General features: G+C 40.2%; 3 protein-coding genes across 3 annotated transcripts; 1 reads left to right on the forward strand and 2 right to left on the reverse strand.

Annotated features, from left to right (window-relative positions):
• Window positions 1-22219: 22219 nt before the first annotated feature.
• On the reverse strand, window positions 22220-23046 carry LOC138892353 (uncharacterized). Its single transcript, XM_070176061.1, has 2 exons — window positions 22413-23046; window positions 22220-22281 (listed from the first exon to the last, which is right to left on the reverse strand). Exons 1-2 carry the CDS (start codon window positions 23044-23046, stop codon window positions 22220-22222), a joined length of 696 nt encoding a protein of 231 aa, XP_070032162.1.
• Window positions 23047-41699: 18653 nt separating this feature from the next.
• LOC138892354 (uncharacterized) lies at window positions 41700-42293 on the reverse strand. Its single transcript, XM_070176062.1, has one exon. The coding sequence runs from the start codon at window positions 42291-42293 to the stop codon at window positions 41700-41702; it is 594 nt and encodes a 197-aa protein (XP_070032163.1).
• A 6317-nt stretch (window positions 42294-48610) lies between these two features.
• On the forward strand, window positions 48611-48979 carry LOC138892355 (uncharacterized). The gene has a single exon (XM_070176063.1). It carries the CDS (start codon window positions 48611-48613, stop codon window positions 48977-48979), a length of 369 nt encoding a protein of 122 aa, XP_070032164.1.
• The last annotated feature ends 23110 nt before the right edge of the window (window positions 48980-72089 follow it).

Here is a 72089-nt window from a genome sequence, read left to right on the forward strand (position 1 = left end):
AAACCGTAATCATGCCTAAAGTTGCATCAACAAAACGTTAAAACATTTAAAGTAATAGCAAATGAAATAAAAGCATGTCCAAGAGATACTCTTTACAACTGTGTATGGGTAAAATCGGGCTCATGGAGCACCTTAGCTTCCGATAGGGTAAACAAAGCTCGAAACATGATGATGAGGCACCGAAATAGAGGTAAGGGTCTCACAGAGTTAGACTCCAGGGGCATGACGCTTGCCCTCAGAAATATCGGGGTCGTAATCCAGGATCGGTCCACATCCCAAAAGACTTTGGGGAGCATTGTCAGGTAACCATGCACGACCAATAGAAGGCCGTAATATCCGCGACATGCCGGATATCACAGCAGGGATCTCGGCACGTATCGATGGAGAACCAAAAATCAGTTAACCAAGAGATTTTTTTAATGGGGGTCTGACTATTCATTAAGGACATTGTAACATGCATCCCAAAGCAATACACTATTATTTTCACTATTATTAATAACTCCTTTTCTTGTTCATTAGTACTGGCCATTGTGAGCCCGGATCGAGGCTGAATATTTCACTAAGGCTGGAATCATTCTCCTGATGTGGTTTGAATTTACTATTTCTTTATTTGTTCAATCTAACTCAATTTATCGTTTTGTATCAAATTAATTAATGTATCCTTAAAACCACTTAAAAATTTAATTGTTATTCGATTTTGAGGGTAAACAGTTTGGCGTCCACCATGGGGCTATGGATAACAGTGGAAATTTGATATAAATTTCCATAGCGCACCCATTTTACACTTATTTTTTGAAGTGTCTTTAATTTCAGGTCAAAGTTCAAAATGTCAAACTCCCAATCTGCACCTCTAAATGTGGACGCTGAGTCAGGTCACCACGGTGAGAAAAACAATATGTACCTAGTGGCGAGGTGCCACCTGTCGATCCCATCGAATATCCGGTCACGGACCCAATCGACGCTAACTCACATGTGGCCATCAATGCGAATCTGCCTACCCATCCTTAGAATAACATCCGCGATGGAGCCCGATCGATAGCCCAACATACACACGACGTTGGAGGATGTGGAATCAACTTGCGAGTGATTTTCTCAATGCTACAGGCTCACAAGCAACGATAGCTCAGCTGCAGAACCACAGCCGCACCCCCAGGATGGTCAAGCCAGAGTCGCCCCAAGAAATCACTCTCAGAAACAAACCAGTCGTGGAAAGGCTGAGTGATGCCAAGCCCGGATCTTAACCCCGAGATTATAAAGATGCTCGAGGAGTTGACAAAATGGGTAAAACTGGGGGAGAAGAAAATTGAAGCCAATGAGCAAGATGGAGACCTACAATTCCAGGGTCGATCAAATCCCAGGAGCACCACCAATATTAAAGGGCTTGGATTTGAAGAAGTTTGTTCAAAAGCTTTTTCCTCTAAGCGCAACACAGAAGCCAATTCCGAAGAAGTTGCTCATGCCCGAGATTCCGAAATACAATGGAACAACAGACCCAAATGAGCATATGACCTTCGACACGTACCCCAGCAAAGGGAATGACTTGGAGGATGATGAGATCGAGTACGTCGTGCTGAAACAATTTGGGGAAACTTTGTCAAAGGGAGCTATGATATGGTATCAGAACTTACTCCCTAATTCTATTGACTCATTTTCTATGGTTGAAGACTCCTTCATGAAAGCACAGGTCAGGGCCATCAAGTTCGAGACCAAGAAGTCAGACCTTTTCAATGTAAAATAGAGAGATAATGAGTTGCTCAGGGAATTCATGTCCCTGTTTCACCTGGAACGAATGGACCTGCCCTTGGGTTCGGATGATTGGGCCGTTCAAGCCTTCACCCAAGGACTCTTTCCCCCTTCCAAACATCGATCGCATGATCGATGCGACGATCGGCCACGAGATCCTCAGTTTTCTCGATGCCTACTCCGTGTAGAACCAAATTCGGATGGACCTGAGCAACCAGGAAAAAATGTCCTTCATCACTATGTACAGCACCTACTGCTATAACGTAATGCCGTTCGGACCAAAAAAATGCCGGTGCCACTTACCAACGCCTAATAAATCAGATGTTCAGAGAACAAATAGGAAAATGAAAGGAGGTTTACATTGACGATATGTTAGTTAAGTCCTTGCAAGCAGACGATCATTTGAAACATTTGCAGGAAACCTTCAACATACTGAAGAAATACAATATGAAGATGAACTCAAAGAAATGCACATTTAGAGTCGGGTTCGGGAAATTCCTCAGGTTCATAGTGTCTAACTAGGAAATCGAGATCAACCCCGATAAAATCAAGGCCATAGAGGATATTACCGTGGTGGACAATGTCAAAGTCGTTTAAAGGTTAACCGGGCGCATAGCAGCGTTAGGCTGATTCATTTCAAGTTCCTCTATCAAGATCCATTGGTTCTTTTCGTTATTGAAGAAGAAGAATAATTTCTTGTGGACCCCGGAGTGTCAACAAGCCTTGGAAGAATTCAAGCGGTGCCTTTTGAGCCCTCCATTGCCTCACACTGCAAAGACAGATGAGCAGTTGTACCTATACTTAGCGGTGTCTGAGATAGCGGTAAGTGGAGTGCTAGTCCGGGTACGTAGTTTCCTATTTACTATGTTAGCAGGACTTTAGACGAGACCAAAAGTAGGTATTCTCACCTGGAAAAATTGGCGCTCGCTTTGTTAAGCGCCTCTAGGAAGTTAAAATCGTATTTTCAATTCCATCCCATATGTGTCGTGACTACTTACCCGTTGAGGAACATAATGCATAAACCCGAACTCTCGGGATGATTGGCCAAATGGGCCGTGGAAATCAGCGGGTACGATATCGACTATCGATCCCAAGCCGTCATCAAATCTCAAATTTTGGCTAACTTTGTGGCCGACTTCATGTCGGCCCTAATTCCTGAGGTCGAGAAGGAGTTGTTGTTGAACTCGGGGACCTCCACCGCAATTAGGACCCTCTTTACGGACGGTGTCTCGAACGCAAAGGGGTCCAGGCTTGGCATCGGGTTGTAGCTACCGACTGGTAACGTAGTTAGATAATCTATTAGAACTGCAAAATTAACTAACAACGAGGTCGAGTATGAGACCATGATTGCAGGTTTTAATGTGGCTATAAGCCTGGGGGACGGGGTGATCGAAGCTAAGTGCAATTCCCTCCTCGTGGTGAACCAGGTCAATGGAACGTTCAAAGTCAAAGAAGAACGGATGCGAAGGTACTTGAATAAGCTACAAGTGACGTTACATCGGTTCAAGGAATGGGCTTTGCAACATGTACCTCAGGATCAAAACAATGAGGCCGATGCTCTTGCTAACATAGGATCGTCGGTCGACGATGATGAATTCAACTCGGGAATGGTCATACAACTCGTGAAATCGGTAGTGGATGAAGGCCACGCCGAGATAAATTCAACAAGCTTAACCTGGGATTGAAGAAACAAATATGTAGATCACCTGAAGACTGGAAAACTGCCCTCGGATCGTAAAGAATCGAGAGCTCTGCATACAAAGGCGGCCCGATTCAGCTTGTCCGAAGAGGGTACCTTATTCAGGAGAACATTCGATGGCCCACCCACCATATGTCTAGGACTGGGAGATACCAAATATGTTTTAAGGGATGTCCACGATGGCACCTGCAGAAATCATTTGGGCGCCGAATCATTGGTTCGGGAGGTAATCACAACTGGCTACTATTGGATCGACATAGAAAAAGATGCGAAGGAGTTCGTGCGAAAATATGACGAATGTCATAGGCATGCTCTGGTGATTTATCAGCTCGTGGAACTGCTGCATTCAGTCTTGTCACCTTGGCCATTCATAAAATGGGTAATGGACATCGTCGGCCCCTTGCCATGGTCACCTAGTAAGGCTCAATTTATACAATTTATGACTGACTATTTTTCTAAATGGGTGGAATCCTAGGCATTTAAAAAAGGCAGGGAGAAGGAAGTTATTGATTTCATTTGGGACCATATAATATGTCGGTTCTGAATACCGGCCGAGATCGTGTGCAACAATGGGAAGTAGTTCATCAGTAGCAAAGTGAGCAAATTCTTCGAGGACCATAAGATCAAAAGGTTCCTATCACCCTAGTTGGAATGGGAAATCGGAGTCCACGAACAAAACCATAATCCAAAACCTCATAAAGAGGTTGACCGACGCCAAATGAAAATGGAAGGAAATTTTGCCCAAAGTCCTATGGGCATATAGTACGACCTCAAAATCCAGCATCGGGGAAACCCCGTTCTCGTTGATCTAGAGTGCTGAAACCCTAATACCGGTCGAAGTAGGAGAACCGAGTCTTAGGTTCTGATATGCTACTAAAGGGTCGAACGATGAGGCCATGAGTATGAACCTGTAACTGTTAGATGAAAGGCGTGAGGCTGCCCTGGTCCAGTTGGCCACTAAAAAACAACGGATAGAGAGGTATCACAATCGAAGACCCAACCTCCGGCATTTTAATGACGGGGACTTGGTGTTGAGGAAGGTGACACTAAATACCCGAAATTCGAACGAAGGGAAGCTGGGATCAAATTGGGAACGTCAATATCAAATTATCGAGATCACCAGCAAAGTATCATACAAACTTGAAGCAATGAATGGTGAGCGACTACCGATTAACTAGAACGTAACCCACTCTAAACGATACTACTGCTAATATACGACCCCATTCATTTCTTTTCTTTACATATATTACAGATTGGACTAACACTTACAGGTAACTATCAAGGAATGATGCAACTTTTAGGCCTAAAGGCACGCGTTGCACTCTTTTTCCCTTGAACCGGTTTTGTCCCAAATGGGTTTCCGGCAAGGTTTTTAACGAGGCAACAATGGATCGTGCTAACTTAGAATTAAAGATCAGCTATGGACCAGATTCAAGGATCGCATTGACAGTATCTGAGCCTTCTCTATGATCGGCCTCGAATACTGTGGGCCATCACCCTCGGATAATGATTTTAGCAAGGAAAGAAACTTTGTGCTCGGTTGATAGGATTTATTTTAAGGGCCAAACGGTCAAATGAACCATGCCCACATAGACCACTGAAGCCATAGCATGAAGCTTGTACACATTTGCAACCTTGTGTGTTACACACAGAAATGAAAGAAAGTTTCTACCTTGCAGATAAACATTTTGTCTTTAAAAACTTCTACATTTTTGTTCCTTAAATACATCGAGCCCAAGGTCCACCCCTATCCGGATCCAAGAGATCGCCCCAATTCGGGAACTGTCATCCAAGGCAATCTTGGATGGCTTGGGCTATCGAAGCCCGGGGGCACAATACCTATTAGGTAGTGCTCAAACTTTAAAGGCTACGGCCATCCTTATTTGTAGAATGTTGTCCTGGGTAAGACCAAATGGATTGGGTATCGAAGCCCGGGGTAATAAGCCTATTGGAAAATACCAGAACTTAAAAGGCTACGGCTGTCCTATAATGGCTCGGAGACGTCTAAGATCCGTAACCAAAACATAAGGCCTTCAAAATTTCTAAACCGGTTCAAAAGCTACCCTCGGTAAAATTATAACCTAAAAACATTCTAAGTAAGAATTATAGGGAAAGCTTATGATCATGCCCAGCCCCCGTGAGTCTTAACCGAAATTAGATCGAAAATGAGCCTTGTTCGAACCTTCGAACAAAACCTTACTATTGCATTCTAAGTCGTTCGAGACCTTTGCAATCGTAAAGAAAAAGCCAAAAGGAAAAAACTTGAAAATTGTCGAAGGGAAAAAAGGGCCTTGTATATATACATAAATCTTTACAAAGGCCAAACGGCCTCAACGAAAAATACAAAAATACAAAAACGAAGAAAAATCTACAAGGCACCTAATTCCGACTCCTTTGAAATTCGTTGCTTCATCAAAAAATATTCTCCACCCAGGGTATGATTTTGCAATATTTTCCCCGGAAAATAGTACTTCTTCATGGGGCAAAATACGTGATAAGCGGTTCATAATCTCCATCCACAGGATTCTCAGCGAGGTGGTCATATAAAGCTTCTCTTTTTATAGCCTTCTAAGTTATGTACACAACGTCAAATTCGCTAAGGAGAATTTTTCAGTTAGTTAGCTTTCCGGTAGGCATTGGATTCTAAAAAATGTACTTAAGTGGGTCGAGCCGAAATATCAGATGTGTGGTGTACGCTGACATGTAATGCTTTAGCTTGTAAGCAATCCAAGTCAGAGCACAACAAGTGCATTCTATCAAGGTATACTTAGCGTAGCATGCCGTGAACTTCTTGCTTAAGTAGTAGATGGCCTGCTCCTTTCTCCTAGTTCCATCATGTTGCCCCAACACACAGCCGAAGGCGTTGTCCAAGATTGACAAATAGAGTAACAATGATTTCCTGGTTCGGGGGAACTAGCACTGGCGGGTTTGAAAGCTACTCTTTGATTATGTCAAAGGCTTTCTGGCACTCCTCCATCCATTTTGTAGCGGCATCTTTCTTCAACAGCTTGAAAATTGGTTCATATATTATCGTGGACTGGGCTATGAAATGACTGATGTAGTTCAATCTACCCAAAAAACTCGTGACATCTTTCTTGCTCTTTGGTGGCAGTAATTCTTGGATGGCCTTGATTTTTTATGGGACCAGCTCTATCCCCTTCCTCCTTACAATGAAACCCAATAATTTTCCAGCGGGGACTTCGAACGCTCACTTTGCTTCATTCAACTTAAAACTGTACCTTCGGAGGCATTCGAAAAATTTCGTCAAGTTGTCCAAATGCTCCGAGCTCCTTTGAGACATTATGATGACGTTGTCCACATACACTTCAATCTCCTTGTGAATCATGTCGTGAAAAAGGGTCATCATGGCCCTCATGTAGGTGGCACCATCGTTCTTGAGACTGAACGGCATAACTCTATAACAGTAGACTCCCCAAGGTGTGGTGAAAGTTGTCTTCTCTGCGTCTTCCTCGTGCATTAAGATTTGATGGTATCCAGTTAAACAATCCACAAATGACCGCAGTTCATACTTTGCGCAATTATCGATGTGGATATTTTGTAGAGAGAAATTGTCCTTTGCACTAGTTTTGATGAGATCTCGGTAGTCCATACAAATTCTAATCTTTTCGTCCTTCTTGGGAACTAGAACGATGTTTTCCAACCATCTTGGATAAGTGGTGACCCTTACAACATTTGCTTCTATCTATTTGGTCACTTCTTTCTTTATCCTTACACTTAAATCAGGTCTGAACTTTCTAGGCTTCTGCTTGACCGGAGGTCTAGTAGGATCGGTAGGCAGTCGATGCGAGACAATTCCGGTGCTTAATCCTGCCATGTCATCATAGGACCATGCGAACTCGTAGACATACTGTTAGAGGAGCTCAATCATTGTTTCTTTCTGCTCGGTTTCTAGGTGAATGTTGAATCTTGTTTCTTTTACATCTTCTTCACTTCCAAGATTGACCACTTCGGTTTCTTCCAGGTTGGGATTTTTCTGACTTTCCAACGGCTCGATTTCACATGGGAGATTGTCGCGCATCATGCTCTCATCATACTTCTCGTAATTCAAGTCGTTGATCTCAACGATTTCGTTGCATGTCATAATCGGGGAACGCAGTTTTTTATCAGTTTGATTACTGAAAAGAAAAGCTATGTATAAATAAAGTGGTAAAACAAAGATGCAATATTTTAGAAAATTATTGTTTTTAATTCATCAAAAGGGGAATGCCTTAAGCATTCACAATAGGCAAATGACAAAAAGGTACAGACACAGTACATGCCTCAATTGACCGTGCTCTTTTCAAAATAAAACTTTTGTAGTTCCATACTACCAAGACTCTCGGCGAACCAAAGATGGACTGGTGGTCCAATTCTGCAGTTCTTCTCCTGGTTCGACATTCCAGATAGTCGGTGTCTTGATGTTAGTTCCTTCACAGTATTCTTCAATCATATTCCGGAACAACTTTCCCATCTTGTCGATGATATTATCTCTGGGTACTAAACTCTGTCCCAGACTTATAATATGCGCTGGCACAAAAACCTTTCTCGGAGCTAACGGTGCGAGCTTTCACTTCCAGAGGCTGATATCCAATGCCAGCCCTTCCTTTCTGCCCATTATGTTCAATTGGCTATGTGATTCCATATTACTTTGCTCCCAACCCTCCATATTTCATCATCTCCCTCACAGCCATCTTGGATCTATACGGCGACTGCATTCCCAAATGGAAAAGCATATTCCAAATAGGCGGAGTGACCCCACACTCCATCAACCACAATTTCCTGGCATCGCCACTCAAATTTTATGCATTGGTACTAAGTAGATGGCATGGCTCCTGCCATATGTATCTAGGGCCTACCCAGCAGCAAGTTGTAAGAAGAAGAGATGTCTATTACTTGAAACAACACTGGAAAATTGACCGGCCCGATTTGCCAAGCTAGATAAATTTCTCCAATAACATCCTTTTATGAACCATCAAAAGCTCTCACCCTTTTGTGGCTTTCGTTGACTTCCCTCAAATGAATTCCTAGCTACCGCGGGGTAGAGAGCGGACAAATGTTGACTCCTGATCCTCCATCGACCAACACTCGGGACACTATTTTGTCCCCACACTTGACTGTGATGTGAAGAGCCTTGTTGTGACTTGTGCCTTCGATATGGAGTTTGTCTCTTCTGAAAGTGATCATGTTTGCTTTGATCATTTTCCCAATTGTTGCGACCAATGCCTCACTAGTAGTGTTACTTGGTACACATACCCTACTTAGTACTTTCAACAGGGCGTCCTTATGACTGTCGGAGCTCATTAATAGATCTATGATAGATATATGTGTTGTAGTTTCCTTTAGCTGGTCATCCACAAAATACTCTTTGCTTGACATTATTTTCCAAAACTCAGCGGCTTCTGGGTTTGTTATGTTCCTCCTTGGGATTGGTTCTCTCCCCGAATTTCTTCGATTCACATTTTCAGGAGCATAGCATCTCCCAAACCTAGTCATGCCATGGGCTGCAACAGAGTATGTCACTTTTGGTTTTTCCCTTTTGTTGGTATGTCCATGGGATGGTTTTATACTACTGACCTTCTTCGTCTCTGATAGCATTGACAGGTTATTGCGGACAAGTGTGGACTGTCACTGTAGGCCTTAGTTGTACTATAATGATCGGAGCCTTTTGAGGAGGGATCATTGCGGCTTCTGCATTTCCTATAGTGACGATTATTCCTTTCATGTCATATTCTTCGTCTAATGTAATCATGTTAGCTCCCTAGTTTCGGTGATTTGGCAGTGGGTTGCAATTTACATTGGGTGGTGCCGGAGTGCAATGAATGGCTGCGCTCTTGATCAGGGTTTCGATGTCAATTTTCAGCTTGAAACAATCTTCAGTATCGTGTTTGGGAATATTGGAATGGTATACCCATCTTTTAGTGGCATCAAAATATTTGGACGAATGTTCAAGAACCCTTCCCTTGATTGGGTGTATCAATCCAGCTCATCTCAGTCTTTCTAACAATTGGGCCAGAGGCTCAGTAACAAGGGTATATGTTCTAGGACCCCTCTCTTCAAAGTTGGGACGAGGGCGTGGTGCATAACCAGGTCGGTTCTGATGATTAGTGGTTTGGACAGGATCATATAGTCGTTGTGGGTTTTGGTAGTTGTTAGCTCGAGGAGGGTTGTATGAGAGTGGTAATATGGGTGGGTATTGTAGACTGGAGTGTAAGTGGGTGGTGGTAAGTGGTTGTTTGGGGAATAAGAGGTGCTTCCGTGATGTGGGTTGGGTTGGTAGTAAGGGATGACTGCTGAGACCTCCTCTTTCTTCTTCTTTCTGCTACTGATTGACCCTGACTGGATGGCCCTGTTGGCCGCTTGTAGTGCTACCATGGATTGTACTTTACAAGATTTTATGCCCTCTTCTAAGAAATCTCCCATCTTGACCACCTCGGGGAACTTTTGTCCCATCATTACCATCATCTTTTCGAAGTATATTCCCTCCTGAGCTCTGATGAAATACTTGGTTGATTCACTATCATCCAACAGGGTTCTAACAAGTTTTGGTCATGCAGTTGTTATTGTGTTCGCATGAGGATTCTGTCGTGCGGTTATTATTGTGTTTGCACGAGGTTTCTGTCGTGTAGTTGTTATTGTGTTTGCACGAGGTTTCTGCCATGTTGTTATTATTGTGTTGCACAAGATTTCTATCATGTTATAGTTATTATTGATACGCATGCGGTGGTATAAGGTCTGGGTGTTGAAACACGTGTGGTGAGATAAGGAGGGCTTGAAATGCGTGGCTAGTAGGGGAACAACTAGAAGCCATGCGGTGTGATAAGGTGGGCTAAAACACAGGATGCTATTTCAGGAAAATGATTTTCAAAACTAAATATAAAGGCTCCCGTGATGATATAAGAATGGTTGTGATTCATTTTACGATTTGAGATTACGAGGCGGTACCTCAGGAGGGCTCTTGTTGTCATTTCCCCTTTTCTGTGCGCTTGTCTTTGATTGTTGTTTTCCTTAGCATACTGCTAATTGTTTTCCTCCGTGATGCGTTTTTTCGCTCAGTTCTATGTAGCTAATCTTGTTGTGACGGTCGCTACTTCAAACTTCATTGATGCTTTTAGTATACTATACATTTTGTGGTGATCGTTTCTTATGTACCATTCATTGACTTTGCTCCTATTTGTTGACTGGAATTGTGGTAGAACACTTGCACAAGCATACATGTAGTTAAATCACCCATATCGATTTTAAAAGGTGAATGCTGACGGCATTAACCATTATACGTACTCTAGTCTACTTGCCTTCTCTGTGAGGAATGTTCTATTGGCATGTGAGTCGTGCATGCGGATATGAGTTATAATGTAGGCACAAGATGCCAAGTGATTATGGTTCAAGAATTGGGACCCATGAGCTGTGATTATGAGGTTCGGTACCTCTTGAAAATGCTGGCAAAAATCTGGTGTGACGGCGGTTGTTCTTATTGAGTTGTTGTTGGTTTTTCCTTTATTTTGATTTCACCGGACTTAGACTATGTCTAGCTTACTCTACGAATTACTAACTGACTACTTCCTGTTAAATATTATTGTTATTGGTATCTCATTGCAAGTATTGCTTGGTATTCCTTATCCTGCTTAGTTGTATATTAATATTGTTTTTCTCTGTTAGTTCACCTTCACAGTTGTTCAGGTTGTTTAGTCCGGTACGTGTCTTGATTGTCCCTCGTCACTACTCCACCAAGGTTAGCTGGCTGGTCGAGCTGTAGAGACTCAAGGTAAACTTGTCGTCGTGTTCGCAAGCCTCAGAGTCACCTTCTGTTATTTTCATTGTACTGTTTAAATCTATACCGAACATTTGCATTTAGGGATTTTTCTAGCAAACTCAGTAGAGTTTATGACTTGTACTACCGATTTTGGAAAATATAATTGTGTATAAGATTGTTATCTCGTATTTATCATTCGATGGTTGAACTTCTCTATTTATTTAGTAAGCATTAGGCTTACCTAGTCATAAATACTTGGTGTCTTCATGACATCCTACGGAGAAAAACTGGGGTCGTGAAAACTATGTATTAAAGGGAGTATATATGTAAGACTTAAGAGGGATGTGAGATTATAAAAGATTTATTGAGGATTGAGAGAGTTATGAAAATGGTCCATATTTTAAGGACTGTAATTATTAAGCTATAAAAGTAGTTACTTTGAAGAATATATGCTTGTATAATTTTTAAAAGATGTAGGTAAGAAAAGTGATTCTAAATGTACCTTGGTTTTGAAAATTCTGAAGAAGGTGAATATTTTAAAATTCGTTTGGGTAATCGTTCATTACTATTTTTCATGAGAAATCTAGTTTCATTCCTTGTTAGCAAAGACAGGCAATTCTTTTCTAATTTCCTTCAAAAACGGGTTGTTGTTTTTGATTAGAGCCTGAACTTCAAAAATCTTTAAGAAAGGTGAGTGTATGAGATGAACAAGTTATAATTAGCGAGGCAGAGATTAATTACTAACTAATTCCCTTTAAATCACATATTAGTTAAAGTTTGCCTAGGTTTCATGTGGTATAAAGTATAAAGATAGATCACATAAACTAATATATAAGTATTAAATACATGGTTATAAAATATTATAAAACAACAAAGGCAGTAAGCGAAAATAATGAAGCAATAAACTAGGCTAATGAGCAGTAATGAAAGAAGCAAGGGAAAGATGAATGGACTCTTATGGTTAGACCACAATAAGGTATGCCCAGCAATTGAGAAGCGCGGCTATGGCTGACTGGACTCTCCAAAAAATGCAGCGAAGTTGGTTTGGGCCTGAGTCCCCAAATGTATACATTCCCAACAAGAAAGAAGGAAAATCATTAGAAGTATATCCCATATTCTCGGCATATTCAAAACATGTATGACATGTATAAAGAAAAACAATTGGAACAAGACAATAATCAATATTGTAGGAATTTATATTAATGTGGTGGTTTTACTTAGCAAATAATTCACACTGAAGACCTTTCATTGTCATTAAACATTAAACCCTCAAAGAACTAAATATGTCAAGGGACTCAAAGCCCAGTGCAATGCTTGTGTCGGGGAGGACAGCAACATGTAAACTAGACGTTATAGCATTACCTACCACAAAGTTATACTTTCCCTCCTAACATAGGAACATATAGTCTACATTGGATACCAAACAAACATAAATGAATCTAAAGATATGACTTTAAACACATATAGGTGAGGAGTAGAAGCATCATAAGCATACTACAAAGGTTTGAACCTGAGAGCAGAATAATATTCCCAGGAAAGGCAAAGCTATATTGCAATAACTCAATAGATACAGAGGTTATCAAAGATTGTAGGACATGATAAATTTTCCCAATAAGTCTATAATTTTATAGACTACAACATGGAATCCCTAAGGATTTCTTACAGAATTATACTCGTAATAGTGTTAGCTTCAAACAAATCATCACGTTCAGATAGCATCAGCAAAGATCATTATAAGAACTTAGGGATTCAGATTTGGTTTTTAATTAAACAATATGGAAAGGACTGGAGTGGTTCTAGACAAGGTATGAAATCAGAAATTAAACAGGAACATGAAGTATTCAGCTAGCTACTTGAACACTTCAAATGCAGTAATATTCTTATGTAGACAGGGAAAACTTTACACATTATAGAATTAGATTAAGCATGTCATGAGGAGAAATAGTTATAGATAAATGATAGATATTACATTAGAAAAGATTTAACTCAAGCTTAAGTCTAGGTTAGTATCTGAATATGAAAATGATTATGCTTCTATTTTCACAGGTTATTACTTGGTTATAGCAGAGCAACTAGGTCCTCTTTAAGGGAAGACAATCTTAAAAGATAAAATGCATGTTAGCTTTTCAAAGATTAATAATAACCCTACAAGATTAGAGATAGGAGGTATGATACCAAGTAAGCATGCAGTTGAAGATGTTGACTAATCAAGAAAATAATTAAGTACAGCCTAACAAGTGATCAGTCTTTATAATAAATAGAAGAAACAGGACCATGATTGTGTTATAAGGAAAAGATAACTTAGTTTTTAACAAATGTGTACAATAGGACTACTGGGAAAAATGAAGAAAGGTTTAGTTCAAACAAGATTAAGTAAACAGAAACAACGTCAACCAAACAAAAAAAAAGACCATAATGGAAACTCAAAAATAGTTTAACAAACACAAGTAAAGAAGAAAACATATAAACACTTAGAATTTGTGGTTAAGGTTAAGAGATAGAGGATATAAACTTAAATACCTTCTGATACTTTCAGTCATGGTTATTGAATAATAAGCTCAATTTCAAGACTCACAAACTACAGAGATGCAGCATATAAAGATAAAGGTCACTGCAGGTCAATAATAAGCTATGAAGCTCATGTGAACATGAACACATAATAACTCAAACATGTAGACCGTTGGAAAATCAGGAAAAAAAGTATATCAGCAAGGGTCAATTAATGGTTTGATCAATTATTGATTAAAGATTTAAAGCAGGACAAATATTCCCAAGCAGACATTAAGCTAACAGAACATAAGCACTAGCATGCTGATCACAAACGCCATAAAAATAATTGTAATCCTCAGAATCTAACTATCATATTTGTAGCATTCAAAGAAGATGAACAAGAGAGAAGAATCAGAGGTGTGCTGACCTTTTTGAGAGCAGAAAACCAAACAAAGCTCTTTCTTAGTTTCTTAAAACCCCAGGAACCTCAAGTTTGAACCAGCGACAGTACTCAGCAAAAGAAAGAAAAGAACAGTAAGAAAGCCTAGGCTTTGAACTCTAAATTTCATAGATGATTGAATCATTTGTGTTTGTGTGTGTGTTTCTCTTGAGTGTTAGGTGGTTGGTCATTGTTTGGTAAGAGAATTGAAGGCTCCTATATATTGTGGCTACTGAAGGCTCTAGGGTTTCAGAGGATTCAAATCGGATAGTGGAAGATGGCGATTACCAGTCGATGTAAGCAAAATCGAGTGGAAATCTAAGAGATAGATGTGAAAAGCAGTGAGGGTTTTACCTGAGCAGGGAAGAGATTAACTGTTGAAGGCAAGGACCTTCGGATAAAGAATTAATGTCTAAAGGTCATTGCATTTGACCTCTAGACCTCGAATAATCATGATTAGATTCTGAGATATGATCATGCATGCCATAGATTTAACAAAACAGATGAGGGTTTTAGAGATTTGACCCTTGCATGATTTGGTATAGGGTTTTCGGATTTGGGGTTTTGAATTTACATAATTGAGAATGGAAAGAAAACAACTTTCTTCATAGCCCAGAGACAAAACAAGTGATTCTCTGAGTTTGATTTGAAAGCAGAGACGAAATGGTGTTTCAAACTCGAAAGATTAGACTCTGATGGTCGGGATTTAGTGAACAAAAAGGGAAATAACAACGGGATTTTGGCTAGGGAAGCATGAAATGATGATTTGATGAGAGCTTCCACGACCTTGCACGGATTTATGAAAGGTTTTGTTGATTGATGTTCATGGCGATTTGAGAGAAAAGAGAGCAAAAGAGGAAATGAGGGCGGCTGTATGAGTGACGGAAATGATCAGGGTTTCTTAGTAAGATTAATCGGTCTCTAGGTTAAGAATGAGGAAATTGATTTGGGCCATTTATCTTTTAGATCAACGGTCGTAATATTTTAGGACTAAAACATTTTAAATGAGGGAATATGAGGGTCGTCGGATCTCTGGGTTTAGAAGGCTGAGATTGAGTCTTATATGACTAAAGAAAAAATAAAAAATGAGAATTCAATGCGGACCGTTGATAGGATAGACCAACTGTCCAGATTCATTTGTGTTTTCTTTGTGAGGGTGGGAGACGGGTTACAATGCGTGCTCTCATTGGTGCAGATGGGATACCTTGGATCGCCAAGGTGGAGAGAAAGGAAATAGGTCTGGGTCAGATTTGGCGTTCGTCTTGATAATTGGGCTGAAATTCATTTAAAGAATAGCCACCCCATATTTAATTAAGGAATTACAATTATAGCCATTTAGCCTTTTTCCTTTTTGAAATAAATTTAAATAAACTTAATTATTTTCAATAAAATGCGGTCAAATAATAATTATTAGATACTATTAATTATTATAATTAATTATTTGTAAAAATATTTTGTTTTCCAAATTGTACTAGTTTCGAATTTTCACATAGTAATCTAATTAACCAGAAATTAAAGAATAATTTATGAAATTTATTATAGAACTTACATATAGAAATTATTTTAATAATCCTAAAATGGTAAATATATTTGCAATTACATAATGTCAATGTTATGTGACTAATTTAAAAGCTAATGCTTGGTTAATTTGTGAAAAATAGATATTCATTGCTGGAAAATACTTTGAAAATATTTGTTGTAACTTATTAAGTATAAATAAATTATTTTAAAATGAGAGGGTCAAAATTGGCCGTCAACACTTACATCCTAGATTTTGGACTTAAGTCGAGTGAGAGATGGGGTAAGACCGGTATGATTTTTTGAGATTTTAATTTTGGGTGAATCTTGTTTGACGCTCTCGGAGATTTCCTGGGTTGAGAGCATCATCATGCTGTTCCAATAGAACTGCCCCAGTTTTCAATACCGAGGAAATTATTTTGAAAAAGTGGGGAGACCAAACCCTTATGTAGGGTTTCCTAACTACCTTGCTACGGCAAGAATTAGGTCAAAATGTAGTTCGGGCCAACAAGTAAAATTATATGTGCGATTGCCATGAGCTGCTGATTGATCATTGAGAATAAGTGGTCGTGAATAAGAATTCTTGGATGGGTTGGTGGAGAATGGTAACTTTCGAATAAGATATATATGGTAGCATAACACATCGATTTGTCTCAAATGATGGAAGTTAGTGAAAGAGCGAGGTATGATTGAGAAGAATACGTCAAATCCGTGGAAGATGTACCAAGCTAGATTAACGTATCTCTTGAAAAGGATGTTAGAGTCCGGATGATGGTATGATTATGGGGATGGTCATGAAGACCGGAATGGGCATGTGTATTTAAAACGTCAAGATTCAACACAAGTCAACCGGAGCTTAGGCAGATAAAGAGAACCAAATGATGGATAACAAATAGAAGGTACATGTAACAAATAAAAAATACACAACAACAGTAGACAAAGAATATATAACAGATAAAGAATGGATAAAATACAAAGAATATGTAACAAGTAAAGAATATGCAAGAATCAATGTAGCTAAAGCAAGCCGCAAGATCGCGTAGACAGTGACCTAGGAATTCTAAGAATAGATTTACCTAGATTCGAGCATGAGTTTAGGACAACTACGAGATGGTACGTAGTTAACCTCATATGCCAATATCTGAAACAAAAGAGCTTTGAAAGAACGTTCGGAGGGGTGAAAAGACCACCCTCGTGCGATTTTTTGTGTGATTGTGTACGACCAAGACTCGATAGAAAAGTGATGACATTTTAATAAGGCAGTACCATAAGCATGACAAAGAACATACAACATAAGCGTGGGTAAACGAATACACAACATAGGCACATCCAACATAGGTATGTGTAATAGAATACACGACATAGGCATACACAACATAGCTATGTGTAAAAGCATATACAACGTAGGCATGACAATAATATACATCTTGAAGCACGTGACAAAGAATATACGACTTTAAGCATATGACAAAGAATATACCGCTTGAAGCATGTGATAGAAAAGAATAGAGATTGCAATATTGAAGAACCTGTAATCCCTCAAGTAATTGATCAAGTCTGTTGTGGTTGGAACCTGAAGAAATCCCTAGCAGAGTCGCCATGTTGTTGCACCCTATTTTTCACAAGTCAAAAAAACATACAACTTATAGTACTCTACAAGGTTATTTAAAATTTAGAGTCGCCACCTAGTATTTAAAGTATACTAGGACACCTATGCTACACTATCTAATGTATACTTTGATTATGGTCTGCGAAACCATTGAGATTCTCGATAAGGGTTCAAATTATCTCGAAGTGAAGGTGGTAGGCGTCCCTCAAGATCCACAAAATGTGATTCTGGGGACTCGATCAAAGGAAGGAAGAATAATATAAAATGGCTTAAGTATCGATTACAAGGAATTGTGAAAGTATTTGAATGAAGAATGGATGGGCATGAGTGTCACATGGGAAATATAAGCATCGATGAATAAAAGAATATGTATAAGGATGAAAGATTATAATTTTTGTGAGGAATTAATAATATACAAAGAATGTGTAGTAAAAGAAAGGATTCATAAACTAATTAAATAGGTTTCGAATAAAAGAGTAAACTTGAACGAATCTGATTTATGTTCAAGGTCAATTATTCAAAATAAACGGTCAAAGTATAAGAAAGACCAAAATAATCGACAAAAGTGGAAAAAATAATTTACCTTTTAATTAACAGCCTTGGTATATAGTGAATGACTATTATCTTTTAAAGATCAACTTAACAAATGAAATATATAAAAAAAGTAATCAAAAATGAATATGAAAAGGATTATTTAATGTGATAAAGAAATTGAAAACTACATATTATACAACAATGGATTCTAGGAATGTCAGATTAATTTAATATAATGGAAAGACCACTTATAATTAAAGCTATGATGCTAAATTATGTACCAAATCAATTAGCTTAAGGATGAACTGAAAATGATTCTAATATCCCACAAAATTATATTAAGCTTAAATTTGTTCATAAGTCACGTTTAGTCAAATATGATTCAACAAAAAGAGAATTTACAAGTAACTTTGTTTAACAAGTATGCTAGTATAAATTACATGCTTTTGGAAAAAATGGTGGCATACTTTATTTACATCCACGACTGATTTACTTAGCTAGGTGTGGGTCGCGCCCTGTTTTCTTGCGAAAGCGGGCCTCGACGTATGAAAACTCTTTTAAAAGGAGGTATTAAAAGAGAAGAGTTGCCACCTAATGATTTTTAAGGTGTGTTAGGGCACCTATTTGCAAATAACTCTGTTTGACTAGTCTGTGTCACCAAAAATCGGGTAAGGGCTCAAATTACCTTAAAGAGAAGGTGTTAAGCACTATTCGAGGTCCACAACTGTGGGTCCCGGTCGAATTTTAAACTATGTAGATTATGTCATTAGGCTAGGTGAAAGAATAGAAAAAGGAAAATATAGACGCCAGAGAGTCTTATCATAACACATGAGAATCGGTACAAATCTTTAATGATTACAAAGATATAACTATATTGGTCTATGTTAGGTGACTAAGTGTAAATAATAAGTATATAAAGAAAGGGGGGTTCTATATTTTTTAGCCTAAAGTATCACCCCGTGCAACATAAATAATACTTCACAACTCCCTTAAGGTAGGGGGTTCCTCATATTATTCAGCGGGCATAGACTATCATCTTCTGCTACCCAATTACTATGTTGAAGTTGTTACTTAAAGGGTGCTCTAATTCAATTCTAAACAGTACCCTATACGTGCACTACCCGTCCCATACCTGCGGTCCAGGAGGCTTTGGACCTCTATTTGGGTGGTTCTAGACATTACCTAGGTTGCTCAAAATATTAAAACTAATCGCGCATTTAGAATAAATAGGACTGTACATAATAGAAAAGAGTGTCTCACGTTATCCTCCATACGTAACAACAAAGCACGCAAACAAGTTCTAGTCTACACAATAGAGAATTTCAGGATTAAGACGTATTTGAGTCGTTAAGTCATATGGGCATGATTTCTATATGATTCTGATTTTTGGTATCATGCAGGCAGTACTGTAATTTTTAGACTAATGCTTAGGCATACTATATGCATTGTAAATCCTATAGGCATAATTTCTAATTGTTTGCGCAATAAAACGATCCCAGAATTATGAATTACCAGTGCTGATTTTATAGATGTGTTTCTCAAGAAGGTGACAGTATCCTATAGGAAAGATTTCTAATAGTTGATAACATAGGAAATGAAACAGCCTCAAAAGTCTAGTATTAACAACGTTGATCTCATAAACAATTTTTTAAAGCAAGTGACAACATCCTATAGGCGGGATTTCTAACCATTGATAATCAGACTTGATTTTATAACGTTGTACTCTTATAGACATGTCATCTAGGCAAGACAGTGTAATGAAAAAAAAGAGGTAGTTTTTTAAAAGATTGGTGTCTAATAGTCATGGCATCTAGATGGGCAGTACACTAAAAGTAATAGAAGCAATCGACCAATTGATTATTTGAAGTCCTATAGGTATGGTATCTAGGTTGACAAAAAGCATATGTCATACATCCCATAGGCATGTTGTCTGAATGCACACTAGTAACATAAAATCGACTATGGTAAATACTTAAACTAACGTGTTTTGACAGTATGCAGGTGAGATGTGCGTGATTCCTATAGCCATGATTTCTAATGATATGCAGAAGTAAAGCAAGTTTAAACAAAGTAGCACATAAAGCATGTAAACCCTATAGACATATTTTTTACCCTTTCATGTGAATATTAGAATACCCCAGCCCCCTTTCATTAACCTCCCCATTATTCGTTATAAAAAATTATTACATGCCCAAATGACATAGTATAAACCTAAATATGACTGGTTACAAAATGAAACAACCAAAAACCCAATAGAACAAACGCATGCCAAATGCAGAACAACCCAGGGATATACCCAGGCCTTCAATGGTCTTAATCTTCGCGCAATAGCAAACCCATACACCGCTTATCATAGCAACCTAAGTTCTATACTCAAACCCAACATGTATGGCCCAACAATAGGCCTAACGAATAACTTTACTTACTCAAATCAGTCATGCAGGTGATGAAATGCTCATAGAATTAACTAAACAACTTAAACACTTAGTTCTTAGAGTTGTGGCTAACAACAACTCTAGCCAACACATATAAACATGTCAGGCTAGATTGGGAAGCACACAAGGCAAGTTTGTGATCGTATTTCTAGCGACAAAGTTTAAGAGTTACCTAATTGACTACGTAAGATAGTAAACTATTCCAAAGAGTTTTAATAATGAAGCATGATTCAGAGTCAACCTAGGGAACCTTAGAGGCAAACAAAGCACGGTCAACACATAAAAATGTTCATCATGAAAACCCCAATGAACAAAGCAACAGAACCAGCTCACGTTTAAGAAATTGCTTAATAGAACATGGGAAAGACCCTAGCATGCTGAACATTAATCATAATATAAGAAACATGTCAATTCCCATAAGCAAGATAAGCTAGTATTGTACTTGATACTAGTCGGCCATATGTGAGGGGAGAGACTAGTTATGAGGTTTCCTAAGGTCTCAAACAGTATTGAAGAGCACATGATTGCATAAGTCCAAGCATACATTAGAACTTAAATAGCATGGAAATAGGCCTTAGCTAACCAGTACAATATCAGGAACTCAGCGGGATGGGAATGAATGACTTAACAAGGTCTTGCTCATATGTATTGATTATTAGAAATATATAAGACAAAGCAGGGAACATGCATTAGTTTACAAGTAGTAGGGAAAGCAGGTTTAGGCTAGTAACATTATTAGGAGTTGACTCTAGTGAAATATTAAGTTATATATGAATGATTCAACAAGAATTAGAACTTGACTCGTCTCATCACAAGAGTACATAACAAAGTAAGAAGTTAAACTCAGAGTAAGCAACAATAATAGGCATTACACATTACATCAAACAGACTTAAAAAAACAGAATCAGGACAACAAATTGGTAAATTTGATTACTAGAAAGCATAGAGCCTCAATAAGAACTTCCGAGTATATTATAGCATGTTGATTCACAAAATCGCACAGACATAGATATGCAGAACAGGAACTCAAATGAAAAGGAAAGGAATTGCAAAGGCCATAGGTACTTACCAGTTATAGATCAAGGAACAAGTAAATACGAAGAATAATTTTAGCAATACTACAATGTCAAATAGCGAAACGAATAATAGAACCCAGGAATGAAAGTGCGTCAGAGTTTCCAAGGGTTTCGAATGAACCCCGGGCAATGCTCACACTGAGAAAGGTTCGATAATTGAATTCTGATGGCCTTGGCTTTCATCCGGCTAAGGGGATTTGGGGCGGCTACTAGGTGGGAGATGAGGTAAGGTTTCCGGGTTTGGTTAATTAAAAGGGCTTTGGTGAGAGAAGGTCGTTGATCTTGAGAGAGCAACGGTCAGGATTTAGATGATGAACAGGGTGGTCATTTAAAGCAGGTACTGACTGGGTTTATTAAAGAGTCATTTGGTTTTGGTCCAGGGGGAATTGGGCTACGCTTTGGTCCGAAATTAGACTTGTATTGGGCTGGATTTTAAATATAACAAATTTAATAAAATAGCTAAATAAATATAAAAATATTATTTACGCAACTTAGTATGTTCAAATAATAGATGAAGGTTATAAAAATATAAAAATTTATTTTGACCTTGAATAAAATGACAAAATACAATTAATTGTAAAGTACAAGCTATTTTTGCAAAAAAATGTGTAAATAGCTAAAAAATGCAATAATGTAATTATATCAAATGACGTAAAATGTTATAAAACATGCACGTCGGTATAAATAATAAATTTGGATGATTAAATCATCCCAAAATAATTTGAAGGGATATTTAATAAATATTTAAATAATTAAATGCGAGAAAAACCAATTTTAAGCTTTACAAATTATAGAAAATTCTTATATGAATCATGTAAATTAGGTAATAATGCAAGAAATAATATTTTGAAAGTATACATGACATTTATAAAAATACGACGGCAAAATTTGGTATCAATAGTGTGCACCGATCCTAAATTAATTAATCATGTTATAAACATATTCAACATCTCAAATATGTATGCACAAACTTCATAAATTACCAAACCTATAACATTGCAAGTTAATCTGATTATCAACTATATGCGATTCACCCTAAGTGTTTAGCAAATAATATCAAAGAAAGAAAGTAAATATAGTATATATCTATGACTTTACTATACTTTCCTTTTTGAGTACATCCGAGAACGGTAGGAGTATCGGCACTAACATCCCTCACAAAGGCTATATATGCTTCACACCCGTTCTCAACCATCTGTTGTGCTTTAAGGAAGAACACAACCCTGCTAGAAATATAATCCAATGTACCCCTCCACTCCAACCGCGGCAAACCTGACATAGCTAGTGTCTTAGTCTTGGCGTGACAATCCAGAATAGCATGATATGGCGACAACCAATCCATGCCCAAGATCACGTCAAGGTATACCATACTAAGCAGCAACATATCAACTCTGGTTTCATAACTACCAATAATGACTAAACACGGGCGATAAACACAATCCACAACACTAGAATCTCCAACGGGCGTGGACACATATCCAGGAGCACTCAAATAATCACGAGATATATCCAAATATGGATCAAAGTAAGATGACACATATGAATAAGTTGATCCGGTATCAAATAAGACCGATGCATCCCTATGATAGACCAGAAAAATACTTATGATGACAGCATCCGATGAAACTGCCTCTTTCCTACTAGGAAAATCATAGAAATGAGCCTCGCCTCCCCCTCTAGGGCGGCCTCTACCCGCCTGACCTCCACCCCTAGCTAGTGGGGCAGGTGGAGCGATAACTGGACAAGAAACCATGGCGTGTGAACTCTGTGGACCATGTGGAATCCGTGGAGCCAGTATAGTGTTTGGATGTGCACCCTCTGGAGTTTGGGGTAGTCCCTCACCATATGTCTGGTATCACCATACTGAAAATAAGCTCTCGGTGGGTGTGGCTTCTGAAACTGACCCTGGTTTGCTCGGCTAGCTAGAGTGACCACTAAAGGCACCCCGCGTAGGAGGTGCACTGGACAGTGGCTGAGCACAATGGGCAACCTAAGCCCTCGGAATAGCCGGAGCACTGCTAGCAATTGTAAGTGCTTAATGAATAGGGAAACTCATATAGCCTCTACCATGACAGGCTTCAACTGGAGTGTGAGCGCCACTATACCCTCCCGAATCCCGAGGACTCTTGGCCTCCATGTCCTCTCTCTCATCGCTACATAACCTCCACCTCCGAGCGATCTCCACCACCTGCTGACATTGGGTATCCATCTCAAACTTTCGAGCCATGCTGAACCTAAGACCATAACTGATCCTCTCGATGAATGTGCGGACTCGCTCTCTGACTGTAGAAACCAAGGCAGGTGCATGTTGGGACAACTCACTAAATCTTATAGCATACTCTGACGCTAACATAGTACCCTGACGCAGCTGCTCAAACTCTGTGCGCCATGCATCCTGAAAGGTCTGGCGAACAAACTCTCTCTAGAACATCTCTGAGAACTTAGCCCAAGTGAGTGGTGTTGCATCAGCTATCCTACTGTCCTCATAAGTCTTCACCACCGATACACTACTCCTGATAGCTGAAATGTAGTAAAAGCATCTCCGCTCACCTCCACAATACCCATGGTGTAGAGAATACGGTGGTACTTCTCTAGAAAACCCAATGCATCCTCGGTAGCTGTGCCGCTGAAAGTAGGTGGATCATACTTCTTGAACCTCTCAAGTCTGCTCTTCTCCTCCTCAAATGCCTTTAGCCTAACCTTAGGCTGAACCAATATAATGGGTTGTACTGGCATGAAACCCCATACCTAATAATGTGGACCCGCTGCTTGGGGGTACGGGCCATAAGAGTCTGAGCTCCTCCCCTAGCCTAGGATCTAGCTGGTTCAAGGGGAATTAATCCCGCCTAAGCTAGAGTGTCATACATGCTCAAAACTGTGCTAGGGTCTCCAGATGTCCAGGGGCTACAACGAGCGTCTTAAGTGCCCGTCACCCAACCGGAGCTACTGGCGGCTCCTCTGTCGCTGCTCGGACAGGTTCTCTTACTGCAGCATGTGCCCCTCCTCAGCCTCAACCTCTGCCCTGACCCCAGCCTCGCGCGACTCTAGTAGGGGGTGCGGGTGTCTGATCATCGGATCCAGCAGTGTGTGTTCTCACCATCTATGAGAGAATAGAAAGACAAAGACTCAGATTATGAAGTCAATAAATTCGCACAATAAGGAATCAAAGATTCCCAACAGTTCCGTAGACTCTTGAAGATATGTACAGACATCTCCGTACCGATCCGCAAGACTCTACTAAACTTGCTTATGACTCATAACACCTATGATCCTAGAGCATTGATACCAATTTGTCACGACCACAAATTCCTATCTTATGATGTCGTCATGGCACCTAGTCTCTAAGACTATGTAAACCTAACAAACAAGGGTAATATGTGATGACCCGGTAGGTCATTTTGAGTATTATCCCTTATTTCTGTGTTCAGAGACCTCTGTTAGCTCCATTTGATATTTCTTGGTATGTGTGCATGGTTCATGTCGCTTTAAAAACAACTTGAGTTGACCACGGTCAACATTTTGCAAAAACGACCTCGGATAGGTATTTTGATGATTTCGGTAGGTCCAAGTTATGATTTGGGACTTGGGCGTGTGCCCGAATTGAATTCGGAAGTCCCTAACATAATTTTACCTGATTTGTTGAAAACAAGTAACTTGAAGGCTTAAAGATTTCCTAGGTTTGGTAGTTCTTGAGTTTCTTTTAAAATTTAATGCATATTTATGTGTGATTTGTAGTTCTAGTCATTATTTTGGTGTTTTGATTGCGCGGGGCTAGTTCGTATGATGTTATTACACTTTTGTACATGTTTGTTTTGGAGCCCGAGGGACTCAAATGAGTTTTGGATAGACTACATGTCCCTTTTGGACTTAGAATTGCAGGCTTCATCAATTTTCCGGTGTTCTGATGCAGATCTCGCATTTGCGAGGTCTGGCTCGCATACGCGAGCCTCACTTTTGCGAACACTGGATTGGGTAACCTCGCATTTTATGACAACCCAAAAACCAACCGTCGCGATGACGCCTAACGTGGAACCAGGCAAGACACTACTCAACTATCTTAATACAGTAAAAGTTTAAAAATATAGACGGAAGTAATTAATACTTAAGAAAAACATTTTTGGAATAGAAATAAACCCACAACACGATACAATCTATCCCGAAACCGGGGTGTCACTGAGTACATGAGCATCTATGTCTGAATATACTCTACTATAATGTCTAAGGAGCAAAAAATGAATTACAAAGAAAGATAATGAAGGAGAGTTAAAGCCGGCGAACGCCATGCAACTACCTCGATAGTCTCCGAGATCATGTCTCCTCAATGAGCAGTTGCCGTAACCAGAAGTACCTGGATCTGCACACGAGGTGCAAGGTGTAGTGTGAGTACAACCAACTCAGTAAGTAACAAACCCAAACTGTGGGCTGAAGTAGTGACGATCTCAACTGGCACAATTCAATACAGAAAATAATAGTGCAGAGATGTAGATATGCTTTCATGTTCGATAGATATCTTAAGACACTAAAATGGATCAATCTGAATGATATGCAAAGTATAGCTCCTCTACTTCTACCATGTCAATGCACATGCTATATGTGATGCACCATGCCGACGACCTCATGTGCTTACACTCTCAAATGCTCAATCACTCGGTATTGTATATGGCCCAGACGACCCAGGGACGATCCATCCCAGAAGATATACGTCACTGACCATCAATCACCTAATACCGAGTAGGGCAAATCTAGCCCGTGGAGAAGATCCATCTCCAGGTATAAAATGCTTCACACAAGATCCATGTCTATGGAAGATCTATCCCTCAATAATATCAACCTCGCTCACTGGGGGTATGGGCAGACTCTAGAGGGGCTCCTACAGCCCAAGCGCTATCACAAATCAGTATAACCATTGTGGCGTGCAGCTCGATCCCTTAACTGTCACTCGTAGTTAGGCTCTCGGCCTCACTCTGCCAGAAATCTCTCCAGTCTCACGCACGGGCTCACAATGTCATGAAAACTAGCCCGAAACAATGATATGATCTACCAACAAATAACCACAGAGACTGAGATATGATATGAAATGCATGAATATAATTGAGTACGAAATATCAATTAAATCAGTAAGATGACAGCAAGAAACGACCACTATGGGTCCCAACAGTACCGGCATAAAACCTACGCATGATATCTAGCATGAATGATAGTTCAATTACTTTATCACATGATGAAAACACGGATATCAACAAGATAGAACCATTATACGGTGCCATGGAGTCTACCAGGTCACAATTCTCATGGTGCACGCCCGCCCGCCCGTCACTTAGCATGTGCGTCACCTCAATACCAATCACATAACACATAATTCAGGGTTTTGAACCCTCAGAACCAAGTTTGAAAGTGTTACTTACCTCAAACCGGGCTAAACTCTACTCCAAAATTCCCTTGCCCCTCAAATAGGTCTCCAAACGTCCTGAATCTAGCAACAAGCAGTACAATACAATCAATATAGGCTAAAGGAATAAATTCCACAAGAAAAATATGGAATTATAGCCAAAATCCGAAATCGGCCCAAAACCGGCCCCCGGGCCCAAGTCTCGAAATCCGACAAAAGTCATAAAATCTGAAAGCCCATTCACTCACGAGTCTAACCATACCAAATTTACCAAATTCCAACACCAAATGGTCATTCAAATCCCCAAAGTTCATTCTCTAAATCCATAGCCTCAAACCCTAAATTACACCTAAACAACACACCATCTAGGCGGAAAATCAGTGGGGATACATAATTATTGTAGAAAAATGGACACAATGATCTTACCTCAGGAATTTCACTTGAAAATCCCTCTCCAAATCTCCAAAATCCGAGCTCAAAATGATGAAATGAAGCCAAAATCGCGTAGTCTCGCATTTTTAGACTCTGCCCAGGCCTTCCGCACCTGCGTCAACTTGGACGCTTCTACAGTCACGCAGGTGCGCCCCCATAGCCCGCTTCTGCGCCAAACTCTGCACCCGCGCCCCATTTCTCCACATCAGCGCACTCGCTTCTGCGGAGTCAAGATTCAAGGCCAAATCTGCTTTTGTGGCCCTTTTGCCGCATCTGCGATTGCGCAGATGCAGGAAAACCATCCACCTACGACCTTCTACTGCTTCATTCCCTTAGCCGCTTCTGCGGCATACCTTCCGCTTCTGCGGGCATGCACCTGCGGTTCCCACTCCGCAGGTGCGATTACACCAGCAGTGGAAAAACTTCAGCAAGCCTACAACTTCAAAACTTCATCTGTTAGCCATCCGAAATCAACCGGAGGCCCACCGGGACCTCAACCAAACATACCAACTAGTATTATATCCCAATACGAACTTAGCCGAATTCTCAAACCCCCTCAAACAACATCAAAAACATGAATTACACACGGATTCAAGCCTAATGAACTTCAAAATTTACAAATTCTACAAACGACGCCGAAGCCGATCAAATCACGTCCGATTGGCCTCAAATTTTGCTAACAAGTCACAAATGACCCCCAAGAACCTACTGCAACTTTCGAAATCGGAATCCGACCCCGATATCAAAAGGTCCACTACCGCTCAAAGTTTTCAAAGTTCCCACTTTAGCCATTTCAAGCATAATTCAACTCCCGACCTCCAAATCACAATCCGAACATGCTCCTAAGTCCAGAATCACCCAACGGAGCGAACGGAACCATCAAAATTCCAATCCGAGGTCGTTTACACATAAGTCGACATCCGGTCGACTTTTCAAACTTAAGCTTTTAATGAAGAGACTAAGTGTCTCAATTCACCTTAAATTCACTCCGGACCCGAACCAACTAACCCGATAAGTCATATAACAGCTATAAAGCACAAAAGAAGCAAAAAATAATGGAACGTGGCTACAACTCTTGATACAATCGGCCGTGTCGTTACATCCTTCCCCTCTTAAACCAACGTTCCTCCTCGAACGGGTTTAGAAACATACCTGGAGTCTCAAATAGGCGTGGATATCTGCTCCGCATCTACCGCTCGGTCTCCTAAGTAGCCTTCTCCACGAGCTGACCTCTCCACTGCACCTTCACTGAAGCTATATCTTTTGACCTCAACTTCCAAACCTGCCGATCCAAAATGGCCACCGGCTCCACATCATAAGTCAAATCACCATCCAACTGAACCGTGCTGAAATTAAAATATGAGACGGATCGCTGATATACTTTAGGAGTATAGAAACATGAAATACTGGATGCACACTCAAAAATCAAGGTGGTAGGGCAAGCTTGTAAGGCACCTTCCCAATCCTCTGAAGTACCTCAAAAGGCCCAATAAACTGAGGGCTCAACTTGCCCTTCTTCCCGAATCTCATAACACCCTTCATGGGTGAAACCTTCAACAGAACCTTCTCCCCAAGCATGTAAGATACATCACAGACCTTTTTGTTGGTATAACTCTTCTGTGAGGACTGCGCCGTACGAAGCCGCTCTTGATTCAATTTAACCTTGTTCAATGCATCCTGAACCAAGTCTGTACCCAAAAGCCTAGCCTCACCGGGCTTAAACCAACCCACCGGGGATCTACACCGCCTCCCATACAAAGCCTCATATGGGGCCATGTGGATGCTCGACTGATAACTATTGTTGTAAGAAAACTCCGCAAGTGGCAGAATATAATCCCAAGAACCCCAAAAATTAATTGCATAAGCGCGTAGCATGTCCTCCAATATTTGGATAGTGCGCTCGGACTGTCCGTCCGTCTGAGGGTGAAATGCTGTGCTCAACTCAACCTGGGTACCCAACTCTTGCTGCATGTCTCTCCAAAACTGGGATGTAAACTATGTGCCTCTATCTGAAATGATGAAAACTAGCACATCGTGAAGGTGAACAATCTCTCGGATGTAAATCTCATCCAACCGCTCCGAAGAATAGGTAATACCAATTGGAATGAAGTACGCAGACTTGGTCAACCGATCCATAATCACCCAAATAGCATCGAACTTTCTCAAAGTCCGTGGGAGTCCAAATAAAAAATCCATGGTGATCCACTCCCACTTCCATTCTTAAATCTCTAACCTCTAAAGCAATCTACCCGGTCTATGATGCTCACACTTCACCTGCTGACAGCTAAGGAACCAAGCTACAAACCCTACTACATCTTTCTTCATTCTCCTCCACCAATAGTGTTGTCTCAAATCCTGATACATCTTCGCTGCACCCGGATGAATGGAATACCACAAACTATGGGCCTCCTCAAGAATCAACTCACGTAACCCATCCACATTGAGCAAACAAATCCGACCCTGCATCCTCAATACCCTATCATCTCCAATAGTCACATCTCTGGCATCACCGTGCTGAACTGTATCGTTAAGGAAAAGCAAATGGGGATCATCATATTGGCACTCTCTGATGCGATCATATAAAGAAGACCGAGAACTGGTTGGACAAAGCCTGAACATCGAATGCAAGAGGTCTCTCCCTAACGGGAATAAATGCAAGACTACCCATACTCCCCGCCTTTCTACTCAAGGCATCGACCACCACATTGGCCTTCCCGGTTTGATACAGAATGGTGATATCGTAGTCTTTTAGCAGCTCCAACCATCTTCGCTGCCTCAAATTTAGATCCTTTTGTTTGAACAAGTGTTGGAGACTCCGATGATCCGTAATCACCTCACAAGACACACCGTAGAGATAATGCCTCAAAATATTGAACGATGGCAGCTAATTCCAAATCATGAACAGGGTAGTTCTTCTTATGAGTCTTCCACTGGCGCGAAGCATAAGCAATCACTCTACCCTCCTGCATCAACACACATCCAATGCCGATCAGAGAAACATCACAATACACTGCATAAGAGCGTGAAGATGATGGCAAAACTAGAATTGGAGTTGTGCTCAAGGCAGTCTTGAGCTTCTGAAAACTCTCCTCACACTCATCCGACCACCTAAAAGGAGGACCCTTCATGGTCAATTTGGTCAAGGGCGACGCAATAGACGAGAAGCCCTCCACGAAGCGACAATAATAATTTGCCAAGCAAAGAAAGCTCCGAATATCTATAGCTGAGGACGACCTGGGCCAACTCTGAACCGCCTCTATCTTCTTTGGATCCACCTGAATACCCTCACTGGACAACACGTACCCCAAGAATGCCACTGAGCTGAGCCAAAACTCATATTTGGAGAACTTGTCATAAAGCTTCTCCTCCCTCAACCGCTACAATACAACCCTCAAATGATGGGCATGCTCCTCTTGTCTATGAGAGTACACCAGGATGCCATCAATGAACATTATGACAAATAAGTCAAGAAAAGTTTGAAACACACTATTCATCAAATGCATGAATGCTGCTGGAGCATTGGTCAACCCAAAAGACATCACAAGAAACTCATAATGACCATAACGGGTCCTGAATGCTGTCTTTAGGATATCCGAGTACCGAATCTTCAACTAGTGATACCCAGACCTCAAATCAATCTTGGAGAACACCCTTGCTCCTTGAAGCTGGTCAAACAAATCATCAATACGCGGCAAAAGATACTTGTTCTTGATTCTAACTTTGTTCAACTGCATATAATCAATGCATATTCTCATGGTACGATCCTTCTTCTTCACAAACAACACTGGTGCACCCCAAGGTGACACACTAGGCCTAATAAACCCCTTATCAAGGAGTTCCTGAAGCTGCTCCTTTAATTCCTTCAACTCAGCTAGTGTCACGCGATATAATGGAATAGAAATGGGCTGAGTGCCCGGCACCAAGTCAATACCGAAGTCAATATCCCTGTCGGGTGGCATGCCCGGCAAGTCTACAGGAAACACATCCGAAAATTCCCGTACCACTGAAACATAATCAATAGTAGGAGCATCAGCACTAACATCCCTCACAAAAGCCAAATAAGATAAACAACCCTTCCCAACCGTCCGATGGGCCTTCAAATACGAAATTACTAAAATCGCGAACCCTTGCTTTTAAACATTTTGCCCAGACGTTTCGCACCTGCGGCCATTTATCTGCACCTACGGTGCCGCTTCTGCGGAAACATTCCCGCTCCTGCAAAAGTCACTTATTAGTTGCCTCTGCTTTTGCGATCAAAGGATAGCATCTGCGCCTATCGCAAGTGCGGGAAATCCATCACACCTGCGGCTCGATCTCGCTCATGCGCCCACCTTCCCACTTCTGCGGTCATCGCATATGCGGGAAATTCTTCGCACCTGCGACCTCTACTCAACTCATCCTTGGCCACTTTTGCGGTCCCTTCCCCGCTTCTACGGGCTCGCACCTGCGGTGTCCACTCCGCAGGTGCGGGTATACCAGTAACAGCAGCACTTCAGCTGCTTCATCAACTCAAAATCTAGTCCGTTAACCACCCTAAATCAGCCCGAGGCCCCCGGGAGCTCAACCAAACATACAACCTAGTCATATAACCCAAAAGGAACTTATTCAAACCTTCGAAGCACCCAAAACAACATCAAAACATAGATTACACCCGGATTCAAGCCTAAAGAACTTCTAAACTTCCAAATTCCACAAACGACGCTGAAACCTATCAAACCACGTCCGATTGACGTTAAATTTTGCATACAAGTCCAAAATGACACCACGAACCTACTTCAATTCCCGGAGATCAAATCCGACCCCGATATCAAAATTTCCACTGCCGGTCAAATTTGCCAAAATTTCAACATTTGCCAATTCAAGCCTTAATCTACTACAGACCTCCAAATCACATTCCGGACACGCTCCTAAATCTAAAATCACCCAACAGAGCTAACAGAACTCCGTTCCGGAGTCATCTTCACATAGTTCCGATTACGGTTAAAATCCTAAGGCTTAAGCTTCCGTTTTAGGGACTACGTGTCCTAAACTACTCTGAAACCAAAAACAAGACCTCCCGGCAAGTCACATAAGCATAAACAGACACGGAAAAAGCAGAAAATAGGGATCAGGGCTATTACTCTCAAAACGACTGGCCAGGTCGTTACATTATCAACGAGATGTAAGTTGGAAGTTTTAGTTCAATATATTAAATATTTCTTCGTAATTAAGACGTTAATGGTTTAATATGTTTAATTGTAAATTTCAGAGTTGATAGAAAGGCTGTAATCTTATGGAATGATTTCTCAGAGATAGACGATCATGTGCTACAAAAATTGATTGATGAAAAATCTGTTGTTGCGCATGTGATATTAGGAAAACATCATATAGAGGTAATACATCAAGAACTTTGGTATTTTTTGTAAATGGTTGAATTTTTTATTATATTTAACCTCTTTTTTATCTGTGAAGGAAGTTTTTCAATATATAATACATATGCTAGTAGTATAATGATAAATCCAAAGTTTGAAAAGGCAATAGCTCTCCAAAAATGATAATATTTGCTTGGGTTTTTTAAAGTTAAAGCAATCTTAGTAAAATATAGTTATTATTATTTAATAATTACACAATATGCATGCATGACTACAAGAAGGCAAAAAACATAGATATTAGTCTATTGCCAAGTATACAACTAAAAAATGCCCAGGAAGTGAAGATTGAGGATCACAAAGATGATTCGTTTGACAATAAAGAGGTAAATTCTTCCAACTACTTTAGAAATATTTATACTTTTTAAAAGTGTCCTATTTAACCTATTTTTATATATTTTTTTGCAGGATACATATTTTAAATTTAATGCAAGAATAAAAGATATAATGAATAAAGACGAACCATGGTATTCTTCTTGCAAGAAATGTTACAAGAAAGTGGACGTTATAAGTAATAACTTTTTTTGCATCGTCAATTGCTATTACACTTAATTTATTCTTATTCAATTTAATATGCACTATTTTATACAGTTTACCATTTAAATATTTGTTGCATCATGAATTTCCTTTATACTTAATTCATTCTTATTCTACCTAATTAAAATACGCTCTTTTGTGTATAACGCATAATACACGTGCAACGCAGGTACACTAAATCTAGTTAATTAGAGACATGAAGAGGTTTTGGGTTCAATATTCTCGAGTAAAATACCGTCTGAATGGAAAGGAAGCTATAAAAATGGGACAATTTTAATTACCCGTTACTCTAATTTGTCTTACAACATGTACCTATGCAATCTAAAGTATTTACCGGACTACTTATTTTCAAAATCTTTTCCTTTTTAATCCTGAATCACATGAAATCCCATTAATTGCCCCAACCTATTTTCTCTTTTATTGTCTTCTCAAATATAAATAAACTTTTTTCTTCTATCTTTCTCATTTCATAATAGGATCTATGTATCCATTGAATATTTTTTATCAATTTATTCTCCATTTTTTGGATGGGATTAAGGTTGAAACCGTTACAAATCAAGAGTACATAAACGTCACAAAGATCGGGATAGGGTTCCGCCATAGCAATCAATACATTTCCAAATCATACTGACCAAATAGACAACTCCGGAGCAACTGGAATGCACTAACACCTTTCGCTGAGCTGATAGCCTACTAGGAGAACTGTTAACCTGTCTATCGGGACCTTCGAACATGAAACGCAGTGTCCCTAGGCAAAAGGGACATCACTACAAATAAAGTACCGTGTATGTAAGGTATGAAAGCAGTATATAAAAGACATAATAGAAACATGGAGTAAGAAACTCAACCTATAAGTCTGAATAGCTCTGTTAGTCATGAAACGTTTATAATGTCATGCATATGCATATAAATATCATATCATGCATAGGTATATGCGTATATAATATCATCAAGCCTCTGAGGGCATCCCATCATATCATCTCGGCCTCTGTGGGCGAAATTATCAACGTATACCAGCTGATCAGGTGGTGGTGCCTATATATGCCATAACATTTCCCATACCCCATATACATATAATATACGTGTATATAACGCCATCTAGTCATGGGTCAATGTACATGTATAAATGAATGCAATGCATAAGAAGTAAGTCAATAGGATCTCTCGGGATGTCATAAGTTCAATATGTCTTCGGTTGATATCATGAAATACACTTTATCAACTTAGGTATTTTCTATAACCCATGAACAAATGATATCATATGCATCAAGCCAAAAAGAAAGAAGGGATAGCCTTAACATACCTTTGCAATCTTCTCTTTAATCGTCAACCAAGCTCAATATGATCTTCTTACGTCTACAATGAGTAAAACGACTTCGGCTTCATCATATAAGCGTTGTAACTCTCATATTTTAAAACCAATATTTTATAAGAAAACAGACAGCACCTCCCCTGTTTTTACTACATCCCATAAGTTATTAAAAGTTACCAAACATCCCAAACAACAACAATACAATTCACAATAAGCTCTCTAATTACTTCAACAACTATTTTGAGCGACAAGCTCGGTTTATCAATAACATTAACTGCCACATATTCAATTTTCTCTACTAATTTTTAGCTACAATACAACTTTCAAATGACCCCATAACAGTCCCACAATTTCAGCAACTCAAAACTTATTTTTATGATTACTAAAACACGTTTCTGACTTATCTTTTCTTTCAAATAGAGAAACACAACCAACAATATATAATTAAGCCTCTTCTAATATAAAACAACCATAAATTCAACTTAAAATTAAGTTCACAATCAGCCAACAGTAATGCCACAACAAACAGCATACTACTATTTCGAAACTCGCAAGTTCTAGTCTTTACGATCGAGCTACAACTCATTGAAGCTTAGATGTTGGAAAGAGAGGCATAAACTTGCCTTGGAATACGTAGAACCCACGAAACCTAGTCCCTCTTCATCCAAAATCAGCCCCCCAATGAAGCTACAAGAAGAGGAAAGGGAAATTAGCAAGCTGTCAAGGTTTTCCGGCACTAGAATCGCTTCGTATCACCCGAAATCACCTAGGATTTGTGTAGGATTTTAGGGTGAGGAGTTGCATGGGTTTTCTCATATTTTTTTCTCATGAGATTATGTTGAAAATGTGAGATAATCATCCCATATAAAGGGACCCTTGGCGGCCCTCAATCTGCCCTTTTTGGGGTATTTATTTTGTCCCTTCATTTAAGCAAGTAGGTGATGCACCTACTTGCCACCTACTAGTTTGCGCAGTCTTACAAAAGTGCAAATATCTCTCTAGTCCAATGTCATATTGATGAACGGTTTAATTCGTTAGAAAATAAACTCATAGACCTTCAATTTTGTATGTGGATTATCCCTTAATTCCAAGTATATTGGGAGAAAAGCTCAACTATATTTGACCTAATTTTCAGCACCTTATGAATGTAACTTGTGATGACCTTTGCCAACTTTTGTTCCACAACTCGCTTGACTTGAAAACTTAACACACGACTATCATACGACTAAAATAACTCATAACATAACGTCCTTATCATGTTAAGCACAGATGGTAGGCTATAATCTCGTATTTTAGTCGCTTATTTCACTTTAATTCACTGCACTTTATTTGTTTTGAGCTTTAATTGGTAGTATTTTACACTTATTATGTGTTTTATGCCTTGTAGGAGTGAATCTAAGATATGTAGATGTATAGAATGAATTCGGGCTATTTGGAGCTTTGAAGTCTGAGTAAAAGCCCAAGGGATTAAGCCGGGATCGCATTCGGGAGTCAAAAACCACATCTGGATATCAAAAAGCAAGGAAAATTCCGTATTCTGAGAAATCATCACTAGTGCGGCACATGTGCAAATTTTATAGAGTAGTTGTCCTATTTCGTGTAGGAAAAGGTAATTTTGTTTGGGCCCGACCCTACTTGGTATAAATACATGGAAAAATATTATTTTCTTGACTTTTGATACATATTCGACCTAAGGAGGCCAAGGAGGAGTTGGAAGAGCAAAAGCACAAGGAGTTCATCATTCAATCCTCACTCAAGACACGAGTTTGGATCATTTTATCTTTTCCTTTACTTTAAACATATTTGTGATGAATTGCTTCATATCTTTAGAGTAGTTCTCTTTAGGGTTTGATGGATGTGGTGTTTTGATATTTGTTTGTGGATTATTACTCGAGTTTATGTATTGAAGCATTGTAGGATGATTTAACTGTTGCATCTATATTCACTTGTTCATGTAATCGAGAGAGGCATAACTTGTGATATCCTTGCATTATATTGTTAGTTGAGTTCATTGATTCTTCTTAGTAATCAAAAAAGACTAGTTGAATCATTGATTAAACCTAGTTAGGAGGATAATCGAGAGAGGTTCTTCTAAAGACCAATCCACTATGCGTTCTTGCATATTTTCACCTGCTTAAATTGGTTCATCTCGTGAGGTTGAGACTTAATCGAGAGAGGATTTTCTACTAAACGTTTGAACTAATAACTGAGTGAATTCGAGAGACTCACTTAAATATTAAAAGTGAATTATATAGAGTTAGATCCCAACAATTATTTTACACCTATCCTATCAACCCATGTTTTCTCACATTGATAACCTTCCTTGCTTATCTTTGTTGCGATAGTCATTAGTCAATAACTTTAGATTCTTAGTTAATTTTAGTTATTAATAATATAAATCTCGATTGTTGATCATATTGGACAGAAATCTAGCTACAAACTACGATAATATTGTTTAACTCCAATTCTTGTGGATACGATATTATATTATACTATATTCGACTAGCGAGCATATTTAAGTGTGTGATTCGAGCTCGTCAAATTTTGGCATCGTTGCCGGGGATTGGCAATCAATAGTATTTGAAATAGTTTGTAGTGTTAATTCATGAATGTTTCTTTTATTTTTTTTATTTTCTTTTTCTTTTTTTACGTTTGGTGTTCTTGAATTCATTCCATACATCTACATAGCTCGAAATCACTCTAACAAGACATAAAACATACAATAAGTGCAAAACACTATCAATTAAAGTTCAAAACAAATAAAGTGCAGTGAATTAGAGTGCAATAAGCGACTAAAATACGAGATTATAGACTACCATCAGTGCTTAATATGATAAGGAGGTTATTTTATGAGTTATTTTAGTCGTATGATAGTCGTGTGTTAAGTTTTGAAGTCAAGCGAGTTGTGGAACAAAAGTTGGCAGAGGTCATCACAAGTTACATTCATAAGGTGTTGAAAACTAGGTCAAATGTACTTGAGCATTTCTCCCAGTATACTTGGAATTAACGCATTAAATCTGTCATCAATATGACATTGGAGTAGAGAGATATTATTATTTTTGTGAGACTGCACAAACTAGTAGGTGACAAGTAGGTGCATTACCTACTTGCTTAAATGAAGGGACATAATAAATCCCCAAAAAGGGGCAGATTGAGGGCGGCCAAGGGTCCCTTTATATGGGATGCTTATCTCACATTTTCAACATAAACTCATGAGCAAAACATAGGAGAAAACCCCTGCAACTCCTCCCCCAAAAATCCCACACAAACCCTAGGTGATTTCGGGTGATACGAAGCGATTCTAGTACCAAAAAACCCGGACAACTTGCTAATTTCCCTTTCTCCTTCTTGTATCTGCATCGGGGGATTGATTTTGGATGAAGAAGGACTAGGTTTCGTGGGTTCTACTTGTTCCAAGGTAAGTTTATGTCGCTCTTTCCAACATCTAAGCTTCAACGAGTTGTAGCTCGATCGTAAAGACTAGAACTTGCGAGTTTCAAAAGAGTAGTATGTTGTTTGTTGTGGCATCACTGTTGGCTGGTTGTGAACTTAATTTTAAGTTGAATTCATGGCTGTTTTATATGAGAACTTTGTTGCTTTCATTTAAATTTTTCTACTGCACTTCTTCTTTTTGTCAGCTTCCTTATTGCCTTTCTTCTTCTTATCAATATCATTCTTTAGCTGCTCCCCACTTTCTTTTTCAAGTTCCATATCATTTTGGACTGGGGTGTGATTTTTCAATACTTTCCCACTTCTCAGAGTTACAGCATTCACTATTTCTTTGGGATTTCTCTCAGTATCAGCCGGCAGAGTTCCTGGAATCCTCTCAGACAAAAGAGTGGCTAGTTGCCCAACTTGTCTTTCCATGTTTTGAAACCAAGTACCTATTTCTTTGATAGCTGCTCCATGTTCCCGTATAGCTGCACTATGAGTTTCAAGCCTCTCATCAGTTTTCAGAATAAAGGACTTCATTAGATCTTCTGGGCCAGGCTGATTAGACTGTTGAGGCTGAAACTGCTGCCTCTGCTGATTTTGGAAGACGAGAGCTCCTTTGTCACGCCCCAACCTCGGGAAGCATGACCGGCGCTCAACCGAGTGAACCCGGTCAAGCAAGCTTGTTAGATACTTTCTACCCAACTCACCCATTATCAAGAGAAGACATAATTTCATTAATTAGACAGTATGAAGATCATATATATAATACTAAACCGTCTCATTGGTTACATAATTTTTACGTTTCAAGATACACACATTCTTATGATTTGAGTAGAATAAGAGATCAAAATACAACATATTCTGTTTGACTTTTCTAGCACCCATGTACAAACCACATAGTGTCTACAGAGCCTCAAAAAGATACAATATAGTGTTATGATAGTGCCGTCAACAAGGCCCCGGCTATACCTTGGGACGTGATAATAATATGAACAAAAGGTACAATACGTGACCCCGGGATGAAGTGGGGCTCACCAAGTCTGCCGGGAAGAGGATGTACCACTATCGCTGATCAACACTGCCTGCTATGGAATCACCTGCATCCATTTAAAGATGCAGCTCCCCCGGCAAAAGGGACATTAGTACTGTCGAATAGTACTAGTATGTAAAACTAAACACCATCTCAATAGAATGAATAATAATACAAGGGGGAACGATGAAGAATTCAATAAGAGCTTCAAACAATACTAAAACATCAAGTAAGGATCACATAAGTTCTCAAGTCAATTTCCATGTTATTAGGTTGGGTGATATTTAGTGCCAATATGCCATAATTAACAATACCACCGTATTCTTACACGGAGTCCGATCATGACCCGATCGGCTAGTTTGTCTCATTTGAGACATCAACCATAACAACAATTTCATTATAATTTCCAGCACAGTCACCACCATGTGTGCGGCATGGCGTCTAATCATGGCCCGATCGGCTAGGCCGTCTCACCCAAGACATTACCTTTTTCAGTCAATCATCTCACATCATACTTCTTTCATATCCTATTGATTCATTAGCACTAGTGGCCACAATTATAAAGTCATTCTTGGCACTTGGCCGTATTTCATAATTCCAGTTCCCCTTTCCACATTCAAACATTATTATCATTAACAACAACAATAAGGCTTCCCATTCAAGACATTAAATTCACATATGAGCAATTTGGGAATCTTAGGCAGATAGAGGCTTTTCATACAATTTGGCATAACAACCTTTATTCGATCTTGACATAAAGTCTTAACACTTCTAACACATTTTCCACTTCTTGAACACGTCCTCAAATGGCAAGATGATATGATGAAGCATTTAGAATAAATATTGAACATACAACCTTCAACACAAACATATTAGGAATAGCCAATTCTATAATAATTAATTTGGGACTTACACCAATTACATGAACACCGTGGAATTCGATTCTAAAAAGAAGGGGGTTTAGCCAACATACCTCAATTGAGCTTCCTTAAACTCTAAAATGATCTGGAATTCTTAGCAACTTTAATCTATTTTAGAAATATAACAAATTGAACCAAAAATTAGGAGGATGATCATGGTTCTAGCTCATTTGAGTATTTTATCAAACATTAGGTGTGCATTATGGTTTCAAGGTCCTTTTATGGAGGAATCCATCATCCCACAGCCGACTCTTTATCATTTTTAGCTCACAACCTTCCCACATTGTTTGATAACACATGCATGCAAGATAACAACCCCCACACCCAATAATTGTCTTTCTAATTATCCCCATTTTTAGTAGATTTTCGAAATTAAGAGCTAGGGAATAGATTCTTACCTTTAGGATGAAGACTTCTTTGTTAATCCTCAACAATTGAGAAAGAATTGATGGACAATAGGTTGAAGGTTACTCCCCCACTCTAAGAACTCTTTCTCACTCTAAGAATATCAGAAATATGCTCAAATTGGACTATGGCATATGTTTTAACAAAATAGGGTCGGGTTTAAAAACCCCAAAATAAAGCTCTGGAACAGGGTATGCGGTCGCATATGCGATCGTATAATGCTTATGCGGTCCGCAGAAGAGGCCGTATAATTGCCCTCTAGAACTGGGCAAATCTGACTCGGTGTGCGGTCATTATGCGGCCCGCAGACCTGTTCTACGGTCGCATACTGCGCCGCAAAATCTCCCTCCAAAAAATGTTAAAGCTGGATATGCGATCAGAGTGCGGCCCGCAAAATAGTTTTGCGGTCGCATAATGGGTCGCTAAAATGACATCAAAAATGGCCCAAAAGACTGTCTCACTCTGCGACAATTATGCGGTCTGCAGAGTGATTCTGTGGCCGCATAGTGGTCCGCATAAGTGCATTTCTTCTATCCAACGTTTTCCTTTACTTTCCAGTGCATTGCTCAACCCAAACAGTCCAAGGCATGGAACAATCCTCAAACACGTAATCCCAGTTCGGCACCACGAAATATTATTTTTCCTTTGCAAAATCTTACAGGGCCTTACATCCTTGTCCCTGAAGTCTAGAGGTATTTTGTTGCCAAGAATTAGTAGTACCTCCAGGTGAACTCCATGAAAAAATGGGGTGCCTCTGACCCATTGCATTATAATTTAACATAGTCTAGAGAAACTCTCCACTCAATCCTCGGCAATCCCAGCATCTCCAACATCACAGTCTTAGCGTGATAATCTAGAACAGCATGACATGGAGACATCCAATCCATACCCAAGATCACGTCAAAATCAACCATGCTAAGCAATAAGAGATCAAATCTGGTATCTAGACTCCCAATGGCCACTACACACGACCGATATACACGGTCCACAATGATAGTATCGCCCACTGGCATAGAGACATGAACATATGAGACTATGTACTCACGGGGCATATCCAAATGATGAGCAAAATACAATGATACATATGAATAAGTGTAACCAGGGTCAAATAGTATAGAGGCCTCTCTATGGAAAACTGAGACAATACCTGTGATCACTACGTCTGAAGCAACTGGCATGAATAGCATAGAATCGAGCTTGACCGTCGCCTGATCGGCCTCCCCCTCTAGGGCGACCCATGACTGACTAAGCTCCACCCCGAGCTGGCTGAGCGGGTAGTGAAGTAATGGGAGCCGAAGTCGTAGGCTGACTCCTCTGCTGAGATGGACCTCCCATAAGGTGGGGACAATAACTCTTGATGTGACCCATATCTCCACACACGTAACAACCCCTCCTTGCGAATGGCGGTGGGGATTAGAGAGAGCCTCGAGAACTAGGATACCCGTTAGAATAACCCGGCGCATTAGCCCTGAACTAAAGGTGCATGGGATAAACTCTAAGCTGGTAGGGCACTGAGAGATGACTGGCTTTGATGATAACTATATGAACCATGGCTGGATAATGCACCACGGTGAACTAGAGGACCCGTTTGAGCGTGCTTGTAAGGTCGACCCCTGCCGTGGTAAAACTAACCCCCCTGAAGGAAAACCGCTGAAATCACCTAATCCACGAGGCCTCTTCGCCTCCCTCTCACCCCGCTCCTTAATGCGGACCATCTCTATCTGCCGAGAAATGTCAACAACCTCATCAAAAGTAGCACCAAATACCCTCTCCTTAGTCATAAGCAACCGCAACTGATATGTCAGGCCATCGACGAACCTCCTAATGCTCTCCCTTTCAGTGGGAACTAGCCAAAGTATGTGACGATCCAAATAAGAAAACCTCATCTGGTACTGCATCACAAACATGCCATCCTGACAAAGTTGCCCAAACTGTCTACGCAGCTCCTTTCTGTGAGACTGCGGCATGAACTTCTCCAAGAAGAGAACATAGAACTCCTGCCATGGAAGTGGTGCTGCACCGACCGACCCGCGCCTCTCATAAGCCTCCCACCATCTAAAGGCAACCCCAGAAAAGTGAAAAGTAGTGAACGAGACCCCACTGGTTTCCAGAATACCCGTTGTCCGAAGCATCCTCTCGCACCTATCCAGAAAGCCCTGAGCATCCTCTGACTCAGCACTGATAAATGATAGAGGTCGAAGCCTCCCAAATCTCTCAAGTCTTCTCTACTAATCGTCTGCCATAACGGGGACTATCGGGGCCTGAGCAGCTGTAGCTGGCAAGGCTGGTAATGCTCCCAGTATCTGAAGTCCCTGCACTACCTAATCTGGAGGACAGGAAACAGGGGTATGAGTACCTCCCCCGGCCTGAGAAGTGGCAGGTGCGGCCTGAGCTGAAACCATATGAGCAAGGCCCGTGCAAACTGTCAATATCTGGGCCAAAGCCTCCTGAAGGCTTGAAATCATAATGGGCACAGCTGGTGCCTGAGCTGGTCCTAGTTGGTGGTACTGGTGGTTATCCGTCCTGCCCAGTAGTACGTGTCCTCACCATCTGTAAGAGAATAGAATAACAGAAATATAGTTACCGAAACCAACAATCCGCACGACAAGAATACAAGAATGTGAAATTTCCTAAGGGTTCGACAGCCTCTGGAAGATAAGTACAGAGGTCTCCGTACCCATCCACAAGATTCTACTAAACCTTCTCATGACTCCTGAGACCTATGTAACATAGGTTCTGATACCAACTTGTCACGACCCAAAATTTAAAACAAGCTCTGGTGCCTATCGTGGATCTAGGCAAAATTTACATAGGCTATGTAACATAGGCTCTGGTGCCTATCGTGGATCTAGGAAAGCCACTACTCAACTATCTTAACACAGTAAAAATTTAAAAAATTGATGGAAGCAATTAATATTTATGAAAAACCTTTTGGGAACAGAAATAAACCCACAACACGATACAATCTATCCCAAAATCGGGGTGTCACCGAGTACATGAGCATCTATGTCTAAATATAGTCTACTATAATGTCTAAGGAGTAAAAACTGAAGTACAAATAAAGATAATGAAGGAGAGTCAAAGCCTGCGAATGCCATGCAACTACCTCGATAGTCTTCGAGATCCTGTCTCCTCAATCAGCAGCCGTCATAAATAGAAGTACCTAGATCTGCACACGAGGTGTAGGATGTAGTAAGAGTACAACTAACTTATTAAGTAACAAACCCAAACTGTGATCTGAAAGTAGTGACGATCTCAACTGGCACAATTCAATAGAGAAAATAACAGTGCAGAAATATAGACATGCTCTCAAGTTCGATAGATATCTTAAGACAGTAAAATGGATCAATCTGAATGATATGCAAAATACAACTCCTCTACTTCTACCATGTCAATGCAAATGCTGTATGTGATGCACCATGCCGACAGCCTCATGTGCTTACACTCTCAAATGCTCAATCACTCGGTACTGTATATGGCCTAGACGACCCAGGGAAGATCCATCCCCGAATATATACATCACTGACCATCAGTCACCAAATTCGGAGTAGGGCAAATCCAGCATGTCGAGAAGATCCATCTCCAGGTATAAAATAATTCGGACAAGATCCATGTCCAGGAAAGATCCATCCCTCAGTAATTTCAGCCGCGCTCACTGGGGGTGTGTGCAGACTCTGGAGGGGCTTCTACAGCCCAAGCGCTATCACAAATCAGTATAATCATTGCGGCGTGCAGTTTGATCCCATAACTTTCACTCATAGTCAGGCTCTCGACCTCACTCAGCCAGAAATCTCTCCAGTCTCACTCAGGGGCTCACAATGTCATTAAAACTAGCCCGAAATAATTATATGATGTATCAACAAATAACCAGAGACATGAATATGATTGAGTATGAAATATCAATGAAATTAGTAAGATGACAGTAGGAAACGACCACTATGGGTCCTAACAGTACCGGCATAAAGCCTACACATGATATCTAGCATGAGTGACAGTTCAATTACTTTATCACATGATGAAAACACGGATATCAACAAGATAGAACCACTATACGGTGCCATGGAGTCAACCAGGTCATAATTCTCATGGTGCACGCCCGCACGCCCATCACTTGGCATGTGCGTCACCTCAATACCAATCACATAACACTTAATTCGGGGTTTCGAACCCTCAGAACCAAGTTTGAATGTGTTACTTACCTCAATCCGGTCTAAAATCTACTCCAAAATTCCCTTGCCCCTTAAATCGGTCTCCAAACGTCCCGAATCTAGCCACAAGCAGTACAATACAATCAATATAGGCTAAAGGAATCAATTCCACAAGAAAAATACAAAATTATAGCCAAAATCTGAAATCGGCCCAAACCCATCCCCCGAGCCCACTTCTTGAAATCTGACAAAAGTCATAAAATATGAAAGCCCATTCACTCACGAGTCTAACCATACCAAATTTACCAAAATCCAACACCAAATGGTCATTCAAATCCCAAAAGTTCATTCTCTAAATCCCTAGCCTCAAACCCCAAAATTACACATCACAAAACACACCATCTAGGTGAAAAATCAGTGGGGATACATAATTATTGAAGAAAAATGGACACAAGGATCTTACCTTAAGAATTCCTCTTGAAAATCCCTCTCAAAATCTCAAAAATCCGAGCTGAAAATGTTGAAATGAAGCCAAAATTGTAAAGTCTCGCAGTTATTGACTCTGTCGAGGCCTTCCGCACATGCGGCAACTTGGACGCTTCTGCGGTCTCGCAGGTGCGCCCCCATAGCCCGCTTCTGCGCCAAACTCCGCACCTGCGCCCCATTTTTCTGCACCAGCGCACTCGCTTCTGCGAGACCAATCTCCGCTTCTACGGAGTCAAGCTTCAAGGCCAAATCCACTTCTGCGGCCCTTCTTCCATAACTGCGGTCGCGCAGATGGGGGAACACCATCGCACTTGCGACCTTCTGGTGCTTCACTTCCTTGGCTGCTTCTGCGCCTTACCTCCCGTTTCTGCGGGCATGCACCTGCGGTTCCCACTCCACAGGTGCACACCAGCAGTGGAAAACTTTTAGCAAGCCTACAACTTCAAAACATGATCTGTTGGCCACCCGAAATCAACCCGAGGCCTCCCAGGACCTCAACCAAACATACCGGCAAGTCTTATATTCCTATAAGAACTTAGTCGAATTCTCAAACCATCTCAAACAACATCAAAAACACGAATTATACACCGATTCAAGCCTAATAAACTTCAAATTTTCCAAATTCTACAAACGACGCCGAAGCCTATCAAATCACGTCTGATTGGCCTCAAATTTTGCACACAAGTCACAAATGACCCCACAAACCTACTGCAACTTCCGGAATCGGAATCCGACCCCGATATAAAAAAGTCCACTACATGTCAAACTTTCCAAAATTCCCACTTTCACAATTTCAAGCCTAATTCTTTTCCCGACCTCCAAATCACAATCCGGACACGCTTCTAAGTCCAGAATCACCCAACGGAGCTAATAGACTAAGGTTTCCAACTTAAGCTTTCAATTAAGAGACTAAGTTTTCTCAATTCACCCTGAATTCACTCAAGACCCGAACGAACTAACCCGATAAGTCATATAACAACTATAAAGCACAAAAGAGGCAGAAAATGGGGTAACGGGGCTACAACCTTCAAAACGACCAGTTGGGTCGTTACATCCTCCCCCTTTTAAACAAACGTTCATCCCTGAACGGGTCTAGAAATATACTTAGAGTCTCAAATAGGCATGGATATCTGCTCCGCATCTTTCTCTAAGGACCCACAAGATTACTTGGATCGTTACCATGAGGTGTTGCATAACATGGGCATTGTTGAGACCAATCGGGTTGACTTTGCAATGTTCTAGATGACCTGTTCTGCCAAGAGGTGGAAGCAGGATTTTGAGCAGAGCAGACCAGTTGGTTTACCTTCACTTACGTGGGATTAATTTTTGTAGCTATTTCTAGAGAAGTTTATTCATTTCACTCTGGGGGGGAGGGGGGTATCGCAGGCAGTTTGAGTGCCTTCAGCATGGAAGCATGCCCGTCACCCAGTACGAGACCAGATTTGTGGACCTAGCCCGTCATGCAACTATTTTTATTCCCACTGATAGAGAGAGGGTGAGGAGGTTTATTGATGGTCTTACCTTCGGCATCAGGCTTCATATGTCCAAGGAGGCGGGGGATGATATTTCTTTCTAGAGGGCAATAGAGATTGCTAGACGGATCGAGATGGTTCATGATCAAGATAGAGGGGTGACATCTGAGAAGAGGCCCTGTCATTTCAGTGGCTTCAGGGGTTCTTCATCTAGAGGCACGGGATCTTTGGGTAGAGGCCATCCTCATAGGCCGATTCAGTCAGCTCTTTAGGTAGCCCACGGTGCTTCAGACGGTCGTGGTTTTTATATGTCTAGTCTTGAGCAACTAGCATTCAATGCACATTCAGCTACTATTATTGCACCACCACTTCAGAATTACTACGGTGGATACCCGGGTTATCAAGGTCATTCTTAGCTTCAACAGCCTCAACAGCCGAGGGAGTGCTTTGATTGTCAGGGCACTAGTCACATCATGAAGTATGGACCTACATTGATGAGCAGTTGACCTTAGCAGGGTTCTCATGCAATTATGCCAGCACCGGTTGCTTCACCGCCTTCATAACCAGCTAGAACAGGGGGTCAGGTTGCTAGAGGTGGAGGTCAGAGTGGTGGTGCCAAGCCCCATTTTTATGCATTTCCAGCTAGACCTGAGTCAGAGTCATCTGACGCCATCAACACTTGTATTATTCAAATTTTCCATAGAGATGTTTCAGTTCTATTTCATCCGAGCTCTAGTCATTCCTATGTGTCATCCTTTTTGATTCATATCTGATTATGCCTCGTGATTCTTGGATTTCTTCTATATATGTGTCCACGCTTGCGGGAGATTCTAGTGTTATAGATTATGTTTATCGCTCGTGTATTATGTCTATCGGGATACTTGAGACTAGTGTAGATCTCCAACTTCTTGATATGGCTGCCACCTTATCACGCCATATTTAACTGTCACGCCAAGACGATGGCCTTAGCTATGACAGGGTTGCCTCGATTAGAGTGGAGGGGAGGTCCTAGCATTCTACCAGTAGAGTTATTTCTTATGTGAGATAGCTTGGTGTATTGTCGAGAAGGGATGTCTAGCATATTGGGCCTATATGATCCTAGTGCGGAAGTTCCTTCCATGGATTTAGTACTAGTTGTGTGTGAGTTTCCATAGATGTTTCCTACAAATCTGCAGGGGATGCCACCCGACAGAGATATCGACTTCTGTATTGACTTGGATCCAGGCACTGGGGCATTTCTATTCCAATATACCGTATGGCCCCACTTGAGTTGAAGGAATTGAAGAAGCAATTGCAGATTTTGCTTGATAAAGGATTCATTAGACCTAGTGTCTCGCCATGGGGTGCACTAGTGTTATTTGTGAAGAAGAATGATGGTTCGATGAGGATATGTATAGATTATCTGCAGTTGAATAAAGTCACTATCAAGAACAATTTTTTTGCCAAGGATTGATGAATTATTTGATCAGCTTCAGGGTGCCAAAGTGTTTTCGAAGATTGATTTGAGATATGGCTACCATCAGTTGAAGATTAGTGCATCAGATGTCCCTAAGAAAGCTTTTCAAACTCGGAATGGGCATTATGAGTTCCTAGTGATGTCATTTGGATTGACAAATGCCCCAGCTACATTAATGGACTTGATGAATCGGGTATTTAAGCCTTATTTGGATTCTTTTATGATCGCCTTCATTGATGATATTTTGATCTACACTTGTGGTCGAGAGGAACATGAGGAACATCTTCGAATTGTACTTCAGACTCTAAGAGATAGTCAGTTATATACAAGGTTCTCAAAGTGTGAGTGTAGGTTAGATTCGGTTACTTTTTTGGGGCATGTTGTATCTGCCGAGGGCATTGAAGTGGATCATAAGAAGATTGAGGCAGTTCAAAACTGGCCAAGACCTACTTCAGCTACAGAGATTTGGAGCATCCTAGGTTTGGTGGGTTATTATTGCCGGTTCATGGAGGAGTTTTCATCTATCGGAACCCCCATTCACCTGATTAACCTAGAACGGTGCCCTATTCAGGTGGTCTGATATGTGTGAGTTGAGCTTTCAGAAGCTCAAGACTACTTTGACTACAGCTCCGATGTTGGTATTGCCTGCGGGTTCGACAACCTATACTATATATTATGATGCATCGCATAATAGGCTTGGTGCAGTATTAATGCAGGATGGTAGGGTGATTGTGTACGCGTCTCGACAATTGAAGGTTCATTACTTAGAGTTGGCATCTATTGTTCATGCATTGAAGATTTGGAGGCATTACCTCTACAATGTGTCGTGTGAGGTATTCATAGATCATCAAAGTCTACAATACTAGTTTAAGCAAAAGGATATCAACATGAAGCAGCAGAGGTGGTTAGAGCTGTTAAAAGACTACGATATCACCATTTTGAACCATCCCGGAAAGGCCAATGTGGTGGCCGATGCCTTGAGTAGAAAGGCTCTGGGTAGGGGTATCCTTGCATATATTCTTGTTGGTGAGAGACCACTAGCATCAGATGTTCAGGCCTTGGCCAATCAGTTCATGAGGTTAGATGTTTCGGAGCCTAGTCAGGCTCTTGCTTACATGGTTTCTCAGTCTTATATGTATAAGCACATCAGAGAGCGTCAGTATGACGACCTCCATTTGCTTGTCCTTAAGGACACGGTGCTGCACAGTGATGCAAAGAAGGTTTCTTGTGGAGATGATGGGGTGTTGCGAATGTAGGCTCAGATTTGTGTGCCCAATGTGGATGGGCTTCGTGAGTTTATTCTTGAGGAGGCTCACAGTTTGTGGTATTCCATTCATTTCGGTGCTGCCAACATGTATCATGATTTGAGGCAGCATTATTAGTAGAGACGAATGAAGAGAGATATAGTAGAGTTTGTGGCTAGGTGTTTGAATTGCCAGCAGGTGAAGTACGAACATCAGATACCTGGCAGTTTGCTTCAGAGACTTGAGATTCCCGAGTGGAAATGTGAGCGCATTACCATGGATTTTGTTCTTGGGCTCCCACAGACATATAAGAAATTTGACGCAGTATGGATCATTGTGGATAGGTTTACCAAATTAGTGCATTTCATTCCGGTGGCGGCTACTAATTATTCAGAGTGGCTGGCTGATATCTATATCGGGGAGAATGACCGCCTTCATGGTGTGCCAGTGTCCATTATTTCTGATCGGGGCACGTATTTCACATCACATTTCTAGAGTGTCATACAACATGATCTAGGCACACAGGTTGAGTTGAGCACATCATTTCACCCCAGATAGACAGGCATTTCGTGCGCACCATTCAGATATTGGAGGATATGCTTTGTGCTTTTGTTATGGATTTTGGGGGTTTTTGGGATCAAATCTTGCAGCTTGCAGAGTTTGCCTACAAAAAAAACTACCAATCAACTATTCCGATGGCTCCTTATGAGGCCTTATATGGGAGGCAGTATCATTTTCCAGTTGGTTGGTTTGAGCTGTGAGAGGCTTAGAGAGAGGGTTTTGCTCTGGGTTTCACCCATGAAGGGTGTGATGAGGTTCGGGAAGAAGGGCAAATTGATCCCAAGGTATATTAGACCCTTTGAGATCCTTGAGAGAGTTGGTGAGGTAGCCTATAAGCTTGCATTGCCACCTAGCATATCAGCAATTCACCTGGTGTTCCATGTTTCCATGCTTCGTAAGTATCACGGTGTCCCATCCCATGTATTAGATTTTAGCTTAGTCCAATTAGATAAGGGTTTGACTTATGAGGAGGAACTGGTGGCTATTCTAGCATGGCAGGTCCGAAAGTTGAGATCTGAGAGTTATCCTTCTATTAGAGTGCAGTGGAGAGGTCAGCTGATTGAGGTAGCCACGTGGGAACCCGAGTCCAATATGCTGAGTAGATACCCCCACATTTTCACCAGTCCAGGTACTTTTCTATGTTCGTTCGAGGACGAACGTTTCATTTCGAGGTGAAGAATGTGACAAGTTGAAAGGTTATTTTGAGTATTAGCCCTTATTTCCATGTTTTAAAACCTGTATTAGCTCTGTTTGTTGTTTGTTGGTTTGCGTGCGTGGTCCATGTCGCTTTTTGAAAAGCTTTTATGTGAAAATTTGAAAAAAAAACATGATTTTTGGCTTTAAAAACAGCTTGAGTTGACCACTATGAAAATTTCGTGAAAACGACTTCAGATTGGTGTTTTGACGATCCTGGTAGGTTCGTGTCAAGATTTTGGACTTGGGCGTATGCCCGGAATTGAATTCGGAAGTCCCTAACTTAATTTGACGTGATTTGTTGAAAACTAGTAACTTGAAGGTTTAAAGATTTCCTAGATTTGACTGTAGGTTGACTTTATTGCTACCGAGTTTGGATTTCAGTTCAGGAACTTGGCATAGGTTCATTTTACTATTTAAAACTTATCTGCAAATTTTGGTGCAAAACGAAGTTGCTTGGATAGGATTCGGACGCTTGGTTGTGAATTTGGAAGTTCTTGAGTTTCTTTGAAAACTTCATGCATTTTTATGACTGATTCATAGTTCTAGGTGTTATTTTGGTATTTTGATCACGCGAGTGAGTTCGTATGATGTTGTTACACTTCTGTGCATGTTTAGTTTGGGCCCGAGTGGCTCAGATGTGTTTCGCACAGGCTACATGTCATTCTTTGGACTTAGAATTGCAGGCTTCAGCTATTTGCTGGTGTTCTAATGCAGATCTCGCATTTGCGAGCAAGCCCTGGGATTGGGTAACCTCGCATTTGCAAGGAAAAGGTTCGCAATTGCGAACAACACAAGATCACTTATGTAATCACTTGGTCGCATTTGCGATACCTGGCAAAATAGGAGTTCTTCCAAATTTCGAAGGTATTGGCCGTATTTGCGAAGGCTGGTTATTCGTATTTGCGATTAATTTGTCACATTCGCAACTTCTATTCTTCTAAGACAGGGTTCGCATTTGTGACCCTTTTCTCGCATTTGCGTTGTTCGCAATTGCAAACAAGACTTCGCATTTACAACATCTGCAGCTTGGCAAAAGAGGGGGAAATTAGGACTTGGCTCATTTTACACCATTTATCAAGCCTAAACGCTCTAGAGGCAATTTTACAAGAGATGTTTCTCCCCGAAATTCATTGATAAGTGACTTTAATCCAGTTCTTTTCAATTCCCCATTTCTATTCATGAGATTGCAACATCAAATTTAGGATTTTCATGGTAGAAATTAGGGATTTGGGTAGAAATTGGGGATTTTGTAAAAATTGAGATTGAGACCTCGAATTGGGGTCGAATTTTGAAATAAATCACATGACCATGCTCGGGGTTGAATTGGTAATCGGGATTTGGTCCGAACCTCGAGTTTTGACCAAGCGAGCCCGGGGTTGACTTTTGTGGACTTTTAAAAAAAATGATCAAAATTGAACCTCTTTATTAATGGGTCATTTCTAAAGCTTATTTTGAATCGGTTGATCGATAATTTGCTAGATTTGGTTAGTTTGGAGGCTTGTTCGAAAGGCAAGGTCGTGGTTGGTTGATTGCTTTGATTCGCAGAGTGAGGTAAGTGTTGTGTCTAACCTTAACTTGAGGAAATTAGGAATCCTTAAACTATGTGTGATGTGAATTATGTGGGAAAATGACGTATATGCGAGGTGACGAGTGTATATACGCCGTCATGATATTTGTTTCCATGTTTTCGTTTATTTCATGATATATCTTGCTTCATGCCTTAATTGTTACAATTTGTATTTGGCTTCTAGGCCATAATTGTTACTTGTCATTTAATTATTATTGTACTAAATTGTCTATCCCTTCCATGTCTCCATGTTTATTTTCTACTTATCTCTACCTCCTTTACTTGCATAACTAAATTGTCACATGCCTTAATTGTCTTATTGTTTTTGTAATATTGTTTGCTTCCTATAATGTGGTTTAACTTGCGTGAGTTGTTTAGCTGATAGATACCGATGAATTTATAAAGTTGAGACTTCAAGTTGTTAGAGATTCTTTGATTATTATGTGGTTCTTTATTGCCTTGTACATTTACCCTCTTGATGTAGAAATTCATGTATATTAGGTTGTTGAATTGTTTATGTTGATTGAAATTTTTTGGGGAGCGGGTTGCACGCCACAACCGAAATTTAAAGGTAATGAATTAAAATGGTGGAATTAGGATGGATTATGATATTGACAGATAATGATATGATGGGATCGGTTTGCGCACCGCAACGGATTATATTTGTAGTATTGTTGGAATTGCCTCGGTATTGTGAACTGAGAATGCGAGACTTGCTATTCTGGACTCTCTAGTAGTTGAATTTTGAGTTCATTTTCATGAGTTAACTGCTTTTCTTGCATTTCATGTTTTTCTGTTATTATTATTATTGCGTACAGGTTATTGTAAGTGGCCCTCCTTACACATAAAGAGTACATGGAGTCGGTTGCACTCATATTATACTTTGCACATCTTGTGCAGATACCTGAGTTGGTTCTAACAACGCTTAGTAAGAATGCCCAGATCCAGTTGCTTGTGGTGACTTGAGGTATAGTTACACGGCGTCCATAGCCCTGAAGTCCCCTTCTATGTCATCATTGCTATTTATTTTGATTCAAAGAATTTTTTTTCTTCATACTATTATCTGTAGTACTCTAGACGGTCATGTATTCATGACTCCCGTTTCTGGGATTGTATTTGGATTACGTCGTTCAATAGTTTATCACCTTATTTCAGACTATTCGGTTGTTATTGTTATCATTTGATTTGAATTGTTAAAACTGATTAATAAATATAGCTAACGTTGACATTCCTAGCAAGTGAAATGTTAGGCGCCATCACGGTCCCAATGGTGGCAAATTTCGTGCCGTGATAAAATATGACATAAATAATGACTAAAAACATGATATAAAGTGATATGTCACACAATAATCTTGATATTGATTCACAGGAACAATACTCCCAAAACACGATGAAACTGAGTCATAAGCTCTACAGAACCAAAATCTCTAGTACAACAATGTCTGATAATAGGATAAACAGAAATAAGGAAATGGAGGAAGGTGATTCCGAGGCCTGTGAGCGTCGGGAGGTGTACCTTGAAGTCTCTGGAAGTAATTGAATGATCACTATCGTCCGACACGAGTAGATATGCCTGGATCTGCATAAAAATGTGCAGAAGCATAGCATGAGTAACCACAACGGTACCTAGTAAGTATCAAGCCTAACCGCAGTAGAGTAGGGATGAGGCCAGATCATGACACCTACTAGGATAAGAAAACTGAATAGAGTATAGCATACTCTAATAATGGAAATTGAGGGTGTAAATGAAAGATAAGCATTTCAATAATGTAAGCTAACAACAGAAATTTATGCGGTAAAGGCAACAAGTAGTGAACACATGATGAAACAACAAGTAGTCAAATACGGAGAATTGCAAGTAAGACAATGGAAAAAACAACAAGAACTGCTCAACCAACAAGCCATTTTAACATAGGATGTACAACATGAACCACAAGCGAGGTACCACACCTCATAATCTCATTTCACAATCGCAATCACAATCGTTCCTTATATCACCACATTAGCCTTGCATTTATTTTTAAAAAGCATTTTCCTGAAATAGCTACACACATTTAGTCCCCTTATCTAGTCGCATGGCTTCAAGTAATTCCCATACTAGCAACATACGTATAAATCTCACCTTATCCCACAACATGCATATCAACCCCTATCCTCATACCACCGCATGTGTATCAATATCAAATCACAATAATCAACTCGCACCACATGTGTCCATATACCACAACATTTGCAAAAATTAACAATACCAATGTTACCACAACATATAGTCCATGGCTCAATCCCAATGTGTACAAGCATCTCAATAATAACACAATGAATGAGGAATACTCAACAAGGAAAGATATCTCAACAATTAACAACTTCAACCTCACTGTGATAATGGCTTTCGCAACTTCAACATCAATAACCCAAGAAGAAGATATTCCACGAAATAACAACTTCAAATAAGAGTAATTCAACAGTAAAGGAGTAACAAGACAATAAGAGAGGTAGCAACTACAAGTAAAATATATGAAATCAATTACAACAACAAAGGATAGACCAAATGCTAACAACGTCAATTAGAGCATATGAGAGGAAATTTAATAATGAAAGATGTAACATGTTTTAATAAATTCAATTAAATACCTGGAAGAAGTGTAAAAGTCTAAATCGGTAAAAATAGCACATATAGCCCGTGTACACACTCGTCGCCTTGTGTACACGTCTTCCACATAGTACAATTAACACAAACAACCCAAATCCTAAAGGGTAGTTCCCCTACGCAAAGGTAGGGAAGATACTTAACTCAAGTAGGCCAAATCAACCCTCGAAAATAGCTTTTCCCCTAAAATTCGCTTCCACACGGCTCAAATCTAACCGAAAGTTACTTAGTAACATCAAACAATACAAGAGAAGCCAATTACAATAGATAAAGATATGATCTCTACAAAATTCCCCAAAAGTCAACCCTGGAGCCCACGACTACCTATAACCCCACGAGCCCATATATGAGTTTTGTTTTAAAATCCGAGTTCAAATCTACTCTTAAAACTCAAATCTACATTTTTCAAAACTCAAAAATATCCCCGAATTTCCTCTCTGATTCTCACAAATTTGATGTTAAATCTAAGATATAATCATGAAATATTGTTGGAAAGTGAATAGAATCACTTACCCAATGTTTGTAGATGAAATCCCCTCCTACCGAGTCGATGGTTCTAAAATGAGAAATAATGATATGAAATCCCGACTCCCAACCCTTTTGTTTAGCTGAAGATGTCGCAATTACGTTTGCTGGCAGCCTAAGTGGGAAGTCGCAAATGCGACATATGCTTTGTAATTGTGACGCCTGCTCCCTTCCCAAATGCGACTAAAATGTCACAAATGCGAACCTACCCATAATGGCATACACTTCGCAATTGCAAGTGAGAAATCACAGTTGAGATACCTGACCTTCACCTGTTCGCTGCTCGTAATTGCGACATCAGATGCATCAACACACCAGCAACCTGTTTCAGTTCAAAATCATTCTAAAACACATCCGAGCCCTCGAGACTCCAAACCAACCATCCACACAAGTCTCAAAATATCATACAGACTCTCTTGCTCGATAAAAACACAAAAATAACATATAGAACTATGAATCGGACATCAAAATGCACGAATTTCAAATGAAAACTCAAGAACCTCTAGAATTGTAACCAAGCATCTGAATCCTATCATATAAAATATAAATGATACCAAAATTTGCAGACAAGTTCCAAATACAAAAAAGGGCCTATTCCAAGTCCCAAAATAAAATTCCTAACCCTATAGCCAAACAGATAACCTACGATCAAACTTGGAAGAACTTCTAATCCTCAGATTGCCAACTTTTGGCAAAATAACAAAAATCAAACTATGGATCTCCGAATTCAATTCCAGTCATACGCCCAAGTCCAAAATCACGATACGAACCTATCAGAGCCATCAAAACACCATTCAGTGTTATTTTCAGAAAAGTCAAACTTCGGTCAACATTTCTAACTTAGGATTCAAAACCAAGACTCAAACGATCCAAATCAACCCAAAACCTTCCCGAGCAAAACTAATGAACCTCGCAAGTCATAAAACCACAAATACACATGTCTGAAGCATAAAAGGGAGAATCGGGGCTCATATACACAAACAAATTGTCGGTTCGTTACACACTCGCACAACAAAGACCTCGTACCACAACGAATACTACAACTGCACGGAAAATACCTCGTGCCACAACCGCACAACAAAGACCTAGTGCCACAGTATGTACAACAACCACACGACAAAGACTTCATGCCAAAATATATAATAGTGCCATAACTTCACGGTAAAAGCCTCATGTCACAATATATACCAGTACCACAACCGCACGGCAAAGACCTCGTGGCATAATATATACCACAACCCGTGTCAGTTATCAATAACATGTTCAAGAGAAATTGATCAAGAATCAAATAAAGTAATACATGATAACAACTCCCCTTTATTTCAATTTGTTATATTACCAAAAACTCAATAGAATATTAGATAACAACTCCATCTAGATTAATTCACCTTGGCAACCAAATCATCAAATAAATGATAGAGACACAAATTAGCACGTTAGAAACAACACAACCAAACACATAGAAATGCGTTACACACACAAAAAGTCATACCACCACACAAACCTCACTAATAGAATGCCCCCATGAAATAACATGTTATCCCCACATAGACCCCTTGTCTCGCCGCCTGCTCCATAATAAAGTAAATGCCAGACTTATCTGGCCACACGCGCATCAACAATTATCCCACCTTGTCTTGCCACATGCGCAAACCCGATATATATATATATATATATATATATATATATATATATATATATATATATATATATATAGCCCTCCTTTTCTCGTCGCATGTGCAATATCAATAATAATAATAGCACGACAGAAACCTGCTCAACAAGTCCATGTGTGCCAAAATCATAATAACAACACAACATACGAACAATTGTCATCAATACATCAACTCACAAATTTGCCAACGTGATGCACATGGACAATTAATAAGGGAAAGAAAATGGGTGTTCAACATTTAACATGAATTCAGCTATCCCAAATAGCAGCAATTTCACAAACGCCCAACTTTGCTAATTAAGGAAATAAAATCCTAAAACATGATCTCTAACATGGAATATAAACTCATGTAATCCTTTGATGTTACTGCTACATTGTCTCATTCCTTCTTCTTGTGCCGACGGTCTATCAAAAAAAGCATCTCTCCTCCTCTGAAATAAGGGTAAGATCTGCATACACACTACCCACCCTATACCCCACTTGTGAGATTTCACTGGGTTGTTGTTGTTGAAATCAACCACAATAAAAACATGTGGAGTAGGGATCTCATAATCGAAACAGGCAATAAGAGCACCCTCGGGTCATATCCGATCATAACCAACATATATACGCTCGTGTACACACTCGCCACCGTATGTACACGTTGTTAACATAGTACAAACAGTGCAAATAGACAAAATCCTACGAGGATATTCTCCACATAAGGTTAGGTAAGATACTTAACTAAAAAGCCCTCAATCAATACTCTAAAAGTGCCTTTCCTCTCAAATTCACCTCTGCTTGGCTCAAATCTATCCAAATATGACTTAATAATATCAAATAATGCAAGAGAAACCAATTTTTATTTAATAAATTTAAGATCCTTACACCTTTCCCCAAAAGTCAAAAAAGTCAACCCCGGGCTAGCCCAATCAAAAACCTATTCGAAGGGTAGATCTTGACTACCCATAGCCTCACGGGTCTAAATATGAGTTTGGTTTTCAAATCTGAGTCCAATTTGACTCTTAAATCTCAAATTTTTATTTTTTTAAAACATAGTAAAAAATCTTCAAAATTTCACTTCAAATCTGATGATTTAGATATTAATTGTCATAAATAATCATGTTATATAACAAAAATTGAGTTAAAATCACTTACATAATATTTTGGTATGAAAATCGCTCCTCAAAATCGCCTCCCATCGAGTTTATGGCTGAAAAATGTTATAAATGAATCTAAGTCCCGAAATACCCCGCTATAAACATGTTGTAGCAAAAACGACCCATGCACAGTTCTGCAGATGTCGCAAAAGTGATGCAATGTTCGCAATTGCGAACCCCAACCCCTTCGCAAAAGAGACCACCGGATCACAAATGCGGAATGCCCTAGCCTAATGCTCCATCCTAAATGTGATATTTGAGTCCGCAAATGCGAAGTCTCCAGCCTCCAGCCCATTTCGCAAAAGTGATCAAACCTGCGCAAATGCGAGCAGATCTTCGCAAATGAGAGGTCTGCAGCACCAACAACCTGAAGCAATGATCAAAACACACTGAAACACGGTCGAAACTCACTCGAGCCCCCGGGATTACACACCAAATATCCACACAAGTACATAAACATCATACGAGATCGCTCGTGTAATCAAAACACTAATATAACATCCGGAACCAGTAATCGGCACCAAAACAAATGAAAATCACAAAGAACTTCGAGAATTGCTAGAACCATGTAACGACCCGATTGGTCGTTTTGTGGAATTGCATCTCGTTATACCTTTTGTTGCTTCACATATGTGAGTTTATGTTTTTATGACCTGCGAGGTTGATTAATTTCATTCCGGGTGGCTTTCGGGTTGATTTGGACCCTTGATTCTAGACTTAGAAGCTCTTATTTAATAAAGGTTAACCAAACTTTGACTTTTATGAAAACGACCTTGGAATTTAATTTTTATGACTCTGAAAGCTTCGTATCGTGATTTATGACTCCGAAATTTGGCAATTTTAAGTTGAATAGTTTGCCTGTATGTTGACGTTTAGCTATTGAGCTCGAAAATTGATCTTGGGACTTGGAGTAGGTCTGTTTTGGCATTTAGAACTTGTCTACAAAATTTGGCGTCATTTAGAGTTCAATTGATAGGAATCAGATGCATAGTTGTAATTTTAAAAGATCTTGAAATTCTTTTTGATAATCATGCGTTTTAGAGTCCAATTCATAGTTTTAGATGTTATTTTTGTGTTTTGGCGCAAGCGAGTTTGTAGATGTTTGCTGGTTTCTGCACAAACCTCAAATCTCACAATTTCGAGGTCTGAGTTCGCATTTGCAAAGTTGAGCAAAGCCTGCTAGGTTCGCATTAGCGAAGTGTGCTGGGAATGTGCAAGTTCGCATTTACAATCTCTTTGGTTGCAATTGCTAAGGTCCATTGTTCGGAATTGCGAACTATTCATCGCAATTGCGATGATAGCAGAGATGGGGCAATCTTCACATTTGCGAGACATTCTTCGCATTTGCGGGGTTCGTAATTGCGAACCCCAGGTCGTAAATGCGACATCTTCTACTGGACAAATAGCTAAGGGATGGGATTTTTAAGTTCATTCTATCATTTTTTAACCCTAGACTCGGTAGGAGAGGACTTGGAGAGAGGATTTTCACCTACAAACCTTGGGTAAGTGATCCTAATTTATTTCTAATCATATTCCATCAACGTATCTCAGATTTTAACATCAAAATCAGGTGAATCAAAGTAGAAATTTATGAAACTTTGTCAAGTTTTTGAAAAATAAGAAATTGAGTTTTGAGAGTCGATTTGGACTCAGATTTTGAAACGAATCACATATATGAACTCGCGAGGTCATGGGTAGACGGAATCTACCATTGGACCTGGGTTTTGACTGGGCATACCCCAGGTTGACTTTCGTTGATTTTTGGGAAAAGTGTAAAATTCTTAATATTATATATTGCAATTGAATTCCCTAGCATTGTTTGAATTTATTGAATCGATTTTGGTTAGATTTGAGCCGTGAGGAGGGTGATTGTAAGGGAAAAGCTATTTCCGAGTATTGAATTGGCCTAATTGAGGTAAGTGTGTTGCCTAACTTCGTGTGGGGGAACTACCCCCTAGGATTGGTATTGCTTGATTCAATTGTGCTAAGTGAAATTCGTATACGCAAAGTGACGACTGGGTACACGGGTTGTACATAGTATTTGACAGGTTTAGGCTACTTAGACTATTTCCATGAATTAATTGAAATGCCATATTATGTTCTAAATTCTCATAGCTAAATCATCCTTAAGTGTGTTAGACTATCCTTAAATGCCTTAGTTTACTCTTTTAGTAATTGTTCTACATCCTACTTGCTAAATTGCTTCGATGTTATAGTTGAACTTGTTGTCCCCTTTATTGTCACATGTTATCTTTTCATTGTTAATTATCATGGTTGAATTAATTGTTCATGTTTCCCTTTGTTTGTTGACTTCCATTATTTGATACTCATTGTCGAAGATTATTTCCTTTATTGTGAGTTAGTTTTATCTAATATCATGGTTAGATGTTGTTTTCTCATTATTGAGTTATTTGATGTTGAGGTTGTGGAAGTTGTTAATACGTTGAGGCGATGTTGGTTATTGTTGAAACATCTATCCTATTGAGCATTTTCCATCCATTATTATTGTTGATATTGTTGTTGTTGGCAAGTTATGATATGTGGGCACTTGTGGTATGAGTTGTTATTGTGATATGATTTTAATGTGCATGCAGTGGTATAAGGATTGGGTGGATGTGCATGCAGCAGTATAAGGTGGGACTTATGTGCATGTTGCTTGTAGGGGAACTACATGAATCCACACGACGTCATAAGGTGGGCTAAATTGCGTGTAGCTATTTCGGGAAAACTGTTTTGAGAGACCTATTTTCAAAGGTAAGGCTCACGTGGTGGCAAAAGGAAGGATTGTGATAGAAATTAAGAAATATGAATACGAGGTGGTACCTCGATTGTTATTCTTGATCATACGAGGCGATACCTCAGTTTTGATTTCATTATACACGAGGCGGTACCTCGATGTGATTCTTGTTGTTATTTCACGTTGCAAAGTGTTTTGGTGGAGAATTATATCTCTTGTTTCATTCATTAGTGTTCTATAAATTGTTGTTCGTACATGATTATTGTAGTCCTTGAGTTTCTTGTTATATACTATTCCTATTGTTGATTTTCCGGTATTAGATCATGCTATCATCTTGATCCGTATTGTTTATTTTCTTACATTCCATTTTATACTCGCATTTCATTTTATACTGTCTATTTCATATGTCTTGACCTGGCCTCGTCACTACTCTACTGAGGTTAGGCTTGATACTTGCTGGGTACCATTGTGGTGTACTCATACTATGCTTCTGCACATCTTTTTGTGCAGATCTGGGTACGTCTTCTCGTGCCGGTAGATAGAGATTTTCCCTGCTAGCTGCGTTATTGGAGACTTCAACCGCAGGCCTCAGAGGCACCTTCATTTATCCTAATTTACTGTTGTACTTACTTTGAAACACTGATGTAGTAGTTACTCTTGTTATACTCTATAGTGCTTATGGCTCAGTTCCACCGATTTTGGGGTGTGAAGTTATGAGATTCTATTTACAGACGATTTTATCCATTATTTTGTCGCTTTCAGTATCTTGTATTTATATATCTGTTTAGTGGTTGCTATTTATTAGGCTTACCTAGTCGTAGATACTAGGTGCCATCACGACATCATTCATAGGGAACTTTAGGGTCGTGACAAGTTGGTATCAGAGCTCTAGGTTCATAGGTGTTACAAGTCATAAACAGGTTTAGTAGAGGCTTGCGGATCAGTATGGAGACGTCTGTACTTATCTTCGAGAGGCTACAGAACTATTAGAAAAACTTCACTTCTTTGATTTGTTATCGTGCAAATTTATTGACTTCAAAATTCCAAATCTCTGTCTTTCTACTCTCTCACAGATGGTGAGGACATGCACAACTGAATCTGATGATCAGACACCTGCGCCCCCTACTATAGTTGCGATTGGACGGGGCCGGGACAAAGTCCGAGGACGGGCATGGGGTGTAGCCAGAGCACCTATTTCCACCCAAGGCGCCTATTTCCTGTTGGGGGTCAGACACCCGAGGCGCCTATTTCCACCCTAGCACTTCAGGAGACCCTCGCACATTTCATGAGCATGTTCAGCACCTTAGCTCGGGCGGGGTTGATCCCACTTGCACCAGCCACATCTCAAGCAGGGGGAGTAGCAAATACTCTCTCTGACCATACCCCAAAATAGCGGGTCAAGGTTGATCAGGTCCCAAATGTTATACCGGTATAGCCTGTTACTCCAGTTCAGCCTGTGGTCAGGGCAACAGCATCTGAGGAGGAGCAGCTCAGGCTCAAGAGGTTCAAGAAGTACCACCCTCCTACTTTTAGTGGTTTGGCTTCAGAGGGTGCACATCGTTTCCTTGAAGAGTGTCCTCGTATTTTACGCACTATGGGATTGTGGAGACGAGTGGGCTTGCCTTTACTATGCTCCAGCTGAAGGGAGTGGCATATCAGTGGTGGCGGGCGTACGTGGTGGGTAGCCCTGCCGAGGAACCTTCACTTACATTGGATCGATTTCAGAGTTTTTCTTGAGATAGTTTGTTCCTCAGACCCTTCGATATGCTTGGTGCGCGGAGTTTGAGCGGCTGCGCCAGGGTACTATGTCAGTGTCGGAGTATGTTGTTCGATTCATTAATTTTTCCAGGCATGCACCAGCATTGGTTGCCACAGTCGGGGAGCGAGTTCGTCTATTTATCGAGGGGCTCAACCAGAATATTAGATACAACATGGCCAGGGAGTTGGAGTCAGACATTCTGTATCAGCAGGTGGTTGAGATTTCACGGAGGTTATAGGGTATGCGAGACCGTGATAGAGAAGACAGGGAGGCCAAGAGGACTCGTGGCACATGTGATTTAGAGGTGGTCACGCTGCAGCTCTAGCCCATCATGGTAGGGGCTATGTGAGCCGCCCAATTCATTCAGCACTTCCAGCTTCTAGTGGTGCTCTGGTTGTGTCGAGGTCACAGGTTGCACACTTTGCTCAGCCACATCTAGTGCACCTCCTGCACGCAGTGCCTTCAGGGTCAGTCCAGCCAACCATGCTCAAGCCAGTCCCAACCGCCACATCCTACGAGAGCTTGTTTTGTATGTGGTGATACCCGTTACATGGTTCGAGATTGCCCCAGACTCAGTAGGGGTGCACCTTCCCAGACTACTCAGCCTCCACAGATGCAGTCAGGTCTGCAGACTTCTCAGGCCATGATTCTTACCCCAGTTGCCACTCCACCCGCTCAGCCAGCTAAATGTGGAGGTCGGGTAGGTAGTGGTCGCCCTAGAGGGGGTGACCCGGCCAAATATTATGCTCTTCCTGCTAGGATAGAGGAAATTGCGTTAGACTCAGTCATTATAGGTATTGTTCCGGTCTGTCATAGAGATGTATCAGTCTTATTTGATCCAGGCTCCACTTATTCCAATGTATCATCTTACTTTGCTCCATATTTGGGTATATCCCTTATTTCTTTGAGTTTTCTTATTTACGTTGCTACACCTGTGGGAGATTCTATTGTTGTGGACCGTGTATATCGGTCATGTCTAGTTGTTATTGATGGTTTTGAGACCAGAGTTGATCTATTGCTACTTAGTATTGTAGACTTTGATGTTATCTTAGGCATGGACTAGTTATCATTGTTTCATGCTATTCTTGATTATCACACCAAGACTGTGACACTTGCTATGCCAGGTTTACCATGGTTAGAGTGGATGGGTGCATTATATTATGTTCCTAGCAGGGTTATATCATTTATAAAGGCTCAGTGAATGGTTGAGAAGCGGTGTAATGCTTATCTAGCCTTTGTGCGGGATGTCAGTTCTGTTACTCCTACTGTGGAGTTAGTCCCGGTAGTGAGAGACTTTCCAGATGTATTTCTAGCAGATCTTCCGGGCATACCGCCCGATAGAGAATCGATTTCGTTATTGACTTGTTGCTGGGTACTCAGCCTATTTCTATTCCACCATATCGTATGTCCCCAGCAGAGTTAAAGGAGTTAAAGTAGCAGTTATAGGAGTTGCTTGATAAGGGATTCTTTCATCATAGCGTGTCGTCGTAGGGTGCTCCGATCTTGTTTGTGATGAAGAAGGATGGATCTATACGCATGTGTATTGATTATCGTTAGTTGAACAAGGTTACGGCGAAGAACATGTATCCATTGCCATGCATTGATGACCTATTTAATCAGCTACAGGGTGCCAGAGTATTCTCCAATATTGATTTACGATCAAGTTATCATCAATTGAAGATTCAGGATCCGGATATTTCGAAGACTACCTTTAGTGCTCGGTATGGTCACTACGAGTTCCTCGTGATGTCTTTCGAGCTGACCAACGTCCCAACAACATTTATGCACCTGATAAATAGTGTATTCCAGTTTCATCTTAATTCATTCGTCATTGTGTTTATTAACGACATCTTGGTGTACTTTCGCAGTCGGGATTGTACTGCCTTTAGTACTTCCGCATTTAAGGATAGTGGTCCAGACCTTGAAGGAGAAGAAGTTATATGCAAAGTTCTTAAAGTGTGAATTCCAGATTGATTCGGTGGCATTTTTGGGTCATGTGGTGTCAAGTGAGGGAATCAGGGTAGATCCGAAGAAGATTGAAGCAGTGTAGAGTTGGCCCAGACCGTCTTCAGCTACTGAGATCCAGATTTTTCTTTGTTTGGCCCGGTATTACTGTCGATTCGTAGAGGGTATCTCATCTATTTATGCACCTATGACCAGATTGACCCGGAAGGGTGCTCCGTTCAGGTGGACCGAGGAGTGTGAGGATAGCTTTCAGTAGCTCAAGACTGCTTTTACCACAACCGCGATATTGGTGTTGCCTGGCCTTGGCACCGTGTTGATGCAAGATGGTAGGGTGACTGCCTACACGTCTTGACAGTTGAATACTCGTTAGAAGAATTATCCAGTCCATGATTTAGAGTTGGCAGCCATTGTTCATGCATTGAAGATCTGGCGGCATTATTTGTATGGTGTTCCTTGTGAGGTCTTTACCGACCACCAGAGTCTACAACATGTGTTCAAATAGAAGGCAGATAGTTTGGGTAGTTTGTATGGCAGCCATACAACATGTGTTCAACATTTGTATGGCAGCCATTGTTCATGCATGGAGATGGCTAGAGTTACTTAAGGACTATGATATCACCATTCTATATCATCCCGGGAAGGCCAATGTGGTAGCCGATGCCTTGAGTCGAAAGGCAGATAGTTTGGGTAGTTTAGCATATCTACCTGTAGTAGAGAGCCTAGTTCGGAACCTAGTCGAGTTCTTGCCTGTGTAATTTCTCGGTCTTCTCTTTATGATCGTATCAAAGAGCGTCAGTATGACAACACCCCATTTGCTAGTTCTCAAGGACACATTTCAGCACAGCGATGCCAAGGAATTCACTATTGGGGATAACGGTGTGTTACAAATATTGGGCAGGCTATGTGTGCCCAATGTCGATGGTTTGCATGAGTTGATTCTCCAGGAGGCTCACAGTTTGCAGTACTCCATTCATCTGGGTGCCACCAAGATGTATCAAGACTTGAGGCAGCACTATTGACGGAGGAGAATGAAGAAGGAAATAGTGGAGTATGTAGCTCGGTGCCTAAATTGTCAACAGGTGAAGTATGAGCATCATCGGCCAGGTGGATTGCTTCAGAGGCTAGCAATTCCAGAGTATAAATGGGAGTGTGTTACTATGGATTTTGTTGTTGGGCTCCCACTGAATTAAAGGAAGTTCGATGCAGTAAGGGTGATAGTTGATAGATTGACCAAGTCAGTCGATTTCATTCCAGTGGTGACTACTTATTCTTTAGAGTAGCTGGCTCAGGTCTATATTCGCGAGATTGTCAAACTTCATGGCATGCCGGTATCCAACATCTCTGACCAGGGTACGCAGTTTACATCACAATTTTGGAGGGCCGTACATCGTGAGTTAGGCACGCAGGTTGAGTTGAGTACGATATTTCATCCTCATACGGACGTACAGTCCGAGTGCACTATTCAGATATTGGAGGATATGCTTTGTGCGTGTGTGATGGAGTTTGGGGTTTCTTGGGATCAGTTCTTGTCGCTTGTGGTGTTTGCCTACAACAACAATAACTAGTCGAGCATTTAGATGGCTTTGTATGAGGCCTTGTATGGGAGGTAGTGTTGGTCTCGAGTAGGTTGGTTTGAGGTGGGCAAGGCTAGGCTATTGGTTACAGACTTGGTTTAGGATTCTTTGAAAAAGGTTAAATTGATTCAAGATTGGATTCGACAGCCCAATCTAGACAAAATAGTTATACGGATTGGAGGGTTCGCATTTGCGAGAGATTCTTTGCATTTACGGGGTTTGCAATTGCAAACCCCAATTCGCAAATGCGACATCTGCGGCTGGAAAAAATAGCAGTGATGGGATTTTTGAGTTCATTCTCTCATTTCTTAACCCTAGACTCGGTAGGAGACGACTTGGAGAGGCGATTTTCACCTATAAACCTTGGGTATATGATTCTAATCAATTTCTAATCTTATTCCATCAACGTATCTTAGATTTAAACATCAAAATCATGTGAATCAAAGTAGATAAGTTATGAAACATTGTCAAGTTTTTGAAAAATAAGAAATTGAGTTCTGAGAGTCGATTTGGACTCAGATTTTGAAACGAATCACATATATGAACTCTTGGGATCATGGGTAGACGGAATCTGCCATTGGACCCGGGTTTTGACCGGGGGCCCCGGGTTGACTCGGTACATGAGAAAAAAGAATTTGGCCCATCATACTTGAGACATACAAGAACATCGTGGGATTCCATTCTAAGAGAGAAGTTTAGCCAACATACCTCGCTTTGATCCTTCCTTAAATTACTATAATGTTCTGGAAATCCTAGCTACTTCAATCTATTTAGAGACATGATAAAATTGAACCATAATTAGGAAGATATTCGTAGGTTCAGCTCATTTAAGCATTTTACCAAATACTAGGTGAGAATTATGATTTCAAGGTTCTTCTATGGTGCATTCCTTCATCCCATAAGCCATTTTTTACCCATTTGAGCTGAACAACCTTCCCACAAACCTTGATGGTACATGCATGCATAAATAACACTTTCATACCCAAGAATCACACACCTCATTACCCATCTTCTACCCCATATATGAAATGGAAAGCTAGGGCTAGGACCTTACTTCTTTAGATGACAACTAGCATGGTTTCCTTATGAATTCTCCATGACACAAGCAAGGATTGATGAATAATTAGCTTAGGAATTCCTTCTCTCACTCTAGAGCACTTTCCTCTCTAAAAAATAGCAGTTTGAACCATCTAAAATAACTCCAAAGTCTTTTTATAAAACTGTGATAGGGTAAAAATTTCTTAAACTTAAATGATAGCAGACCGGACCGGAAAACGATTATGCGGCCCGCAAAATGGATAGCAAAAATGGTCCCAAACACTAGGCAGGCCTAGACGGGTCTGTGGCGGTTATGCGGCCCGCAGGACGGTTATGCGCTCGCATAACGTGCCGGGAAATCTCCCTTTGAAAATCTTCATGCTAATTCTGCGACGGATTGTGCGGCCCATGAAATGATTATGCAGCCACATACTTGACCGCAAAATGATCTTCAAAAATTGGCTCAAGTTCTATTGTACTTTGCGGCCACTCTGCGGTCCGCGAAGAGGTTCTGCAAAAATTTTCCTTCAACTCCCCGACGTACTGTACAATCCAAAAAGTCTGTACCACAGCGATCAAGCTCGCCCTAAGGAATTTCCATAATCCTCTAACACATTAGCCTACCTCAGCACCACGAAACCCCGGATTATAGTAAACTTTTACGGGGCCTTACACATAGCCCCCCCCCCCCCAATAGACCTTCTACGACATCACAATATGTCGATGCATAGCTGATACCTAGTGTGCAACATCATATATGAATGGATGAAAAGGAATATAAGATATACGCTTCAAACTGAATAAAATTTGCACGATAAGGAATGAAAGAAGTGGAATTTTTCATAGTTCTATAGCCTCTCGTCTCTGTATCAATCTACAAGACTCTACTAAACTTGCTCGTGACTTGTAGAACATATGAACCTAGAGCTCTAATACCAACTTGCCACAACCCAAAATCCCACCTTAAGGTTCGTGATGGCACCTAGTCTCTAACACTATTTAAGCCGATCACTTACAATAGTTAAACTAATTAATCATGAAATTATGAAGCAAAATTTAATATAAATGAGAAATTTAAAGGTGATACATGCTAACACGACAATAATCACTACAAATACCCAAGACTAAGTAGTAAATAGTCACAAACTCCAACTAAATACATAGAATTATCTCAAACCAAAATTACAATAATGTTCGAATACAGAATTGACAGTATAATTAAAAGGAAAGGACTTCAAGGGACTGGGGTGATCAAGCAGCTCTACCTTGAATTCTCGCGATCAATGAAGCTAACACTGCCTAGGACCACTGCCTCCAACACATTGTATCTGCCCAAAAATGTATAGAAGTATAGTATGAGTACACCACGGTCGGTACCTACTACATATCAAGACTAACCTCGGTAGAGTAGTGAGGAGGTCAAGTCAAGGCACTCACTAGTCAAATAACCTATACAATATATCAAATTCGGCAAGAGAATAGTAACGGAAAGAAAAAAAAACTTAAACCTCATCCGATAAGCGATAACTAATTTGAACAAATGAAGGTCCGATTTCGACAATAAATCATCAAATAGAGTCACACATACGGCACCACGTGCCCACATTATCAATCACCCTCGCACAGCAAAGACCTCCTGCCACAATATATGTCACACTCGCATGGCAAAGTCCTCGTGCCACAAGGTATAATACAATATATACCACAACCACACAACAAAGACCTCATGCCACAATATGTAACACAAGCACACGGCAAAGACCTCGTGCCACTATATTTACTAGTACCACAACCGCACGAGAAAGACCACATGCCACAATATATACCACAACCCGTGTTAGTTATCAATAACACGTTTATGAGAAATTGATCAAAACTCAAATAAAGTAATACATAATAACAACTTTGTTTTGTTTCAATTCATTAGATTACCAACAACTCGGCAGAATATGAGATAACAACTCCATGAAGATGAATTCACCTTGGCAACCAAATCATTAAATAAATGATAGAGATACAAATCAGCACATTGGAAACAACACAACAACACACATATAAATGCATGACACACACAAGAAGTCATACCACCACATAAACCTCATCAACAGAACGCCCCTAGGCCATCACGTGTTATCCCCACATATCCCCATTGTCTCAATGCATGCACCACAATAATGTAAATGCACGCCTTGTCTCGCCACGCGCGCATCAACAATTATCCTACCTTCTCTCGCCACATGCGCAAACACGATATATACATATAAAGCCTGCCTTGTCTTGCCGCATGTGCAATATCAATAATAATAATAATAATAATAATAATAGAACGGCAGAAACCTCATGCAAATACCCCGATAATCCGCTCAACAAGTCCATGTTTTCCAAAATTACAACAACACAACATACCAACAATTGTCATCAAGACATCAACTTACAAATCTGCGAACGCAGTGTACAAGGACAATCAATAAGGGAAAACAGATTGGTGTTCAACATATGAATTGTATTCAGCTATCCCAAATAGCAACAATTTCACAAACGCCCAACTTGTCAAATTAAGTAAAAAAATCCTAAAACATAATCTTTAACATAGAATATGAACTCAAGTGATCATCCACAATAGAAAACATATATCGCGGGGATCTCACAATCAAAACAAGTCAATAAGTGCAACCTCGAGGCATATCTGGTCATAACTAACACATATATGCCCGTTTACACACTTTGCACCGTATGTACACGTCATTCACATAGTACAAATATTGAAAATAGACCAAATCCTACATGGAAGTTGCCCCACACTATAACAACCCGACCTATCGCTTTGTGTATTTGAACCCCATTTCCCTTTTTGATGCATCACATGTGTAATTTTGGATTTATGAGTTACGGGGCTAATTGATTTTGTTCCGAGAAGGTTTCGAGTTGATTTAGACCCTTTGGTTTTTGGCTTAGATGACTAAGGTAGAAATGCTGACAAAACTTTAACTTATGTGAAAACGACCACGGAACGTTGTTTTGATGGCTCTAATAGGTTTGTATCCTGATTTCGAACTTGGGCGTAAACTCGGAATCGAATTCGGAGGTCCGTAGGTTGATTTGTGTTGTTTTATCGAAAATTGGCAATTTTAAGTTTAGAAGTTTGACTATAGGTTAACTTTTTGCTATCGGGTTCAAAATTTGGTTTATGGATTTGGAATAGGTCTTTATGCTATTTTGAACTTGTCTACAAAATTCGGTGTCATTTGGAGTTTATTTGGTAGTATTCTGACGGTTGGTTGCAATTCGAGAGGTTCTTGAATTTTTCTTTGAAATTCATGCATTTTGATGTTCGAATTATAGTTCTAAATGTTATTTTTGTTTTTTTATCACACGAGCGAGTTCGTATGATATTTTAAGACTTGTGTGGATGTTTGGTTTGGAGCCCCGAGGGCTCGGATGAGTTTTGGACGTGTTTCGGAAAGGTTTGGACTGAAGTAGGATTTTCTGGTGTGCTGGTGTTGTGATGTCGCAATTGCGAGCACCAGCCTCGCAATTGCAAAGTTGGCAGGGGTGGTCAGATGTCGCAAATGCAACTTTCCCCTTCGCATTTGCGAAGGCTGTTCAGGCCTGGGTTGGTTCGCATTTGCGACCACTTGCTCGCTTTTGCGATGAGAGTCATCTTCGCAATTGCAAAACCATTGTCGCAACTGCGTCTTACGTAGAGGTTATTTGGGTTCGCAATTGCGATCCCTGTTTCACAATTGTGAGGATTCGCAAATGTGAACTTAAGTTCGCATTTGCGATATCTACAACTGATCAAAAAGGTTGGGAGTCGGGATTTTATCTCATTTTCTCTCATTTTAGAACCCTAGACTGGGTAGGAGGCGATTTGGAGAGAAGATTCATCTACAAACATTGGGTAAGTGATTCTAATAAATTTTTGTCCTATATTTCATGATTATCTCTTAGATTTAACATCAGATTTATGGTAATCAAAGAGTAAAATTAGGGATTTTTCTCAATATTTTGAAAAATAAAGATTTGAGTTTTGAGAGTCAATTTGGACTCAGATTTTAAATCAAAACACATATATGGACTCGTGGAGTTCTGGGTAGTCGGAATCTACCCTTAAACCCGGTGATCGAGCAGGCCTGGGGTTGACTTTTTGGAAATGAGTATAGATCATACATTTATCTATTGTAATTGAGCCGTTTGGAGGCCAATTTTAGGGGAAATGATATTTTATAGGGTTGAGTTGGTCTCGTTGAGGTAAGCATCTTGTCTATCTACAAAAATTGTGTAAGTGCTATTAGTGTTATGTGGAAGACGTGTACGCAAGGTGACGAGTGCGAACATAGGCTATATGTAGTATTTGACCGGTTTAGGTTATTAAGACTTGATGGTAGGCTATAATTAATTATTTTAGTCACTTATTGCACTCTAATTCACTTCACTTTATTCGTGTTTCATCCTTAATTGGTAGTGTTTTGCACTTATTGTGTGTTTTATGCCTTGTAGGAGTGATTCCAAACTATGTAGATGTTGTGGAGAAAATTCTAGCTATTTGGAGCTTTGAAGTCTGAATAAAAGCCTAAGAGATTAAACCGGGATCGTGTTCCGGGGTCGAGGACCAAGTCTGGACGTCAAAACGCAAGCAAAAAGCAGCACTCAAAGAAAATCCCACTGTCGCGGCGCGTGGGATGGCACGCTTGTACAAATTCCTGTTGTCTGTCAGAACTTAGCTCTCTGGATTTCCACACTAATGCCCTGCATGGCGCGTCGCCCCATGCGACGTGCCTGTGTAGTTTTTTGCAGAGTAAATATCCTATTTTGGCTAGGAGAAGGTGGTTTCGTTTGGGCTCGACCCTACTTGGTATAAATACATGAAAAAATATTATTTTCTTGACTTTGACATACATTTAACTTAAAGTGGCTAAGGCGGAGTTAGAATAACACGAGCACAAGGATTTCATCATTCCTTCCTCACTCAAGATACGAGTTTGAATTGAATTTATCTTTTCCTATACTTTAATTTTATTTGTGATGAATTGCTTCATATCTATGGAGTAGTTCTCTTTGAGGTTTTATGGGTTTGGTTTATTGATGATTGTTTGTGGATTATAACTCTAGTTTTATGTATTAAAGCATTTTTGGATGATTTAACTGCTGCATCTATGTTCACTTGTTCATGTAATCGAGAGAGGTATAACGTGTGATATCTTTGCATTATATTGTTGGTTGAGTTTATTAATTCTTC

Source organism: Nicotiana tomentosiformis, chromosome 5, assembly GCF_000390325.3.
Source record: "Nicotiana tomentosiformis chromosome 5, ASM39032v3, whole genome shotgun sequence".
NCBI classification, from domain to species: domain Eukaryota; kingdom Viridiplantae; phylum Streptophyta; class Magnoliopsida; order Solanales; family Solanaceae; genus Nicotiana; species Nicotiana tomentosiformis.

Bases quoted from the DNA above. Each gene is read 5' to 3' on its own strand.
- LOC138892353 (XM_070176061.1), bottom strand. From the start codon at position 23,046: ATGGTTTCTTGTCCAGTTATCGCTCCACCTGCCCCACTAGCTAGGGGT. The intron at 22,282-22,412 runs GTACTCAAAAAG...GCAATGTTATAG, and splicing joins TACTCCTACCGTTCTCGGAT to GTTTGGTAATTTATGAAGTT.
- LOC138892354 (XM_070176062.1), bottom strand. From the start codon at position 42,293: ATGCTTCGGACAACGGGTATTCTGGAAACCAGTGGGGTCTCGTTCACT.
- LOC138892355 (XM_070176063.1), top strand. From the start codon at position 48,611: ATGAAGCAGCAGAGGTGGTTAGAGCTGTTAAAAGACTACGATATCACC.